The sequence below is a fragment of the Zea mays genome, chromosome 4, assembly GCF_902167145.1.
Source record: "Zea mays cultivar B73 chromosome 4, Zm-B73-REFERENCE-NAM-5.0, whole genome shotgun sequence".
NCBI classification, from domain to species: domain Eukaryota; kingdom Viridiplantae; phylum Streptophyta; class Magnoliopsida; order Poales; family Poaceae; genus Zea; species Zea mays.
In genome coordinates, this window is record NC_050099.1 from 196,904,457 (window position 1) to 196,976,366 (window position 71,910).

Genomic DNA, 71,910 nt, shown 5'->3' on the forward strand with positions numbered 1-71,910 from the left:
ACAACACCAACATTCATGAGTACTGTGATGAGATTGGGATCAAGCATGAAGTATCTGCAACATATACACCTCAACACAATGGAGTTGTTGAAAGGAAAAACAGGACCTTGATTACACTTGCAAGAACAATGATTGATGAGTATAACACACCGGAGAGGTTTTGGGCTGAAGCTGTCAACACTGCATGTTATGCATCAAACAGGCTATTTCCTCACCGGCTACTTGTGAAGACTCCCTATGAACTGCTAAATGGGAAAAAGCCAGACGTCTCCTTCTTCCGGGTATTTGGATGCAAATGCTACATCTACAAGAAATGCCATCACCTAGGGAAGTTTCAAAGATGTTGTGATATTGGTTTTCTTTTGGGTTCTTCATTAAAGTCCAAAGCATATCGAGTATTCAATCATGCCACTGCGTGGTAGAAGAAACATATGATGTGGAATTTGATGAGACTAATGGCTCCCAAGGAGCACTTGAGAATCTTGATGATGTAGGTGATGAGCCACTTAGGGAAGCAATGAAGAACATGCCAATTGGAGCTATCAAACCAAAAGAAGATGAAGAAGAGGTGCAAAACATTGACAGGCCTTCTTCATCAAATGTACCACAAGATGATGAAAAAGATGAGAGGCATGCAAATGAAGACACATTTGTCTCTCATGAACAAGCAAGGGTACAAGCCGAAGATGTTGATGCTCCAGGATCTTCTTCCCAAGTGGTTGACAGGAGAAACTCATCACTACTTCAAGCTCATCCTCAAAACCAAATCACTGGGAGTCCTTCACAAGGGGTTATTACTCGATCACATAAACATGCTTCTTTTATTGAACATCACTCTTTTGTTTCTTCTGTTGAGCCTACATGTATAGATGAGGCGCTACAGGATCCAGACCGGGTGAACACCATGCATGAAGAACTAAACAACTTCACCCGTAACCAAGTTTGGACCCTGGAGAAGCCTCCACAAGGTACAAGAATCATTGGAACAAAGTGGGTGTTCAGGAACAAACAAGATGATCAAGGCGTGATTATAAGGAACAAGGCAAGACTTGTTGCAAAGGGATTCTCTCAAGTTGAAGGCTTAGATTTTGGAGAGACCTTTGCACCGGTTGCTCGACTGGAAGCCATCCGTATCCTACTCGCATATGCATCATGCTATGATATAAAGCTTTATCAAATGGATGTAAAAAGTGAATTTTTAAATGGCTTCATAAATGAACTTGTATATGTTGAGCAACCACCTGGATTTGAAGAACCTAGATATCCTAACCATGCTTACAGGTTGTCCAAGGGGCTATATGGGCTAAAGCAAGCTCCAAGGGCTTGGTATGAGCGTCTTCGCGACTTCCTCATCGAAAAGGGCTTCAAGATCGGGACCGTTGACACAACTCTATTCACAAAGAAACATAACGGTGATATTTTCATTTGTCAAGTATATGTTGATGACATAATCTTTGGCTCGACAAATGACTATCATTGCAAGGAATTTGGTGAGTTGATGTCGAAGGGGTTCGAGATGTCAATGATTGGTGAGCTAACGTACTTCCTCGGCTTTCAAGTCAAGCAAATGAAGGATGGTAACTTTCTCTCACAAGAGAAGTATACCAAAGACTTGTTGAAAAGGTTCAACATGGAGAAGTGCAAACCAATCAAGACACCTAAGCCAACAAATGGACATCTCGACCTAGATGAGGGAGGTAACCCGGTTAATCAAACTCTCTACCGCTCTATGATTGGTAGTTTATTGTACCTTACCGCATCTAGGCCCGATATCATGTTTAGTGTCTGTATGTGTGCTAGATTTCAATCTAATCCTAAGAAAGCTCATCTTCGCGCTGTTAAAAGAATTCTTAGGTATCTCAGGCACACCCCAAGCGTTGATCTGTGGTATCCCAAAGGAGCTACTTTGACTTAATTGGCTATTTCGATTCGGATTATGCCGGTTGCAAAATTGATAGAAAAAGTACTTCTGGGGGTGCCATTTGCTTGGGAGATCACTAGTTTCATGGACATCCAAAAAGCAAAATAGTGTTGCCTTGTCAACCGCCGAAGCGGAATACATTGCCGCGGGTGCTTGTTGCACACAAATTTTATATATGAACCAAACTCTTCTAGACTATGGCGTAGTTCTAGAAAAGGTACCTTTGTTGTGTGACAATGAGAGTGCTGTTAAAATTGCTAATAATCCTGTACAACACTCTCGCACCAAGCACATTGATATCCGTCATCACTTCCTTAGAGATCATGTTGCTAAAGGAGACATCCTTTTAGAAGGAGTGAGGTCAGAAGATCAATTAGCGGATATTTTCACTAAGCCACTTGATAAGACCCGCTTTTGTATGTTGAGGAATGAATTAAATATACTTGATCTCAGAAATTTTATTTAAGATGTCAAATGGTGTTGTCAAGCTTGCATTGCATGTTTAAATTTCTTGTATTGCATCTAGGGCTTGTCTAACCTAGTTGAGATAACCGCCAACAAAGCGAGTGAAAAAGCTTAACTCAGATCAAATTTGACAAGTCTTAGTTTTAAGCTTTTAGCACTCAAAATCTTACTTACTATGAAATTGTTGGTTCTTGAAATATGCATGAGGTACTGCACTTAGGGGGAGTATTCAAAACTCAAAACACTCATGAAAACCCCTAGTGCAAGGCCAAAATGCAAATTTCACCATTTGCCTATTTTCTCTAAAAATTATCTAGCCTATGGCAAACTATTTTGAAAATTATGAGAAAATATATGAGGGTGCCAATACCTATCCCAACAAGTGTTATTTTGTGTGATTATAAGTTGGGATTTGGTTTGGTTGAAAACTAGATAGAAAAATTCAAAAATTTCAAAATTTCCCTCTGTCTGGGCTCACCGGACAGTCTGGTGAGCACCGGACACTGCACTGTGCACTATTCGGTGCACCGGTCGCGCGTGCACAAGATCTCCTTCTCCTGTGCGTTGTCCGGTGGTTCACCGGACAGCTACTGTGCGCTGTCCGATGTGCACCGGACAGGCACTATAGACTGTCCGGTGCGCCCATATTGCGTTTTAAAAAAAGGCCTCCAGCCCGAAACCGAGTCAGAGGCTCTCATTTCCCTTTGTGCTCTCTGGCTCTCTGCCCTCTAGCGATCCTACCCTCCTCTCCGGCGATCTCCTCACTGGCGGCGATCCTCCGGCGACCAAGTGCTCCTCTCCTGCCCTCCTCTCTAGTGAGCAGTCCCTGTTTCTACCCTTCCCTCTCTCTCTGTTTCAGGGGCAGTCATGCTCTTCAATTCCACCCTTGCCACAAATTTCAAATACATTCCAAATTCTGTGAATCACCGTGCTTGGTTGTGTGCCCTAGTGCTCCATTGAATCCCCTGCAGGTTCCTAGCTCCTTAGGGAGGGCTTCACCACCTCAAATAGGCTTTTCTCCAAAACCCTAAATCCCCGCATGCCACGTGCTCGGTGAAATGCCCAAACCACTCAAAATTGCTCCGATTGAACCTAAACTTTTCAGGCACCTTTACAACACCTTCAGTAACATATTCGCGCAATTTCACGCCAATCCAATATACCATGCTTCAATTTCACCCAATTCCCTGTTTCGAGCGATCCATTCCGAGCCGAGTGCCTAAATTTCATTTTCTTTGCCTAAATTCAAACCAAGCACACACTTCACTCATATTCACCCATATAAACCTATTCGTGAAGTATCGGCTCAATTCCACATCATTTCATACCTCAATTCGAATTCCAAACCTCCTATGGCACTATTTCTCGTTCAAACGCCGTTTTCGCGTCGTTTGACCTCTCGATCGCCATATCTCTCGTTTTTCGTGCCATATTTCTCTGTGTATGTATTTATTCACATTTCATATACTTATGACTATGTGACTAATACGTGCTCACCTCTTCTGTCATTTCAGTGACCTTGCCTGCCCGTGAGCTGTCTCCTGTCCTGCCTAGATTTTCACCTCTCGTGTGAGCTTTCCAGGTAGACATCCTCTCTTCTGATATTCTATCAGCAGTTATCGACTTGTGCTTAGCTTCTCTCTCTCATTTGTAGTCATCAGGTCAGGATGCCGCGCACGGAGAATGTGTCGGCGCCAGGGGGAGGAGATGACGAGGACCCTCCTCGCCCCTTTAGGCAGGTCAAGGGAAAGACCATGTATTTGGAGCAGCAGGAAGGCCGCAAGAAGCGGCGTCTAGACAGAGTAGCCCGAGCAGCGGCAGCAGCAGCAGCAGCCGCTGAGCAGGCAGAGCAAGGAGCTCAGTTGCAGATTCCTTCCGATCAGATTGCCTATCGACTTTGTCGCCTCGCCTCTCGTCCTCGCTCCTCCACTCCCACCACTGCTACCACTCCTCCACCCACTTCGCCTGCCCCCGTCAATCCTGCACCATCCTCCACCTCAGCCATACCCACCACCTCCACTACTCCAGCTTCCACTGCCCCTTCCACTCCCCTTTCTGCTCCACCTATCCCACCTGCTCGCTTCCGGAAGCGTGATGAGACTGAGGTGCGAGCACTTGCTGTGGATCCTAGGATGTTTGACCTTTAGTGTGCTACAGCGGCACGGGTATGTCGGTTCAGATACGTACCCGTGGAGTCTTGGTTACCTGCACAGAGAGACCCTGCAGCGGCAGATCCATTCAGCACTAGGATTCAGGAGTCTTTCTACAGAGCACAGTTGTCAGCTCAGATTGCTCTGCGAGCGCACCGGCTATTGGATCTTCCTGCCTTCCTGCTAGCCGCCGGTGCCGACTCTGAGGTTCACCTCTCCTATCTGCTTGGACTTCTCACTCTTTTGACTACCAGCGGTAGATATGTTGAGGAATGGGTCCGAGTTTTCTATGCTACTGTATGGATCGACCCTGATCACCACTGGATGAGATTCCGATATGAGTGAGAGGATGTTACCATTCATGCCAGTCAGATTCGTCAGTTGTTTGGATTCAACGAGTCATCGACTCGTCTACACAGCATGTGCTATGGCACCTCTAACCCTCCTCGTCGCCCTCACGGTGGAGTTGCTCCTGGTACAGCTCACATCGCGTCATTGTTCCGACCGCCTTTCTCAGATGGGTCGCGGTGTTCTCCGGCAGACTTCACCACAGCGGCCAGGTTTCTCTATCAGCTCATGAGACGGACGCTTCTGCCACGGATGGGTTACAGGGAGGCTGCCACTCATATTCAGCTTTGGCTCCTTGGTGCCCTAGTTTCTCACTCAGAGTTTGATGTCGTGGATTTTCTCATTTGTGAGATCGAGGACACCGTACTGGATGGTCTCCGTGCTCGTCGACATCTGCCTTATGCTCATTATCTATGTCACATCTTTGCTCAGCTGATTCGGCCCCCACAGTTCCATGGTACTCTTGAGGCCTCTCGCCTCCTCTTTGGGTCCTATCGACCAGCTCCAGAGGATCCAGTGCCGGCACCTGCTCCAGTGTTTGATACTTAGGCCGAGGATACCACATTTCACCAGTTCGAGACTCAGCGCGCAGCAGTCCCTGATGATGATGATGATGATGATGATGATGATGATGCCTTTGGGGTTCCACCTCCGCCTCCTATGCCTCCACGCTCACATGATCATGAGGCTGGGAGTTCTAGTGCTACCCCTACTACCCCTCCTGCCATTGACCCGGCTCTTGCTACGATCCTCCAGACTCTTACTCAGCAGCAGGCTCACTTGGCAGCCGAGCAGGCCCGTTAGGCAGCGGTCTAGCAGCAGATGTCCGAGAGAATGCTCTCGATGTTTCAGACGATTCAGAATAGGCAGGATACTTTGCAGCAGCAGCTTCTTCAGGACCGGGCTGAGAACAGGGCATTTATGACTCTCATGCTTCAGCACACCGGTGTGCCGATTCCCCTAGTTCAGTCAGCACCGCCTCCACCTCTTCAGGCTCCTGTTGTGCCAGCTATTCAGCTAGGACCCCTCTGCCTACAGTTGGTCCCTCCTCCTCTCCGCTCCGGCCGGTCACCTTGGTTTTCACGTCGCCGGTCATTGGCTTCGTCAGCTCTCAGCCGCCAGTGCCACCAGCTCCTACTGTTACCACTGCCGTCGTGGCGGTGTTTGTGACTTCTTCGGCTCCGATAGCTCCTACAGCGCAGCTTCCGTCTGAGTCAGTACTAGCTCCAGCTTCTACAGCAGATCCTGGATCTGAGACTGACTCTGACCCACAGTTGGCGTTCGCTCTACTGCCACGACCGCGACCGAATGCGCCCCTGCCACCTCCTCCCTCTTCTGATGTGTAGGTTCGGGTTCCCTTTTGGTGTTTGACGCCAAAGGGGGAGAGATATGAGTTGTGAGAGCTACGGGGAGTTAGGGAGTTAGTAGAGAGTCATTTTGATGTAATATATGTGCTTGTTACTCTCTGTACTAGCTTCACTTTTGTATGATGCTTTTGGCTCACAAACTCTATTATACTCTCGATGCTTATGTTGACTGTGTGTGTATTATGTTTTCACCTTATATTTTATCACCAGTCTTCTAGTTCTTGTTCATCGATTTGATTTCACTTTTATATGAACAAGAAACCTATGATGTGTATGCGCTCATTCTTATTATTATGGTACACACTTTTTCTGTCAAAGATTACTGAGTATAACTAACCATCTTCTCTATTGACAGAAACTTCAAAACAAACTACTCTCACAAATCTTGTAGGGTTGTCATCAATCACCAAAAAGGGGGAGATTGAAAGCATCTAGGCCCCTGGTTGGTTTTAGTGATTAATGACAACGTAATTGTTGGGGTCGTGCTTCGGTGCGCCGAAGGTCTCACACGAAGAAGCAGCTTCGGCTGAAGTCGTCCCCAAGAGATGGTCGAAGGTCCCTTTTTATGGAGCTTCGGCGTTTTGAACCGACATAGAGATAGAATGACCTTTTTACACATATAGGTCTGAGTCAATGCTATAAACTTTCGCAAGGGGCATAATTGTAATTTGTCACAGGCTGCGACCTGTGCCTATAAATAGATGAACAGTACCTCTGTACTATTCACGTGAACCTGTCATTTGCTTTCACATCACGCTTGTACTTTTGCCTTCTGCAAGACCGAAGGTACCTTTGTAATTCAAAGTCATTTATATTCATTTATACAAGTAGAAATAATTCTATGACAATTGTGTTTAAATGTTTATTTCATATTCTATGATTTATGCGAATGCTTCATTCTTCGTTGTTATGCTTACGAAGGTATGTCCTTCGTAACCTTCGTCTGAGATGCTTTATATCCCGAAGGGATATATCGTTATGGAGGACGAAGGACCTCAACACTTAACATTTTTTGTGTTGCCTTGTTCTTAATTCTTAGCATTTGAGAACAAGTCCCCAACATTGGCGCCCACCTCCGGTCAACTCACTTCCACCTTTCTGAGCTGATGGCTTCGTTCAACACTCAAGCTGGAGCTGCTTCGGCTTCGAAGCTGGTGCTCCCGATAACAGGCGGTTCTTGCTCAGAGCCAGCTAACAAAAAGCAGAAGAAGGAGGCTCAGAGAAGGGTGCAGCATGTTGGAGTGCAGGGACCCTTCATTAAGTCAAAATGGTCTCACATTCCAATTACCTTCTCTCAGGAAGATCTTCAGCTCAAGGACTATCCTCACAATGATGCTATGGTCATTTCTTGTGTGATCAAAGGGTTTCTGGTTCACAATGTCCTAGTTGACACAGGCAGTGCAGCTGACATCATATTTGCCAAAGCCTTCAGACAGATGCAAGAGCCTGAAGACAAGATTCATGATGCTACGCACCCTCTTTGTGGCTTCGGAGGGCGGCAGATTGTGGCACTCGGGAAGATTACCATGCCAGTAACCTTCGGATTTGTTAATAACACAAGGACTGAGCAAATTGTGTTTGATATTGTTGACATGGAATACCCCTACAACGCCATCATTGGTCGTGGTACTCTAAATGCTTTTGAAGCAATTCTTCACCCAGCTTATCTCTGCATGAAGATACCTTCGGACCAAGGGCCTATTGCTATTCATGGGAGTCAGGAAGCTGCCAGAAGGGCCGAAGGAAGCTGGACTGATTCCAAGGCAATCCATAATATAGATGGAGTTGAAGCTTGTGAACAGTATAAGTTCAGGAGGGAAAAAGCAGCTTCGGCTGATCAGCCGAAGCCCATGCTGCTGTGTGAAGATATAGCAGAGCAGAAGGTGCTATTGGGCTCGCAATTATCTGAAGATCAAGAGAAAACCTTGATAAGGTTTTTATTCAACAATAAAGATGTTTTTGCATGGTCAGCCAATGATCTTTGTGGAGTGAATCGGGATGTTATTGAACATTCGCTCAATGTTGACCCATCCTTCAGACCCCGCAAGCAGAGGCTTCGGAAAATGTCTGATGACAAGGCCGAAGGGGCTCGCAACGAAGTAAAAAGACTCCTAAGTGCAGGAGTTATCAGAGAAGTGAAGTATCCAGAATGGCTAGCTAACACTGTTATGGTGAAGAAGGCCAATGGAAAGTGGAGAATGTGTATTGATTTCACAGATCTCAACAAGGCTTGCCCGAAGGATGAGTTCCCGCTGCCACGGATAGACTCTTTAGTTGATGCAGCAGCTTCTTCCGAACTCATGAGTCTCCTGGATTGTTACTCAGGCTATCATCAAATATGGATGAAAAAGGAGGATGAGCCGAAGACTAGTTTCATAACCCCAAGTGGTACATATTGCTATCTTCGGATGCCTGAGGGGCTTAAGAATGCAGGAGGGAGCTTCAGCAGGATGACTGCGAAGGTTCTCCAATCTCAAATAGGCAGAAATGTGTTGACCTATGTTGATGACATTATTGTAAAAAGCGAGAAGCAAGAAGACCATATTGCTGATCTACAGGAGACCTTCGCCAGCTTCAGACAAGCTGGTCTGAAGCTGAACCCAGAAAAATGTGTCTTCGGAGTGAAGAAGGGTAAGTTCCTTGGATGCTTGGTTTCAACAAAGGGAATTGAAGCTAACCCAAATAAAATCGAAGCTATACTTCGAATGGAGCCACCAACCACAAGAAAGGGGGCCCAAAGATTGACAGGAAGACTGGCTTCTCTTAACAGATTTATATCCAGATCAGCGGAAAGAAATCTACCCTTCTTCGAGGTGCTAAAATCAGCTGAAGTCTTTCAATGGGGCCCAGCTCAACAAAAAGCTTTCGAAGAACTCAAGCAATACCTGATAGATCTAACAACATTAACTCCACCAGTGCCAGGGGCTCCTCTGTTGTTGTATGTGGCAGCTTCGCACTCAGCAGTAAGTGCGGCACTTGTGCAGGAGAAGTTTGATGGACAAATCAAGAAGCAGGTCCCAATATATTTTGTATCTGAAGTCCTTAGTGTCTCAAAGAAAAATTATACAGAACTGGAGAAGGTGTTGTATGCCGTTCTAATGGCATCCAGGAAGCTTCGGCATTATTTTCAGGCATATAATATTATTGTTCCTTCTTCGCAGCCGTTGAAGGATATCATGAGAAATAAAGAAGCTACTGGCCGAATTGGAAAATGGGCTGCGGAGCTTAATGAATTTTACATTGATTATGTGCACAGATCCTCGATCCAGTCTCAAACATTGGCGGATTTTATTGCCGACTGGACGCCAGGGGCTCAGGGCGAAGAAGCAAATAAAGATGCCGAAGCATGGACAGTGTTTTGTGATGGCTCCTGGGGAACCTTCGGAGCAGGAGCAGCTGCTGTTTTGGTTTCGCCGTCCAAGGTTAAAACTTGCTATGCAGCAAGACTGGACTTCAGTTGCACAAATAATATTGCTGAGTACGAAGCCTTACTCCTGGGTCTTCGGAAACTAAAGGCGATGGGAATCAGGAGGGCGATCCTTAAAACTGATTCTCAGATTGTTTCGGGTCATATTGACAAAAGTTGCAAGGCTAAAGACCCGAAGCTTGAAAAATACCTAGATACAGTCCGAAGGATCGAAGCTTCCTTCGAAGGATTCTCTGTTAAGAATATCCCTCGAGGGCAAAATGAACATGCTGATTTGTTAGCCAGGTCTGCAGCACAGGGGCTGCCGCTACCTTCGGATGTATTCTTTGAAACAATAAAGGCACCTTCAGTGGAGTTACTTGAAAGAGCAGTTCTTACTATTTCTCCTGTGTACAGTGAAGATTGGAGAACTGAAATAATTTCTTATCTTCAGGGCAACTTCCTATCAGATGACGAAGCTTATAATAAAAGAATAGAGGCAAGAGCTCGTCCATATATTATTATAGAAGGGGAGTTATACAAACATGGAGTTTGTGCCCCGCTGCTCAAGTGCTTGTCTAGAGCCGAAGGTATAGAATTAATGAAGGAGATACATGCAGGCCTTTGTGGATCCCATATCGGATCCAGGCCGTTACTTGGAAAAGTGTTCCGTCAGGGATTTTATTGGCCGAAGGCGGCTTCGGATGCAGCTGAATTAGTTCAAAAGTGCGAAGGTTGTCAGAAATGTGCAAGAGATCAAAAACAACCTTCGTCTTTAACACAGCTAATACAACCCATCTGGCCATTGCAAAGGTGGGGCCTCGATCTGCTGGGCCCATTACCACCGGCTCAGGGCAATCTGAAATATGTTGTAGTTGCTGTGGAATATTTTTCCAAGTGGATTGAGGCGAAGCCATTAGCTACAATAACTTCGGCCACTGTCCAAAAATTTTTCTGGCAGAATATTGTCTGTCGCTTCGGAGTGCCGAAGGCTATAACTGTAGATAACGGAACACAATTTGACTCCGAAGAATTCAGGAATTTTTGTGATCAAATTGGCACGAAGATCCACTTTGCATCAGTCAGGCACCCGGAGTCAAATGGGCTTGTTGAAAGGGCCAACGGCATCATAATGACAGGAATAATGAAGCTAATCTTCAATCAACCAAGGGGAAAGTGGCCAGATCAGCTTACCAAGGTGGTATGGAGCCATAACACAACAACATCAAGATCTACAGGCTTCACCCCATTTAAGTTGTTATTTGGTGACGAAGCAATAACCCCGGAAGAAGCCAAAGCTGGATCAATAAGAGTGGTAGCTTCGGCAGAATCAGGTCCCGAAGATACTTGTCTCGTGGAAAAAGATGCCCTAGAAGGGATCAGGCTTCAGGCCGTGGAGAATATCAATAAGTACCAGGCTGAAACGGTTAAATGGCGGGATAGAAAGGTCCGGCTAAAAAATATTGAGCCAGGACACTTGGTGCTTCGGAGAGTGGCCAATCCGGATACAGTGGGCAAATTGCAACTGAAATGGGAAGGGCCTTTCTTAGTAGCATCTTCGTCAAGGCCTGGTTCGTACAGACTGAAGGACATGGATGGCAATGAGATTCCAAGATCTTGGAATGCGGATGAGCTTCGGCGGTTTTATGTATAACTCGATGTAATTTTGACTTTTCTTTTCTTTTTCATGGCACCCTTTTCCTTTCTAAAGGGGGAGAAAGGTTTTTAATGGGGCCATCACATGTAATTTTTCTTTTTAGTTTTATAAGAGCAAAATCCCCCAAAAGATGTACATGTAAAGGCTGAGAAGCGCACCATCGAGTGCCGAAACTGAAAAAGAGAAGAAGCTCCAAAGACGTCCCTAAGGGGATGCAGAGCTTACAGCGAAAAGTCAACGCTGATTCCGCCGAAAGTAAAAGGCGAAGAAGCTCCAAAGACGTTCCCAAGGGAATGCAGAGCTTATACCGTCTAAGTAAAAGACGAAGAAGCTCCAAAGACGTCCCTAAGGGGATGCAGAGCTTACAGCGAAAAGTCAACGCTGATATTGCCTAAGTAAGAGGCGAAGAAGCTCCAAAGTCGTTCCTAAGGGAATGCAGAGCTAATGTGTGGTTGTTTCCAAGTAATGGCTGACAATATGGCTTCGGACATATGCTTCGGACATTCATTCGTGCATTACATTACATCATAACATTCGCATGCATAAGCATTCATTCATAGCATTTGTGTTCTCAAGTGGTTGCTTCGGCAAAAAAGCTTCGGAGAAGTGCCTTTTTATGACTTGTTACGCTATGTTGTGTGCAAAAGTAAAAAGTTCCGTTGCTTTGGCACGAAGAAAAGTTTCAGTATAAGGGAGAACTGGATTTTCGTGAATCATTGTATATAAAAGTAGCAGTCTTTTATGTTTTGCTATGTAAAAGCTTCGGCAGAAAGAAGAAGTAGTCTTTTATGTCTTGCTATGTAAAAGCTTCGGCAGAAAGAAGAAGTAGTTTTTATGTTTTGCTATGTGAAGAAAAGCTTTGGCAAAAAGAGGAAGCGACCGTTTAGGCTTCGTTGTGTACGAAAAGAAGGGAAGGTGTTTTTTTTTTTTTCGCCTTCGGCTCAAAATACTGATTTCGTCCACAACAAAGCGACTCAATCAAAGGGTAAGGATATATTACAAGGTATGTACAAAGTTCCTTGAGAACAGTTCAATTGTATTTACAAAACTTGTTACAAAAGTATCCTGAGTTTTTTCCTATAGTACATTTCTACTGATCTTCATTAAGCTTCAGCTTCGGAGACAGTTTCGGCGACATAACTTAGACATCATCTTCACCTTCGTCATTCTACATAAATCAAGGAACCGTGAGTAAAAATCAAGTGCAAAGAAAAAGGTAAGTACGAAGTATTATCTCTTACTGGTTCAAGATGGCTTCGTGCTTCATCTCCAGCCTTCTCCCGCCCGCCTTTTGTCCATATCATTTTTATAAATCTGTTGGAGATACTTCGGGCAAGGTCAGGCATATCATCCAGGATTGATGGAGATAAGGCGAAGGTGGGCCTGTTAACAACTTTTCCATGTTCACAGCCAGCCTTCATGAAGGCTGCAGCAGTCCCTCGAGAAGCTACCCAGGCACAGAAATCACCATGCCCAGCTATGACTTCGTCGAGCTCGTCAATTTCCCCCTCAATGTGTTCGAAGGTTTGTGGTAGGTCTTCAGCTGAGGGGGTAAATTTTTCGCTGCTAGCTCCAACCGAATGAAAAATCTTTCTTAGTCGCTGAATGCACTTGTTGCTAAATTCTAGGCATTTTTCTTGAAGATTTGTCAATAATTTTCTCAAATCCGAATTTTGCTGAGCTTCGGCTTCAAGTTTTGCATTGAGATCTTGTTTTTCTTGTTCGAACTGCTCAGACTGGCGGAGAAGCTTCGTGTTCAGTTCTAATATTTTTGCTTCAGCTTCCGCCAGTAAACCTTCCGCTGCCTGGAGTTCAAAGTTCTTTTTCTCAAAAGCATCTGATTGTTCCTTTATTTTGTTTTCCAAATTTTCAATTATAACTTCATGCTTTTTATCTTCAAGATCCTGCTGCATTTGCAAAGCCTTGCTCAATAGCATACTCTACACAAACACAACCTTCGTCAGTCATATTTTTATTAGAAGCAATAAAAGTTAAGAAACAAGTCATTCACCTTGAAGTTAGAATAAAATAAACTACCAACGACATGTTGTCGTCGGTAGCGGCTGATGTCTGACTCCAGCTTCGGAAAACCGATACTCTTTGATAAAGTACCGATGACCTTAGCCCCAGCTGAGTCCCGGATGCAGCCCAGTTGTTCATCATCTACACCCCCAAATAGGAGGGCACCTGACTTGTACCCGCAAGACTTGGCGTATTCTTTAAGTTCTTCTATTTCCTCCTTCGTCAGTTTTTGCCCAACTAAGTTCTGGAAAGTGTATGCTTCGTCATCCGAAGGGTCTTCGGCTATTTCTTTTCCTTTTTCAGGCACTGTGGCCATGGTTTTTTCAGTAGTAGCACCAGTTTCTTCCGCGGCCATGTCTTCCAAAATCTTGTTGATATTCATAATCGTGGTTTCTAAGTTTGTATCTTCGGCTGTAGCGGCTTCGGTAGCCGCGACCTCCGAAGCTACACCTTCAACGATTGCTTCACCTTCGGCAGCTGCCGTTTTTTGGATTGACGCCCTTGGCGGCGTCTTATCGATAACTTCAGTTACCGCAATGATTCTTTGCCGCTTGGGTTTGCTTGTCTTCGTCTGATCCGGCTCGTCCACCTTTCGAAAAAGCTTCGTCAGTTGGAGCCCTAGTGGACTTAGCTTCGTAGGCATGGGTTCAGTCATTACCTTTAAAATTTCTTCTATGTCGCTAGTAGAAGGCGGTGTGGGGGTTCTCTCTTCTTCGGAAATTTTCCGTTTCGGAGTTGATATTTTCCTTTTCTTCGGAATTTTCTTCTCTGCTGCTGGTTGCTCTTCATCCTTGGTCAGAATTTCAGCCACTCTTTTTCTTTTGTGGCCTCCGGCACCCTTATTCAACTGCTCATAGTCTGGATACTCGAAGCCCAGGGCATCGAATACTCGGTTCAGCCTTCGCTTCGGTCGGGTGCCGAAGGCTGCTGTCATTAATTGATCCTCCTTTTTGGAGTAATTCCCCAAGATTTCATTGCACATTGTCTCAACTGTGTCTAACCACTCTTTGCAGGGTTTCTTAAAGTACTTCTTGAATTTAAAGTGATAAGGCAGACGAACAAGCTCCCCCTCCTTCTTCTCTCCCTCCAGCTTCGGCATCTCCCACTCTTTTAAAGTAGGGAAAACTCTGAATGCCAAAAATTCCTGAACTAGATCCCTGGTGCCAATATGTTCTGAAATAATTTCGAATTCACCCAGAGCGGCCCAGGTAGGACCCTTTAAATCGCCGATGTGGCAGTGTGGCCTTGTCTCTCCGAAGGTTAATTCCAGAGGGCTTTGTACCAATTTTTCTCTATCTTCGTCAACTTTTACGTAGAACCACTCAGACTTCCAGCCTGCTGGCCATTTGCTTCGGTAGCTGATGACAGGACACTTTGTTGTCTTCCGGTAGGCAAAATTGTAACAGCCGAAATTATCATGTAGTCCGTCTGTTCTGGCCTTTGTTTGGTAATGTAATTCGTGGGCCCGGCAGAAGCTGTCGGCAAACGGTTCCACAGCTTGGCTTCGGAGGGCCCAGATATAAACATTGAGTCTAACGATGGCGTTAGGAGTCAATTGGTGAAAATAAATGCCAAACTTTTGCAACACATCTCCAATAATTCCATGGAGAGGAAATCTCAGCCCAGCTTTTAAAAAGCCTTTGAAAATTACAATCTCATCCTTCTCTGGCTTCGGGGTAGTCTCCTCTCCCCCGAAGCGAAGTAGCTTCTTCTGATCTTCTTTGAAGAAACCTGCTTTTACCATCTTCGCAAGGTCAGCCTTTGAAACAGTTGATTTTCCAAAATCTAGGTGACTGGGCTTGCTGGGTGTAGCCATGTGGTAGTCATCTCCGGAGTCAGTCCCATCAATGTTTTCTTCTTCGGCTGTTGTCGGGTTTGCTTCGGCACCAGGTCTCTCTTCCGCAGTCACTAGACCGGAGCGCTGCATCGCTTCGGAGATGGGCACAGTGTTTGAACCTTCGGCTTCGTCTCCCTCACGTACAACTTTGGCAGTAGATCGAATTCTCGCCATTTGATTTTAAGTTTGGGAAGTCAGAAACTTTTTACTTTTTTCTTCTCTCCGAAGCTCTTCTTTCTGACGAAGCGGACGTTGAGAAGCACCTTCGTTCGATTTTGGGACTTAAGCTTCGGCTACGATGAAAAATTTCGGCAGCAAAACAGTGCAAATAGCAATGAATGCTGTGGTAACTTCACAACTACTTGTCAGTTTATATAGTGCTGCAGGTAAGAACGCGAAGCGGCGGAATTGTTACACCAGGCGCGCAGTAACTCGTACCCGCTGCGCAGTGGACCGCAAGGATCAAACAGTAACTCTGCAAGGTGGGACCGACACGCGCTCGGAAGTCGGATCGCTTCTCCGCAACGAGCTCAGGGAAGGTGTTTTTTGGACCTTCGGCTTCCCGAAGCTGAAGAGGCTTTTTTCACGGGTCAAGCTCGTTACGAAGAACGATCTAGCACCGCGAAAGGGGCTACTGTTGGGGTCGTGCTTCGGTGCGCCGAAGGTCTCACACGAAGAAGCAGCTTCGGCTGAAGTCGTCCCCAAGAGATGGTCGAAGGTCCCTTTTTATGGAGCTTCGGCGTTTTGAACCGACATAGAGATAGAATGACCTTTTTACACATATAGGTCTGAGTCAATGCTATAAACTTTCGCAAGGGGCATAATTGTAATTTGTCACAGGCTGCGACCTGTGCCTATAAATAGATGAACAGTACCTCTGTACTATTCACGTGAACCTGTCATTTGCTTTCACATCACGCTTGTACTTTTGCCTTCTGCAAGACCGAAGGTACCTTTGTAATTCAAAGTCATTTATATTCATTTATACAAGTAGAAATAATTCTATGACAATTGTGTTTAAATGTTTATTTCATATTCTATGATTTATGCGAATGCTTCATTCTTCGTTGTTATGCTTACGAAGGTATGTCCTTCGTAACCTTCGTCTGAGATGCTTTATATCCCGAAGGGATATATCGTTATGGAGGACGAAGGACCTCAACACTTAACATTTTTTGTGTTGCCTTGTTCTTAATTCTTAGCATTTGAGAACAAGTCCCCAACAGTAATGTTATATGTGACTAATGTGTGTTTTGCAGAGACAAATGGTAAGTTAGGTCACATTACAGGTAGAAGTACTACAACGGTGAAAACAATCTCAAAGATAAGAACTCGAAGCGACGGCTAAAACGATGAAACAAAAAGCGAAGGTCTACGTAGTCCGAGTGTCAAGGAGTTGAGGACACTCGTGATTTAGTTAGGTCTTTTATTTTGTTTTTAGCCATACTATAAAGAGGGGTTGTCGATGAGTAGTTTGACCAAGAGAGTTCTAGTGTAGTGTTGGTGCACATTCGCACTCACATATAGTGCTAGGTGACACTCTAGAACATACACTCAAGTTAGAACAAAAACTGATTTGAAAAACAGCATAAAACAGAAAATAGGGTTTCTAGCCTTGGGGCACTGGACTGTCCGGTGTGCACCGGACTGTCTGGTGCACCCTCTGCCAGGTGGGGCCAGGCTGGCCCAGGGGAAGGGTTTCCCCACGTAGAAACCCGAGAGCGCAAGGTTCCTGAGTGGAATTTTAGTGGCGCACCGGACAGTGCACCGGACAGTGACTGTTCACTGTCCGGTGTGCCATCTGCCCAACGGCTAGCTGTCAGAACTAGCCATTGGAGTCGACCGTTGGCGCACCGGTGGCGCACCGGACTGTCCGGTGCGCCCATGCGCAGAACAATGCTGGTAACGGCTAGTTGGTGGGTGAAGGCTATTTATACCCCCTCCACCCACCATATTCAATGTCTTGTTGCCCACATTAATTCCAGCACATTGGTAGAGCATTGCAAGCACCAAAAGCCTAGTGAGGAGATTAGAGAATCTTAATCCCGCATTTGTTCCTCATTAGCGCTAGCGAGAGCCACCTAGAGCACACACCACTTGCATTAGGCTTCTCTTGGTCAAGCGAAAGTCTACGGCTTGTTACTCTTGGTGATCGGCATAACCTAGACGGCTTGGTGGCGTTGGGAGCTCGGTGATCACCATGGAGATCTTGTTGGTGACCCGACTCAAGTTTGTAAGCGGTCGTGAGGGATCCACCGCGCCGAAGTGGCAAAGGATCATCTCGTAGTGAGCACTTGGTTCTTGCGAGGACCAAGGGGGAGTGATACCCTTGCGCGGGTGCTCCAACGAGGACTAGTGGAGAGTGCCGACTCTTTGATACCTCGAGAAAAATTGGAGGAGTCTTCTAAACCTTGCTTTACATTCCGCACTTAATTCAAGCATTTTACATTGTGTATTTGTTTAGCAAGTATTTGAAGTATTGTCTTAGCATTGTTGTATCTCTAGTATTATTATCTTAGTGCTAGTTGTTGGGGTGAAGTTGGGCTCTTGCTTAGCTCTTGCTTAGGTTTTAATTAATGTTGATTTTTAGAAAAGCCCAATTCACCCCCCCTCTTGGGCATCGTGATCCTTTCAACCTCAACGGGGAGTAGGTTCTCAAGAACCGAACCTCGGTAAAACAAATCACAGTGTCATTCGCTTCATTTGCTCGTGATTTGTTTTTCGCCCTCTCTTTCAGACTCGGGTTTAATTCTAACGCTAACCCCGGCTTGTAGTGTGTGCTTAAGTTTGTAAATTTCAGATTCCGCCTATCCACCCCCCCCCCCTCTAGGCGACTTTCACCAGCCACTCTCGGGAATTCCAGAACGTGCTCCGCTATAATTGAAAGGGAAATGTGCCCTTGGGCCATTTCTAAGTATTTTGGTGATTGAGTGCCAACACAAGTGCTTAAATGTGAATCTATGCCCATGGATGAACAAAGTGCAAATCAAGAGCAAAGGTATGTTCCTAAGTCTTAGTACATTGGTTTTGTGTACTAATATACTTGTCTAAGTATCAAAAACAGGAAGAAGAAGAAAAGAGGAGAGTTGGCTGTGTACAGCCAGGAGGCTGTTTCGGTCTGGGGCACCGGACTGTCCGGTGGTGCACCGGACAGTGTCCGGTGGCGCACCGGACATGCCTCGAGCGAAGTGGTCGCTCTCGGGAATTTGCCGACGGCGTACGGCTAAAATTCACCGGACTGTCCGGTGTGCATCGAACTGTCCGGTGAGCCAACGGTCGGCCGGGCCAACGGTCGGCCGCGCGATCTGCGCGGGACACGTGGCCGAGCCAACGGTCGGAATGGGGCACCGGACTGTCCGGTGTGCACCGGACATGTCCGGTGCGCCAACGGCTCCCAGATCTGCAACGGTCGACTGCGCTGTTTAAGGAAGGAAATCGGGCACCGGACAGTGTCCGGTGTGCACCGGACTGTCCGGTGCGCCCGATGACAGAAGGCAAGATCAGCCTTCCTGGATTGCTCTCAACGGCTCCTAGCTGCCTTGGGGCTATAAAAGGGACCCCTAGGCGCATGGAGGAGTACACCAAGCATTCCTACAACATTCCTAAGCACCAAGACATCGATTCCACGCATTTGGTTCATTGTGATAGCATCTAGAGCTCTTGTTGAGTTGTGAACTCATTGAGTTGTGTTGCGAGCTCTTGTTGCGACTTGTGTGCGTGTTGTTGCTCTGATTCTGAGTCTTGTGTGCGTTGCTAGTTCTCCCTTACTCCGTAATTCTTTGTGAATCTTAAGTGTAAGGGCGAGAGGCTCCAAGTTGTGGAGATTCCTCGCAAACGGGATATTGAAAGGCAAAGCAAAACACCGTGGTATTCAAGTTGGTCTTTGGACCGCTTGAGAGGGGTTGATTGCAACCCTCGTCCGTTGGGACGCCACAACGTGGAGTAGGCAAGCGTTGGTCTTGGCCGAACCATGGGATAAACCACTGTGTCATCTCTGTGTTTGATCTCTTGTGGTATTGTGTTTTGTTGAGACTCCTCTCTAGCCACTTGGCAATTATTGTGCTAACACTTAACAAGTTTTTGTGGCTATAAGTTTAAGTTTTCACAGGATCACCTATTCACCCCCCCCCCCCTCTAGATGCTCTCAATTGGTATCAGAGCCGCTCTCTTCACAAAGGGACTAACCGCCCAAAGAGATGGATCCTAAAGGGAAGGGAATCGTGATCAACGACAAGGAGAAGGAGTCCTTCGTCAACGAGCCAAGGGATGACAAGTCCAACGACTCGGGCTCGGGCCACAGACGCAAAGATGGGAAGAAGAAGAAGACAAGACGCATCAAGGAGATCGTCTACTACGACAGCGATGAGTCTACTTCCTCCCAAAAGGACGACGACCACAACGAATACGAGAGAAAGAAACCGGTCAATTCGAACTTTTCTTTTGATTACTCTCGTATTCCTCAAAGTACTAATGCTCATTTATTCTCTATTCCACTTGGTAAACCTCCTCATTTTGATGGAGAGGACTACGGATTTTGGAGTCACAAAATGCGTAGTCACTTGTTCTCTCTCCATCCTAGCATATGGGAGATTGTAGAAAGTGGAATGCACTTTGATAGTACGGATAGTCCCATGTTTATTAATGAACAAATTCATAAAAATGCACAAGCTACTACTGTGTTGCTAGCCTCTTTGTGCAGGGACGAGTACCATAAGGTGAGCGGCTTGGACAATGCCAAGCAGATCTGGGACACCCTCAAAATCTCTCATGAGGGGAATGATGTCACCTTGCTCACCAAGATGGAGTTGGTGGAGGGCGAGCTTGGACGATTCGCAATGATAAGGGGCGAGGAGCCAACTCAAACATACAACCGGCTCAAGACCCTTATCAAAAAAATAAGGAGCTACGGGAGCACGCGATGGACGGACCACGACGTCGTCCGCCTAATGCTAAGGTCATTTACCGTTCTTGATCCTCATTTGGTGAACAATATTCGTGAAAATCCTAGGTACACCAAGATGTCGCCCGAAGAAGTTCTAGGGAAGTTTGTAAGCGGGAGAATGATGATCAAGGAGGCGAAATACGTGGACGACGCGTTGAACGGTCCTACTCATGAGCCTCAACCCATCGCTCTCAAGGCAACGAGGAGTAAGGAGGCACTACCAAGCAAGGTGGCGCAAGTTGAGGCGGCCGGGCTCAATAATGAGGAGATGGCCCTCATCATTAAGCGCTTCAAGACGGCGCTTAAAGGTCGCAAGGGACAGCCAGGCAAGACCAAGACAAAGGAGAAGCGCTCGTGCTTCAAATGTGGTAAGATTGGTCATTTCATTGCTAACTGTCCCGATAATGAAAGTGACCAGGAAAAGGGGAACAAAAGGGAGAAGAAGAAGCATTACAAGAAGGCCAAGGGCGAGGCACATATAGGAAAGGAGTGGGATTCGGATTGCTCCTCCTCCGACTCCGACAATGAAGGACTCGCCGCCACCGCCTTCAACAAGTCATCCCTCTTCCCCAACGAGCGTCACACTTGCCTCATGGCAAGGGAGAAGAAAGTAAGCACTCATGATACTAGTACTTATGCTTCTTCAAGTGAGGATGAGTCTAGTGATGATGATGAGATAGATTACTCATGCTTATTCAAGGGATTAGATAGATCTAAAATTAATAAGATTAATGAGTTGATTGATGCTTTGAATGATAAGAATAGATTACTAGAAAAACAAGAGGATCTTTTATATGAGGAGCATGATAAATTTGTTAGTGCACAAAATTCTCTTGCTCTAGAAATTAAAAGAAATGAGATGCTTTCTAGTGAATTATCCACTTGTCATGAATCCATCTCTAAATTAAAAAGTGTTAATGCTGATTTGAATGCTAAGTTAGAAGTAGCAAGTAAATCAACATCTTGTGTGGAAATTGTTGAAACTTGTAATAGGTGTAAAGATTTTGACATTGATGCTTGTAGTGAACACCTAGTTTCAATTTCCAAACTTAATGATGAATTGGCTAGTCTTAATGCTCAACTTAAGACTAGCAAAAGTGATTTTGATAAACTAAAATTTGCTAGGGATGCCTACACGATTGGTAGACACCCCTCAATTAAGGATGGACTTGGCTACAAAAGGGAAGCCAAGAACTTGACAAGCCATAAGGCTCCCATCTCCGCCAAGGAGAAAGGGAAGGCCCCTATGGCTAGTAGTGTGCAAAAGAACCATGCCTTTATGTACTATGATAGAAGACAACCTAGAAATGCTTATAGGAGTTGTAATGCATATAATGCCTTTGATTCTCATGCCATGTTTGCTTCTAGCTCTTCTTATGTGCATGATAGAAATGTTGGTAGGAGAAATGTTGTTCATAATATGCCTAGGAGAAATGTTGTTAATATTCCTAGGAAAGTAATGAATGAACCTTCTACAATATATCATGCTTTGAATGCTTCCTTTGCAATTTGTAGAAAGGATAGAAAGGTGATTGCTAGAAAATTAGGGGCAAAATGCAAGAGAGACAAAACTTGCATTTGGGTCCCTAAGGATATTTGTGCTAACCTTGCAGGACCCAACATGAGTTGGGTACCTAAGTCCCAAGCCTAAATTTGCCTTGCAGGTTTATGCATCCGAGGGTTCAAGCTGGATTATCGACAGCGGATGCACAAACCATATGACGGGGGAGAAGATATTCACCTCCTACGTCAAGAATAAGGATTCCCAAGATTCAATTATATTCGGTGACGGGAATCAAGGCAAGGTAAAAGGGCTAGTTAAAATTGCAATCTCCAATGAGCATTCTATCTCTAATGTGTTTCTAGTGGAGAGTCTTGGATATAACTTGCTATCTGTTAGTCAATTATGTCATATGGGATATAACTGTCTATTTACAAATATAGATGTGTCTGTCTTTAGAAGATGTGATGGTTCACTAGCTTTTAAGGGTGTATTAGACAGCAAGCTTTACCTAGTTGATTTTGCAAAAGAAGAGGCCGGTCTAGATGCATGCTTAATGGCTAAGACTTGCATGGGCTGGCTGTGGCATCGCCGCTTAGCACATGTGGGGATGAAGAACCTCCACAAGCTTCTAAAGGGAGAACATGTGATAGGTCTAACCAATGTTCATTTCGAAAAAGATAGACCTTGTGCAGCTTGTCAAGCAGGGAAACAGGTGGGAGGAGCGCATCACAGCAAGAATGTGATGACCACTTCAAGACCCCTGGAGCTGCTGCATATGGACCTCTTCGGACCCGTCGCCTATCTCAGCATAGGGGGAAGTAAGTATGGTCTAGTTATTGTTGATGACTTTTCCCGCTTCACTTGGGTGTTCTTTTTGCAGGATAAGTCTGAAACCCAAGGGACCCTCAAGCGCTTCCTCAGGAGAGCTCAAAATGAGTTTGAGCTCAAGGTGAAGAAGATAAGGAGCGACAACGGGTCCGAGTTCAAGAACCTTCAAGTGGAGGAGTTCCTTGAGGAGGAAGGGATCAAGCATGAGTTCTCCGCTCCCTACACACCTCAGCAAAATGGTGTGGTAGAGAGGAAGAACAGGACGCTCATAGATATGGCGAGGACTATGCTTGGAGAATTCAAGACCCCCGAGTGTTTTTGGTCGGAAGCCGTGAACATGGCTTGCCATGCCATCAACAGGGTCTACCTTCATCGCCTCCTCAAGAAGACTTCGTATGAGCTACTAACCGGTAACAAACCCAATGTATCTTACTTTCGTGTATTTGGGAGCAAGTGCTACATTCTAGTAAAGAAGGGTAGAAATTCTAAATTTGCTCCCAAAGCTGTAGAAGGGTTTTTGTTAGGTTATGACTCAAATACAAAGGCGTATAGAGTCTTCAACAAATCATCGGGTTTGGTTGAAGTCTCTAGCGACGTTGTATTTGATGAGACTAATGGCTCTCCAAGAGAGCAAGTTGTTGATTGTGATGATGTAGATGAAGAAGATGTTCCGACGGCCGCTATACGAACCATGGCGATTGGAGAAGTGCGGCCACAGGAACAAGATGAACGAGATCAACCTTCTTCCTCAACAACGGTGCATCCCCCACCTCAAGATGATGAACAGGTTCATCAAAAGGAGGCGTGTGATCAAGGGGGAGCACAAGATGTTCACGTGATGGAGGAAGAAGCGCAACCGGCACCTCCAATCCAAGTTCGAGCGATGATTCAAAGGGATCATCCCGTCGACCAAATTCTGGGTGACATTAGCAAGGGAGTAACTACTCGATCTCGATTAGTTAATTTTTGTGAGCATTACTCCTTTGTCTCTTCTATTGAGCCTTTCAGGGTAGAGGAGGCCTTGCTAGATCCGTATTGGGTATTGGCCATGCAGGAGGAACTCAACAACTTCAAGCGCAATGAAGTTTGGACACTGGTGCCTCGTCCCAAGCAAAATGTTGTGGGAACCAAGTGGGTGTTCCGCAACAAACAGGACGAGCACGGGGTGGTGACGAGGAACAAGGCTCGACTTGTGGCAAAAGGTTATGCCCAAGTCGCAGGTTTGGACTTTGAGGAGACGTTTGCTCCTGTGGCTAGGCTAGAATCAATTCGTATCTTGCTAGCATATGCCGCTCACCATTCTTTCAGGTTGTTCCAAATGGATATGAAGAGCGCTTTCCTCAACGGGCCAATCAAGGAGGAGGTGTACGTGGAGCAACCCCCTGGCTTCGAGGATGAACGGTACCCCGACCACGTGTGTAAACTCTCTAAGGCGCTCTATGGACTTAAGCAAGCCCCAAGAGCATGGTATGAATGCCTTAGAGACTTTTTACTTGCTAATGCTTTCAAGGTTGGGAAAGCCGATCCAACTCTGTTCACTAAGACATGTGATGGTGATTTGTTTGTGTGCCAAATTTATGTCGATGACATAATATTTGGTTCTACTAACCAAAAGTCTTGTGAAGAGTTTAGCAGGGTGATGACGCAGAAATTCGAGATGTCGATGATGGGCGAGTTGAACTACTTCCTTGGGTTTCAAGTGAAGCAACTCAAGGACGGCACCTTCATCTCCCAAACGAAGTACACGCAAGATCTGCTAAAGCGGTTTGGGATGAAGGACGCCAAGCCCGCAAAGACTCCGATGGGGACCGACGGACACACCGACCTCAACAAAGGAGGTAAGTCCGTTGATCAAAAAGCATACCGGTCAATTATAGGGTCTTTACTTTATTTATGTGCTAGTAGACCGGATATTATGCTTAGCATATGCATGTGTGCTAGATTTCAATCCGATCCTAAGGAGTGTCACTTAGTGGCGGTGAAGCGAATTCTTAGATATTTGGTTGCTACGCCTTGCTTCGGGCTCTGGTATCCAAAGGGGTCTACCTTTGACTTGGTTGGATACTCAGACTCCGACTATGCTGGATGTAAGGTCGATAGGAAGAGTACATCGGGGACGTGCCAATTCTTAGGAAGGTCCCTTGTGTCATGGAACTCTAAGAAACAAACCTCTGTTGCCCTATCCACCGCTGAGGCCGAGTACGTTGCCGCAGGACAGTGTTGCGCGCAACTACTTTGGATGAGGCAAACCCTCAGGGACTTTGGCTACAATCTGAGCAAAGTCCCACTCCTATGTGATAATGAGAGTGCTATCCGCATGGCGGAAAATCCTGTTGAGCACAGCCGCACAAAGCACATTGACATCCGGCATCACTTTTTGAGAGACCACCAGCAAAAGGGAGATATCGAAGTGTTTCATGTTAGCACCGAGAACCAGCTAGCCGATATCTTTACCAAGCCTCTAGATGAGAAGACCTTTTGCAGGCTGCGTAGTGAGCTAAATGTCTTAGATTCGCGGAACTTGGATTGAAATGTAGCATACATGTGTTTATGCTTTTGATCATGTTCCTTTTTGCATTTTGTTGCTTATTATGGTGCTCAAGTTGTACAAACACTCCCTGGACCTCACAAGTCCGTTGCAAAGTGATGCACATGTTTAGGGGGAGATATGTTACAACTTGACTCTTTGAAGACTAACCATGTGCTTGAGTTTGATGATTTAGTCTCGAAGATGGATTGAAAGGGAAAAAGGTGGACTTGGACCATGAAAGACTTCCACTGCACTCCGATGAGAGGGTAACTTATTCCAAGTTCATCTTTAGACTCTTATTGCCTATTTGCTCTTAATTGAAAATTGTGGTGAGGCAATGGGGTTAAAGGGCCAAGATTGATCCCGTTTTGGTGCTTGATGCCAAAGGGGGAGAAAATAAAGGCCAAAGCAATAAATGGATCAGCTACCACTTGAGAAATTTTGAAAATAGTCAAATAGAGCTTTTTGGTTTGTCAAAACTCTTGCATTGTCTCTTTTGTCAAAAGTTGGCCTCTTGTGGGGAGAAGTGTTGATTATGGGAAAAAGGGGGAGTTTTTGGAATCTTGAATCAATTTTCTTTGGAAAACCTCTCTTTATGTCTCTACAAGTGGATTTGACTTAGAGATAGGATTTTGAGTTTGATTTGCAAAAACAAACCAAGTGGTGGCAAAGGATGATCCATATATGCCAAATTGAATCAAAATGAATTTGAGTTTTTATTTGAAGTGATATTGCACTTGTTCTAGTTGCTTTATGTTGTGTTGGCATAAATCACCAAAAAAGGGGAGATTGAAAGGGAAATGTGCCCTTGGGCCATTTCTAAGTATTTTGGTGATTGAGTGCCAACACAAGTGCTTAAATGTGAATCTATGCCCATGGATGAACAAAGTGCAAATCAAGAGCAAAGGTATGTTCCTAAGTCTTAGTACATTGGTTTTGTGTACTAATATACTTGTCTAAGTATCAGAAACAGGAAGAAGAAGAAAAGAGGAGAGTTGGCTGTGTACAGCCAGGAGGCTGTTTCGGTCTGGGGCACCGGACTGTCCGATGGTGCACCGGACAGTGTCCGGTGGTGCACCGGACAGTGTCCGGTGGTGCAGGTTGCCTCGAGCGAAGTGGCCGCTCTCGGGAATTTGCCGACGGCGTACGGCTAAAATTCACCGGACTGTCCGGTGTGCACCGGACTGTCCGGTGAGCCAACGGTCGGCCGCGCGATCTGCGCGGGACACGTGGCCGAGCCAACGGTCGGAATGGGGCACCGGACTGTCCGGTGTGCACCGGACATGTTCGGTGCGCCAACGGCTCCCAGATCTGCAACGGTCGACTGCGCTGTTTAAGGAAGGAAATCGGGCACCGGACAGTGTCCGGTGTGCACCGGACTGTCCGGTGCGCCCGATGACAGAAGGCAAGATCAGCCTTCCTGGATTGCTCTCAACGGCTCCTAGCTGCCTTGGGGCTATAAAAGGGACCCCTAGGCACATGGAGGAGTACACCAAGCATTCCTACAACATTCCTAAGCACCAAGACATCGATTCCACGCATTTGGTTCATTGTGATAGCATCTAGAGCTCTTGTTGAGTTGTGAACTCATTGAGTTGTGTTGCGAGCTCTTGTTGCGACTTGTGTGCGTGTTGTTGCTCTGATTCTGAGTCTTGTGTGCGTTGCTAGTTCTCCCTTACTCCGTAATTCTTTGTGAATCTTAAGTGTAAGGGCGAGAGGCTCCAAGTTGTGGAGATTCCTCGCAAACGGGATATTGAAAGGCAAAGCAAAACACCGTGGTATTCAAGTTGGTCTTTGGACCGCTTGAGAGGGGTTGATTGCAACCCTCGTCCGTTGGGACGCCACAACGTGGAGTAGGCAAGCGTTGGTCTTGGCCGAACCACGGGATAAACCACTGTGTCATCTCTGTGTTTGATCTCTTGTGGTATTGTGTTTTGTTGAGACTCCTCTCTAGCCACTTGGCAATTATTGTGCTAACACTTAACAAGTTTTTGTGGCTATAAGTTTAAGTTTTCACAGGATCACCTATTCACCCCCCCCCCCCTCTAGGTGCTCTCAATAATTCGCCGGACTGTCCGGTGAGCCAGCGGAGCAATGGCTCTCACGCACCAACGGTCGACTGCAAAAGCACCTGCCACGATGAACAGTGCAATCCAGAAGTCAGAGGGCACCGGACTGTCTGGTGTGGCACCGGACTGTCTGGTGCCGCAAGAAGACAAAGGCTCCAACGGTCGACCAGCTCTAACCCTAACGGTTAACTGACGTGGCGGAGCACCGAACAATGAACTGTGGGTGTCCGGTGGCGCACCGGACTGTCCGGTGCGCCCATCGCCAGTAGGCTTCCCAACGGCTATGGAAGTGGTTGAGGGCTATAAATACCACCAACCACCTCATTCATATCGATCCAAGCATTCCAAACATCTCATTCAATACAAGAGCAAAAGACTCCACTCCAAGACACATCAAATAGATTGAATCCTCTCTAAGCCTCCAAATCAACTCAATTCCATTAGGGACTTGAGAGAGGGTGTTTTGTGTTCTTTTGTTGCTCTTGTCGCTTGGATTGGCCTTTTTCTTTTCCCATTCTTATTCTCAAGTGATTTGTAAGCGAAGCAAGAGACACCATGTGTGTGGTGGTCCTTGTGGGGTCTTAGTGACCCGTGAGATTAAGGAAGAAGGCTCACTCGGTCTAAGTGACCGTTTGAGAGAGGGAAAGTGTTGAAATAGACCCGGTCTTTGTGACCTCCTCAACGGGGACTAGGTTCTTTGGAACCGAACCTCGGTAAAACAAATCATCGTGTTCACTCGCCTTGATTCTTGTTTGATTTGTTTTTCCCTCTCTTCAGACTTGAATTTAATTCTAACGCTAACCCCGACTTGTAGTGTGTGTTTAAAGATATAAATTTCAGGTTTCGCTTATTCACCCTCCTCTAGGCGACTTTCATGGTCTACACCGACGCTGACTAGGCTAGCTATCCCGACACGTGTCAGTCCACTTCCGGTTACACCGTGTTCCTGGGCTTCAACCTCATCTCCTGGGCTGCCAAGCGGCAGCCCATCGTCTCCCACTCCAACGCCGAAGTCAAGTACCGGGTTGTGGCCAACAACATGGCAGAGGCCTCCGGTAAGTGAATAGAGTAGAGGGGGCCCGGTGCTATCACATCGATCAAGCACATCACGAGTGGGAAGGTGGCGTATAGTGAGCCCCAGGGATCAAACTCCATAGAACAGTGGTTGTCACTAGTGAAGCGACGAACCGAGAGAAGGGGATGAGAGTCAGACCAGGAACAACAAGGATGTCGTTAAGGTAGAATGGTCTCATAAGAACCGATGCACCTACTGAGGTGACTGGGAGGGTGGAACCGTTGCCCACAACGATAGAGGGAGGATGGAAGGGGTGTGGAGGATGGGAGTGGAATAACAAGCTAGTGGTAGGAGTAGTGTGGAAGGAGGCTCTGGAGCCGACCATCCAATCGGTGGGGGAGGGTTGTGAAGCCATGGAGTGCGCGAAAAGAACCAGGGGAGATGCTCCGATAAAATTACTAGTAGGAGAGGGAGACAACAAGGTCTCGATCGCCAAGGAGGCAATTAGAGCTCGAGGGGAGACAAGCGGTCGAGGTACATGGCGGCCCGCGTGTGGGTGAAGCTTGACGCGGTCACGAAGGACAAGGCTTATGGCACGATCGAAGGTCACGAAGGTGCTCCGAACAAGATGGTCGTCGTGGAGGAGGACACGTACAACAATTTTGGCGGAAATGGGTGAATCCGGGAGGGAGGTAGTCCAGCAGGCGCGCCAAGACGAGGTGTGGTGGTCGCTGCTGCAGGAACGACGAGGGGGGAGCGTCGGATGTGCTGCAGCTCGCTGCTGGGCGACGCGAAGGCAGGCAGTGGGCGCGGCGAGAACAGTTGGCAAAACTCAATTTCATGTTGCCGTAGCCCGTAGGCTATGCCTCTACGCCGAGTTTTTTTTGGAACGGAGGTATCCCCATGTCTGGGCTTCGTAAAATTATTATCCCGAACGAAGCAATTGCATTTCTAGTATTATAACACCCACAACTTTGGTATTTTGTGCTTCTTGCTAGGTTTAACCGCTGTCGAGCATCATCAGCCATAACCGGAGCTTAGTAACGAAGGAGGTGGCCCTGTGATCGCCTACCCCGTTTTTCAAAACGACCAGAGTCCTCCGTTGGTTGCTCCACCGCCCGATCCGATGCGGAGTCCTCCGTTGGTTGCTCCGCCGCCCGATCCGATGCGCTGGATCGCCGGCGACCGGCTCCCTGTCCGGTGGCTTCCTGCCGGTTTCCGGCACTGGTGCGTCGCCGGAGATGGGAAGTACTTGCTCACCTACCTAGACCTCAGTCGAAATAACCATTAATAGCCGAATACTCAACTACCTGAACCTGTCCCGAAACCACCTTGGCGGAGAGATATCGGCAACCATTGCTGCAATGCAGAGCCTTACTCAGAACAAGTGATTACTCAGAACACGCTACCTCAAAACGACGCTAAACTGAGTACATGCTACTACACTAGCATGAGTCAGTGACACACGTTTTACAAACTGAAGCAAGACAACAAGTACACCATTTAGCAACAAATTAAAGTTAAAAAAAACACGCTAGTGTAAAGTCAGAACTCGGTACAGACGCTGCAAGCAGAAACTCTCCAGGAACAAAAAATCTCAAGTTGCACTTGTCACTGCACCCACCAACTAAAAGGTCTGAAAACTGCTCCAGGTTACATTTGCTCAACGATCCTCGAAGGAGTGTATATATCCTACTCAACGTCACCACCTGCTGCTTCCAGCTTCCTCAGCTGAGGTTACAAACTCGGTGATCACCCCTGAAATTTCCTCAAAGGCATCGACCTGCGCAACACAACAGAAACAACAATATCGTCATCTCAGCTCGGTACTTGGTTATTATACTGGGGGATGCAAAGACTTAGCAATGCCTGCTTGAAAATGCAGTCGTGCCTAAGGACTAAGGTGAGACTTCTGAAGGGAGAATGGGGATACAATAAGAACATGGACAGGCAGGACAGTCAACTCAGTCAATCAGCCGGAATAAGAACATGATTTTTACTCTCTATAGATATTAAACTCTATATATAACGTCTCATTCCAACAGACTCTCCAACATACAAGTTAGCTTAGATAGCGAGAGTTGCTAGCCAAATTTGGCTAGTGAGAGAGTTAATTTAGAGAGCCAGATAGATTAGAAAGTTAAATAGCTAGTCTGTTGGAGAGCTATTATCAGTGGCGGAGCGCAAACAGATAATAAGGTATGGCAGTGGAGACGCTCAGGCAATGGAGCTGTTCAGACTCGCGTCGTCGAGTGGTGCTGTGGAGTTGCGCGTGGGCTGAGGCAGCCAGGCAGGGCACTCACGCCGTCGGGCGGGGCTGCAGAGCTGCGCATGACGCGGAGGTAGAAGCGTCGTCAGGTGGGGCCGCGGAGCTGAGCACATAGGCGGAGCCGGGCTCGGCGAGGTAGGGTGCGAGCGTTCCGGCCCCATGAGCACGAGGACCCATGGCGAACAGGACAAGGAGGCATGGAGGGAGGCGGCGAGCGCGAAGACGATGACCGTGCGGAGCAGCTTGAACGCGGAGCCGCCGACATAAACGCGCTTCTTCATCGACATCTTTGCCTCGCCGAAGTTCCATACCCGTCCACGTCTACCTCGCTACCAAGCTCTGGCTCCCAGCAGTCGAGTAAGGTATGGCGAGCGCCATAGCTCGCCATACCGAGCGCTCCGCCACTGGCTATTATACTATTAAATAGCTAAAATTTAACTTAACAAGCTATTTAGCAAGTCTCTTGGAGATGCTATAAAAGAACCGATTTAAAGAAATTTCACTGACAAAATTCATAACAAGATGGAAAAGTTGTGGAGTACCTGCTGATGTTGATCATCTCCAAAAAAAATTAGAAATTTTTTATTTACAGTATAGCATTTCGTTCAACCTCACAAGATGAAATTGACAAGTAAACTTATATCACCACACTTACCTGAGGCCATCGGCCGCCGGAGTGGTAGATGAATTTGGCGTCAGGCAATGCAGCCGCCACTTTCTTCCCCTCGTCGATCCACATATCTGACCAAGAACCCGACCACAGCACCAGCATCGGCAGCCTCCTCACCTCCTCCGAAGAGACCCTCCACTCCCCAAGCTGGAAGCTGTGGTTCATCGACTTCCATGCCTCGACCACCGCCTCTGCCTTCCCCTCCCCACGCATCGCTGCTCGGTACGCCTCTGCCTCCTCGGCGCCGACCCCCCGGACGCAGCACAGCCGCACCAGGCCGCGGAACAGCGCCGGCACCCGGAGCACCAGCCTCCCCAGCACGGGCACGTCGAAGACCGCGGCCGGGAACGCCGGCAGGGACGCGGTGGCGTCGACCAGCGTCACGCTCCGCACGGCCCCCGGGTTGGCAGACGCGAACGCGGCCCCGGCCGCGAGCGCGGAGTCGTGGAGGACGAGGTGGACGGGGCCCACGCCGAGCGCCTCCGCGGCGCGCGCGACGGCCGCGGCCGCCTCGTCGGGCGCGTGCGGAGACCGCGCCGCCGAGGCGGCTGGTTCCTCCTCCTGGTACGGGACCTCGCCGGTCTGCACGAGATGCTCGAAGGCGTGGAACACGCCTCGGTTCATGATCTCCCGCAGCGCGCTGGTCCGGGCGGGCGCGGTCGCGGCGGGCGACGCCGGGGAGAGGCCCTGGCCTGGGAGGTCGAGCGCCGCGGCGTGGACGCCGCGGGAGGAGAGCGACGAGAGGACGCGGCGGAAGGACAAGGAGCCCGCGGCGAGGCCAGGGAGGACGAGGACGCGGTGCGCGGGGGAGTCGCCGGCGGCGGCCGTGGGGCGGGAGGTCACGGCGAACAGGCCGGGGGCTGGATCGAGCTTGAGGAAGCGGCCTGCGGCGAGGTGTCCAAGGAGGAGAGGCGGGAGAGGCGCGGGAGAGGAGGGAGGCAGGAGGTGGGGGAGGAGGAGCGCGAGGAGGGAGACGGCGGCGGCGAAGTAGAACCAGAATGGGAGCGCGGAGGCGAGGGAGAGGGGCCGGGGCCGCGGCGGCGGCGGAGGTGGAGATGGTCGGGGAGCCGCATCTTCATCGGGGACCGCGTCAGTGACGGGGGGATCGGCCGCCGGCATTGCTGGTTCGTTCGGTTTGCTCGCCGGTTGGCGGCGGCGCGTGAGGATGAGTGGAGTGGGAACTGGGAAGCGTAAAGGGAAAGCTGCCCGGTGCTTTGCTACCTTTGTTCTCGTGCTGACTGCTGAAGTTGCCGGCCCCAGTGCCCACAAGGGGGGTACTCATGGTCTGAAATAAGATATTATTAGGTGAGTGACCGTGCGTTGCAACGGAATCGTATAATAACACGATAACTTATGTACATATATGACTTATATTGTTATAGATATGTGTCCGTGCATTGTGACAGAAGTAAAAGATTTGTGACAGAAGTAAAAGATTTGTATGAAACATTGATACAGAACGACAAACATCACTATAATATGTAAAATACGTATGGAAAACATTATCAATATCACACAAATTATTCTAAAAAGTTAATTTAGAATTTTTAATCATAGACAAATGTATGTTATACTGTTATGAGAAAAAGTTTCATAATCCATATATTTGGTTGGTTTATAAAAATGACTCACAAGTTAGATCCATAGAAAAAAATATTATGCATGGAAATGTAATATTTTACATGCTTGTAACTCGCTGGAAATGCAAAGAACTCGGCTGATTGTCACAATTAATCACAAAAAAACTCTTGTACATGTTCATACAAATGAGGAAGAATGATGACATTAAAACATTTCAGTTGGATGGGAAACAAATAAAAATTGAGTGAACAAACATAAAGGATGGGAAACAAATTAACTACCAAAAATTTTGTTGTCACCAAAGCAATATAAACAATATAAGCATTTCATGAGAAATGGTAGTCAGAAAATTTATGGCATACATCGTTATATAGATCCCCTTGGTATACCAAATTCTGTTTACTACAAAATTAAGTGAACAAACATAAAGGGCCCATTAAGCCCAATAGCACTCTTAGCAACTGATAATAAGATGATCATATAGAAGTCTGAACATATTCCAACAAGCTCTCAAACGATGGCGTTTGCTGCGCTAGCAATCCTAGGCCAAAGATCAGCACACTCCTTGCCGATAGGTCCAGTGATAGAGAAACCTGCAAGACAAATTTGATAGTTTGTCATGCCATGCCAAACAGAATAGGCCCAATGTTGGAGGAATTATAGTGGACAATTCATACCTTTCATATCACCCTTGGGATTCACAATCACTCCAACATTATCTGCAAATGAAAGGCAGCAACCCAGGTCAGTTCAACATTTAATATCAAAAAAGGTAGAGCCAAGTCAGTTCAACAATTAATAACAAAAAAGGTAGAGCAGGTCAGTTCAACAGTTAATAACAAAAAAGGTAGAGCCAGGCCAGTTCAATAGTTAATAACAAGAGAAAAGGCAGAAGAATAGACAATAGAAATCAATAGAAGACTTAAACAATCAAGTATTCCAAAGCACCGGAACTTAGCATGGAATCATCATAAGTATTGAAAGAAGAAAATATATGTCTCATGGCCAGTCCCAAAGTTTCAATGCAGCGATGCCACTACCCAAGGCAATGGAATGTGAGACCATTTCAAATGGAGGATGGCCTCAAGGATGCCAGCAAACCTCTACAGATAAAACTTGATTTCTGACGTTTGCTTTGGAACATGCAAACATGTAACGTTCGCTCCAAAAAAAACTGAAAGAACTAAAGAGCCCTTCCGTCAGTAAGCAGTGTGTTGGTGTTCTCTCGAAGTTAACACAAACACCTCACAATAAAATCAAATAGAAGCAATTATAAAGACAAGTGTGATTGTAAAAGTGACATAAATAAACGAAAAACAAGGACTTTGATAAAATATAAATACACTAAACCTAGCTTGTTCTATTAACATGGGGTAGAACTGTCTGTAGCGAATATATGCAAAGACATATATTTTTGCTTTAGTGAGAATATAGAAACCAAGGAGTTTTGTTAGGTCGAATGAGGGGGGATAGGAAACTATATCTTCCTATTCCATGCTTTTCGACTGCGAGCACATGTGCTTCTACTTCAGCAACATAGAATGGGCACCTGATTCTGCGTTGCCCTTGCTCTGGTGACCATTTAGACTAAGGCGGAGAGCTGAAGCACATAAGTTCTAGCCTGCGTGAAGAAAGACCAATTCAAGTGACAGTGAGCACGCATATGGTACTGCAACAAGATATGATTTGAAGATGGCTCGTCGATTTACTCTCTGACCTTTTTTTCCTGCTGGCCTTCAATAGGAGCCAACAAGATATGCTGATGTAGTATGTCAAAGAATCATAATACACAGAAGTGAAAAATAAAACACAAGAAATCAGGATGCCTAGTGAGAAAACAGACCTCCCAAGACAAGGCATGAGGTCTCCTATGGTCAGCTTTCACAGCCATTGGCATGCCCTCCTTTGGTACACCAGGACATTTTTTGGTATTATCAAAATGCTCTGCTCTGGCTCGAAAGTTCAATTAGAATCATGCCAATGTTGAATCTTGTACAGTGCCATGTGAATCATTTATCTAACGTGGGTAGGTAGAGAACAACAGTAACAGATATACAAAAATGCCAAAATTGCACACTTATACATAGAAAACACAAGATAAAGGCAAGCGAGTGTAATAAGGCAAACAAATACAAATGCAGATTAAGCGCACAACAACGTTAGTCACTTTTACAGGAATGGTTATCTTTTATTTTCAGAAACATGAGATAACCAAATGATAGTCAGGAAGGCCATTAATCAAGTCAGCATGGTAATAGTAGAACTAATGTAACCAACGAAGCAATCAATATCATTTTAGCAAGCCGCATATCCTAGAGATCGTCACAGCACCAAGCAGATGGTTCATCAGATAAGGAAAATTAGTACCTCAGTCCATACTCTATAGCATGGATTTGGCACTTTATCTTTTTCTAGAAGCCTATCCATTGCTTCTGGAGGCATTCTCTTGTGGAAGATTTGTAGCATGACCATTTATTTACTATCTTATCAGTTTCAATTCTATAAATATGTATTGAAATTAAAATATTATATTTCTTGATGTTATTATAGAGCATGTACATACCAAGATTCTAGCACTCCCGAATTCACAAACCTTGACTTGGTGGGAAACAGGATCCACCTATCAAAGAACAAAAAAGGTCATCATTTTCCAAGTGAACATCATGAACCACGATGTAGTAATACTAAACATGATTAAAAATTGGGTACTGAACACTTACACTTGAACAGAGCACTGAATGACTGAACGGCGGATTTGATACATGACTACATGTATATGCACATATAAGTTCTAATTTATAGCGAACAATTCAAAATTAAGCAAAGATTTAATATGTTCTGCAGCAAATAAATATAAATAAGCATGTTGAGAGATACGTTAACAAAATAAGAGGAATTTACCATTGCTAATGTTAATGACATAAGTGGTACTAAAAATCTGAAATTAATATGCCAGTACTTTTGGTCCTCTCCGGTTTTTGTCACCTATTTCATGAATCCCTGCTCTGGTGACCATTTAGACTGAGGCGGAGAGCTGAAGCACAGAAGTTCTAGCCTGCGTGAAGAAAGACCAATTCAAGTGACAGTGAGCACGCATATGGTACTGCAACAAGATATGATTTGAAGATGGCTCGTCGATTTACTCTCTGACCTTTTTTCCTGGTCATTCAGGTATGCAACACAAACAACTTATCAAGTATGTGACACTAAAAACAGACATTAGCATGCCATGAATTTTGAAACCTAGTAAAAGAAAAGAAAGGAAGCTTACACACACAAAAGAGTAACTAAGAGATTCGTAACAAAATAACATGTGTCAGTAACAAATAATAACTAAAATAGTACGGACTTAATTGCTGAGTAATATGGTCAAATGAACAATATGGCTAAGCTAGCAATGATCATGTCATGAGAAATATGACATCCATACATAGACCATGGAGGCACCAAATCAAATGAAAAAATGTTGACAAATGACCACATATGGACCTGCGACCTTCCTCGGTAGCATGCTATAACTGTTTGACAAGATAGCCGCGCTTCACCATGCTTATATTCAAGGCGTGTTGATCCAGGTTAACTGCTTGACAATAGCAATAAAGTTGTCGTCATTTTTATCTAGCATCTATGTAGCTGTAGATATCAATCTAAAAATAAGGTATATAATTGTCTTCTATCTTTTGCTCATTTTTTCTTTCCGCTAGTCCCTTAGTGTTGATGTTAGTCTCTAGGTTTCCATTGTGTGAAGTAAAATTTTAATGATAAACCATGCCTCAAAAAGGAAAGCTGGTTATGTAGAGAATTTTTTTTAGAAACTACAACCAAATTTCCAAATCATTCTAGTTAAGGGATGTGTAAAACCACAAAAACTGAAACCATAAAGAGACATCTCTTTAGAAAACTAATCTCTTGAATACAGAAAGCTTAAATTGTGTCATGTAAAAAGATTCCATGAGTGTATGCAGGCACAACTAATTATTTGAAGCTAACACAACCAATAGAAAGCAAGCTATGAATTTTTTATGAATAGTTGATTCTGAACATTTTGACCGAGCAAGCTCTCAGGAAGAGCCAACCTCTTATTATATCCAACCTAAATTATGAAAAAGCTGAATTACTGACTACCGAAGACCTCAAGGGGACAACAAAGATTGAACAGCTATGTTTGCAAGTTATTTAAATGTGCATTGTCCAGGTTGTGCATTTGTGATGTACCTCCAACTGATAGCTCATCTGCAACTTTTGAGGAAATTAGCCAGCCGAATTTGAATAATGGTTCTCCTAGAGATGCATCTGCTATACCAATTTGAAGAATTGATATGGGCTCTTAGGCTCTCTAAGTTAGACAATGGATACATATTAACATTATTCCTCAAAAGGATGGGCTCCCAACAAGCTTGTGCGAAGGGGCAGCTAAAGAAAAGGTGCACTACAGTTTCTTCAGTCTAAGCGTAGGGACGACATGTTCATATTTGAAACAGTGTGACAATGCCTTTCAATGGATAGTAGCAGGGAATGGTGAACCAGAAGAATGTAGAGGAATTCCACAATATTTGTGAACATTAGTCTGATAGAATACTGAAACAAATATTGTAGTATACTTTTTTCATGAAAATCGATGCACAGATTTCAGTTGACCCTAATTAGCAAGTGATTCAAAAATATGTCTAGTGTACTTTTATTCATACAAAATAAGAAAACATAAAACTTACATTGTCACCATGAAAATCATGCATATCCATCACATCAAATCTATCATGGACCCAGGCTTGCTCGTCTTTAGGACTCCACAACCTTCTAGTGTTCACCATTCTTCTACATGAGCAATACTGAAACATTAGACTGATGTTTTTGGATCTAGTTAATATAAAGAACATCAGATCTCCACTAATAGTCTGATAATTATCATGTGCCACAGCAAAAGGAGAGAGCAAAAGAAAAGGAACAAAGGCACCATCAGAGCATCTGCCCTAGAAAATATGTCAACCTGAATAGCTTGCAGCATGCACATAGTTAATTAAAAAGCAGAATAGGATATGCAGTTGGTGGAGAGTCTCTAGCAGCAGACATAAGGGCGCTCAACTGAGGGAGCTGGAGGTGTTGCTGGGACCTTTGCTGACTTAGGGGGCTGATGTCGATCTCCAATTGCACTATGGTTCATTACCGACGCACTTGGATTCTGCAGGCCAACAACCTATATTTGTCTTGTTACACAATTCTTTCACAAGCAGAAATTTACATGTAGTACCTGAAATGAGCTCTTAATGTTGATTCCTGTGTCTTCGGCCACATTCTGGGTACTGGCACACATGCTAGTTATTTGCAGAATGTGTTTTCATGTGTGCCTTTAAATTAAAATCACACATATTGTCAAATAAATAATAATAAGAATAACAATAATAATAACAATAACAACCTTCATGTGGGCACACAAAATTCTTTTCTCTTGTATGAATAAGAAAGTGTCTCTTCAACTTAGAGCTATCTAAGAATTTCTGCAAAATCTGATATAGCAGAAAAAAGATTAATCAAGCAACTGACAAATTGAACACTGACATGCACTATTATTCTGTAATGGGAAAATATGATATGTATTTGCGCTTTTTATCTGTTGTAAATCCACGCATAGCTATGTACACATGTTTTTTCAATTCCGATAATTATGGAGCTATTAGCTATTTTCTCTTTTTCTTCATTGAACCACGTTCATCTTTGCAACTGAAATGGAACCATGCCTTTGCAGATCGAAGATTACTTTAGGATGATAAACAATACCTCGCCAAAGTTCTCATAGTGGCAGATATATTGCCTCTCAATTTTTCTTAGTGGAACTAAACAATCATCCCTTAGGTGCGCTCGAGAAGTATTAGATCTACACATAGGTGATTCAGTTAGTACAAGAAACACGAAAAGACTTTGTTTGCTGCACCTATCTTATACAAGATGCTAAGGAATTGGGGATTCACATGGATATGGATGAATCACTGGGTTTAGGGTTGTAGATGACTCATTGCCACTGGTGCTCCTCCTTGTTGCCGGTCGGATCGTGGAGGGAGAGAATCAAAGCGGTTGTAGATGACTCACATGTCCAGAAGCACTGTATCGTCTTCCTCTCCGGTGGTAACAGCAACCTCATCCAGCTCCATGATTCACGCGATCTCGGGCCATAGTACAAGAAACATGATTCACGTGACTGGATGGTGCTGGATCTGTGGAGCCATGGATCTGTGCAACCAATACCCAACGGGATCGCCCCCCGCAGCTCGATCACCGGCAGCGTCGCGAGCGCGAACACGACGGTGTCGTCGGGCCATCCGAGCCTCCGCAGCGACTCTGCCACCCATAGCCCGAATCCTGATGCCTTGATGGAGTCCCCCGTCGCTGCCCGTGTCGCGCCGAGAGCGGCGGCTGCAGTGCAGCAGCCAAGCGCGAGCAGCGCCATGGACTCCGCCTCCACACCTTCACCTATTGCCGACGCCGCACACGGTGTCCTCCGGACGGCGGCTCTGGCGCAGGAATCGCGGGGAACAGGGGAGGCCCGGAGAGGAGAGTGGGCACCCGCAAGCGCGGTGCGGGAGGCGGCGGGTTCGCCTGTGGATGTGACGCGGCGAGAAAAGGAGCCCATCTTCGGCACGTCAGCGGGGGCGAGGCAGCCGGTGCGGCGAGACGAACCGAGGCCGCCATGGGCATCGGGATCCCGTTTGTGGGTTGGATAGAGCTCGAGCTCTAAAGGGAGCTTTGGATCGATAATTCCGGTCGGTGATGGAAGGGTGGGGTGTGCGGGGTGGGGATCGTGGGGAGGATCCGCGTGGGCGTTGATTGCGGCGGCGGTGGGGAGGATCGTGGGGGATCCGCGCGTGGGCGATGATTGCGGCGGCGGTGGGGAGCGCGGGCGTTCAACCGAGGCAGAATCGTGCACCGCTACTATGTGGACGCCTACATTAGAAACTTAATGAGTAGTAGAGATTAGTTCAGACTACGTTTGGTTGAATGTATAAGAAATGTGTAATAGGGTGACCATTTTTATATTGTTTGGATGATAATTAAGTGAGGATGAGATAAATAATGGAGTAATTTTTTGGTGACGACATGATTCAATGAGAGGACGGTGTCGCCTCCGACTCATCCTAATTTGATCTCAAACCAAATACATTCTTAGTGCTAGGTTGAAAACTCAAATCTTTTGGTACGAAGAGGATTGAGAGATAAATTAGGGTTCATTTAGATGGTAAACTAAGAGGCAAATGTCTCACAGGCAACTTATCTTGGCTCCATACATAGAAAATCCAACGTCTGGCATGCAAACTTTTTGGAGCCACCATTCAAACAAACCCTTAGTTTATTTCTACCTTAATATTCCAATGTCCAAAATGATTTGAGTTTCCAAATTAAATGTAGGAATATTTTAAAAAATTAGCTTGACCTCAGACTATAGGTGTATATTGGGGCCACCCGGTCCGGTCCAAGCCCGAAAAAGCCCCGCACGATTGAATTTTAGTCGAGCTCGGTCCATAAATTATGTGTTGTGTCGACCTATGGGGTTAGCCCTCGACTCATGGTCTAGCACATTATTGGTTAAACGTGTTGAGTTTATTTTGGACGGCTCGAAATTGTAAAAAAAGACTGAAATTCGAATTATGCCCCGAAGTTCGCATAGAGCCCACAATTCATATCAAAGTTCGAAATTCACAACAAAGCCCAAATTTTAAAACACATATATCATGTAGTAGATATTAAATGTTGAAACTTTAATATTAAAAAAATAATCAAAGAACACAAAACCAATGGATAGTTGACATCTCATCTCCATGATTGAGAGCTCCTAGAGGGGGTGAATAGGTGATCCTGTAAAATTCAAACACTAATAGCCACAAAACTTAGTTATGAGTGTTAGTACAGCTAAATAACTTGAAGCGAGTTCTTGTGAACACAAATAATCACAGAGAGATCAACACAAGACACGCGATTTTTATCCGGTGGTTTGGCCAAGTAACACTTGCCTACTTTCACGTTGTGGCGTCCCAATGGACGAGGGTTGCACTCAATCCCTTTCAAGTGATCCGATGATCAACTTGAATACCACAGTTTTTCCTTTAGATGATTATTCTCGTTTGCGAGGAATCTCCACAAGATTGGAGTCTCTCGTCCTTACAACAAGGATCAAAATGAAAGCATAGAGTAAGGTTGGGATGAGCAACACACAAAAGACACAAATTGTAGCACACCCACGCACACAAGAGAAGACTTGAGCTCAAATGACAACACAGGGAGTCCTCGACTCGAATAGAGCTCAAATCTCTAACACAACGAAACGAATGCGTGGGAATAGAGTCTGGATGCCTTAGGATGCTTAGTGAATGCTTGGGTCACTCCTTCATGCGCTTAGGGGTCCCTTTTATAGCCCCAAGGCAGCTAGGAGCCGTTGAAGACAATCTTGGAAGGCTAATCTTGCCTGTTGTCGTGTGGTGCACCGGACTGTTCGGTGCGCCACCGGACAGTCACTGTAGCTGTCTGGTGCGCGATTGCCTTCCAAATAGGGCGCAGTCGACCGTTGCAGCTTCGGGCACGATGGCGCACCGGACACTGTTCGGTGCACACTGGACACTCCGGTGCCCCCTGCCGACCGTTGGTGCGGACCACGCGTCGCCTGCGGATTGCGCGACCGACCATTGCGCTGACGACCGTTGGCTCACCGGACAGTCCGGTGCACCACCGGACAGTCCGATGAATTATAGCCGTACGCCGCTGATCTTTTCCTGAGAGCAGCCTTTTCACTAGAGACCAGCCTGGCGCACCGGACACTGTCCGGTGCCCCAACAGACAGTCCGGTGTGCCAGACTGAGCTGAGTTTTGGCTGCAGCGAGCCAAGTCTTTTTGGTTTCTTTTCTTCTTCTTTTCTCACTGTTTCTAGCACTTAGATAACTTCATTAGTATTCAAAACAAATGTACTAAGTCTAGAAACATACCTCATGTCTTGATTTGCACTTTTTCAATCTTTGGTACATTAGGACTTAAAGAATATGTGTTGGGCACTTAATCACCGAAACATTATAGAAATGGCCCAAAGACACATTTCCCTTTCAATCTCTCCCTTTTTGGTGATTTATGCCAACACAACCAAAAGCAACCAAAAGATGTGCAACATCAATGCAATTGAGAACCAAATTGTTTTTGACTATAATTTGACATATTTGGATCGCTCTTTGCCACCACTTGGTTTGTTTTTGCAAATCAAATTCATTTTCCTATCTGTAAGTCAAATACGCTTGTTTGGGCACAAGGAGAGATATTCCAAGAGAAAAATTGATCAAGTGCCAAAAACTCCCCCTTTTTCCCATAATCAAAAATTCTCCCCCACAAGAGACAAAATTTTGCAATAAGAGTATTTTCGACAAATCAAAAGTTCTATCTCTATTGTTATCAAAATTCACAAGTGGTAGCTGATCCATTTGCTTTGGCCTTAATTTCTCCCCCTTTGGCATTAAGCACCAAAATGGGATCATTCTTGGCCCTTTAACCCCATTGCCTCACCAACATGTCAATTAAGAGCAACATGGCAATGAGAGCATAAGTATGAACTTGGAGGTGAGTACACAAATACCGGAGTGCAGTGGAAGTCTTTGCATGGTCCAAGTTCACCTTTCCCTTTCAATGCACCTTTGAGACTACATCAAGTATACTCAAACACAAAGGTTAGTCTCAAAGGGTCAAGTTGTAGCACATCTCCCCCTAAATATGTGCATCATTCACACATGGACTTGTGAGGTCCGAGGATCCCTTGCACAACTTGAGCACCATAAATAAGCAACAAATCACATAAATGCATGAAGAAACATGATCAAGGGCATAGACTACATGTATGCTCTAGATCAATCCAAGTTACGCGAATCTAAGACATTTAGCTCACTACGCAACCTACAAAAGGTTTTCTCATCTAACAGCTTGGTAAAGATATCGGCTAGCTAGTTCTTGATGCTAATATGGTACACCTCGATATCTCCCTTTTGCTGGTGGTCTCCTAGAAAGTGATGTCGGATGTCTATGTGCTTAGTGCGGCTGTGTTCAACAGGATTATCCACCATGCGGATTGCACTCTCATTGTCATAGGAGTGAGACTTTGCTAAGATTGTAGCCAAAGTCCCAGAGGGTTTGCCTCATCCAAAGTAGTTGCGCGCAACACTGTCCTGCGGCAACATACTCGGCCTCAGCGGTGGATAGGGCAACAGAGGTTTGTTTCTTTGAACTCCAAGACACCAGGGACCTTCCTAGGAATTGGCACGTCCCTGATGTACTCTTCCTATCAACCTTGCATCCAGCATAATCGGAGTCTGAGTATCCAATCAAGTCAAAGGTAGACCCCTTTGGATACCAGATCCCGAAGCAAGGAGTAGAAACTAAATATCTAAAAATTCGCTTAACGGCCACAAGATGATATTCCTTGGGTCGGATTGATATCTAGCACACATGCATACACTTAGCATAATGTCCGGTCTACTAGCACATAAATAAAGCAATGAACCTATCATGGACCGGTATGCCTTTTGATCAACGGACTTACCTCCTTTGTTGAGGTCGACATGCCCGTCGGTTCCCATTGGTGTCTTCGCGGGCTTGGCGTCCTTCATCCCAAACCGCTTGAGAAGATCTTGTGTGTACTTCGTTTGGGAGATGAAGGTGTCGTCTTTGAGTTGCTTCACTTGGAACCCAAGGAAGTAGTTCAACTCACCCATCATCGACAACTCAAACTTTTGAGTCATCACCCTGCTAAACTCTTCACAAGACTTTTGGTTAGTAGAACCAAATATTATGTCATCGACATAAATTTGGCACACAAAAAGATCACCATCACAAGTCTTAGTGAAAAGAGTGGGATCGGCTTTCCCAATCTTGAAAGCATTAGCAATTAAGAAATCTCTAAGGCATTCATACCATGCTCTTGGGGCTTGCTTAAGTCCATAGAGCGCCTTAGAGAGCTTAAACACATGGTCGGGGTACCTGTCATCCTCAAAGCCAAGGGGTTGTTCCACGTATACCTCCTCCTTGATTGGCCCGTTGAGGAAAGCGCTCTTCACATCCATTTGAAACAATCTGAAAGAGTGGTGAGCGGCATAGGCTAATAATATTCGAATAGACTCTAGCCTAGCCACAGGAGCAAAAGTCTCCTCGAAATCCAAACCTGCGACTTGGGCATAACCTTTTGCCACAAGTCGAGCCTTGTTTCTTGTCACCACCCCATGCTTGTCTTGCTTGTTGCGGAACACCCACTTGGTTCCCACAAAATTTTGCTTTGGACGGGGCACCAGGCTCCAAACTTCATTTCTCTTGAAGTTGTTGAGCTCTTCCTGCATGGCCAACACCCAGTCCAGATCCTGCAAGGCCTCTTCTACCCTGAAAGGCTCAATAGAAGAGACAAACGAGTAAAATTAGCTAAACATGAGCGAGTTGTTACTCCCTTGCTTATGTCACCCAGAATCTGATCGATGGGGTGATTTCTTTGGATTGTTGCTCGGACTTGAGTTAGAGGGGCCAGTGGTGCTTCTTCCTCCATAACTTGTTCTTCTTGTGCTCCCCCTTGAGCACGCGCCTCTTCTTGAGGAACCTGTCCATCATCTTGAGTTGGGGATGCACCATTGTAGAGGAAGATGGTTGATCTTGCTCCTGTTATTCCTGTGGTCGCACATCACCTATCGCCATCGTGCGCATTGCGGCCGTCGAAACATCATCTTCATCTATGTCATCAAGATCAACTTGCTCTCTTGGAGAGCCATTAGTCTCATCAAATACAACGTCGCTAGAGACTTCAACCAAACCCGATGATTTGTTGAAGACTCTATACGCCTTTGTATTTGAGTCATACCCTAGTAAAAACCCTTCTACTGCCTTGGGAGCAAATTTAGAATTTCTACCTTTCTTCACCAAAATGTAACATTTGCTCCCAAATACACGAAAGTAAGAAACGTTGGGTTTGTTACCGGTAAGAAGTTCATAAAAAGTTTTCTTGAGAAGGTGATGTAGGTAGAGCCGGTTTATGGCATGGCAAGTTGTGTTCATAGCTTCCGACCAAAATCGCTCGGGTGTCTTGAATTCTCCAAGCATCGTTCTCGCCATGTCGATAAGTGTCATGTTCTTCCTCTCTACCACACCATTTTGCTGTGGTGTATAGGGAGCGGAGAACTCGTGTTTGACGCCTTCTTCCTCAAGATACTCCTCCACTTGCATATTCTTGAACTCGGACCCGTTGTCGCTTCTTCTTTTTCACCTTGAGCTCAAATTCGTTTTGAGCCCTCTTTAGAAAGCGCTTTAGGGTCCCTTGGGTTTCTGATTTATTCTGCAAAAAGAACACAAAAATGAAGCGGGAAAAATCATCAACAATTACAAGACCATACTTACTTCCCCCGATGCTCAGGTAGGCAACGGGTCCGAAGAGGTCCATGTGAAGAAGCTCTAGTGGTCTTGATGTTGTCATCACATTCTTGCTGTGATGAGTGCTCCCCACCTGTTTTCCTGCCTGACAAGCTGCACAAGGTCTATCTTTCTCGAAACAGACATTGGTTAGTCCTAACACATGTTCTCCCTTTAGAAGTTTATGAAGGTTCTTCATCCCAACATGTGCTAGACGGCGATGCCACAGTCAGCCCATACTAGTCTTAGCTATTAAGCATGCATCTAGATCGGCATCCTCTTTCGAAAAATCAACTAAGTAGAGTTTGCCGTCTAATACACCCTTAAACGCTAATGAACCATCACTCCTTCTAAAGACAGATACATCAACATTTGTAAACAAACAATTGTAGCCCATGTGGCACAATTGACTTACAGATAGGAGGTTGTACCCTACTGACTCTACTAAAAATACATTTGAAATAGAGTGCTCGCTTGTGATGGCTATCTTTCCCAAACCTTTGACCTTGCCTTGGTTCCCATCTGCAAAAATAATCGTATCATGGGAATCCTTGTTCTTGACGTAGGAGGTGAACATCTTATTCTCCCCCGTCATGTGGTTTGTGCATCCGTTGTCGATTATCCAGCTAGATCCCCAGGATGCATAAACCTGCAAGACAATTTAAGCTTGGGTTTTAGGTACCCAACTCTTGTTGGGTCCTACAAGGTTAGTCACAATAGCCTTTGGAACCCAAATACAAGTCTTGTCTCCCTTGCATTTGGATCCCAACTTTCTAGCAACTACTTTTTCATTCTTACATAAAAGCGCAAATGAAGTATTGCAAGCATGGTAAATGGTAGAAGGTTCATTACACATTCTCCTAGCCACATGAGGCACAACATTACTTCTCCTAGGTCTACTTCTACATACCATGCACAAAAGTAGATCTAGAGGCAAACATAGCATGTGAATTAAATGCATCATGATCATAACTCCTATTATAATGAGCATTCCTAGAAAATTTTCTATCATAAATGTAGGCATGACACTTTTGAGAACTACTAGCCATAGGAGCCTTCCCATTCTCCTTGTTGAGAACGGGAGCCTTTTGGCTTGTTAAGTTCTTGGTTTCCTTTCGAAAACCAAGTCCATCCTTAATAGAGGGGTGTCTACCAATAGTGTAGGCATCCCTAGCAAATTTTAATTTATCAAAATCAATTTTGCAAGTCTTAAGTTGAGCATTAAGACTTGCCACCTTATCATTTAGTTTAGCAACAGAAATAAGGTGTTCATCACAAGAATTAACATCAAAGCCCTTGCATCTATTGCAAATTACAACATGCTCTACACATGAACTAGATTTATTAGCTTACTCTAGCTTAGCATTTAAATCATCATTCAAAATCTTTAAACTAGAGATAGATTCATGACAAGCAGATAACTCAGAAGATAGCATTTCATTTCTCTTAGTTTCTAAAGCAAGAGATTTTTGTACACTAACAAATTTTTCATGTTCTTCATATAAAATGTCCTCTTGCTTCTCTAGCAATCTATCTTTTTCATTTAGAGCATCAATTAGCTCATTGATTTTATCTACTTTAGCTCTATCTAAACCCTTAAATAAATCAGTATAATCTACTTCATCATCACTAGAATCATCATCGCTAGAAGTAGTATACTTAGAGGTATCTCGAACACTTACCTTCTTCTCCTTGGCCATGAGGCAAGTGTGGCGTTCGTTGGGGAAGAGAGAAGACTTGTTGAAGGCCGAGGCAGCAAGTCCTTCATCGTCGGAGTCGGAAGAAGAGCAGTCCGAGTCCCATTCCTTTCCGAGGTGTGCCTCGCCCTTTGCCTTCCTGTAGCTCTTCTTCTTCTCCTTCTTCCCGCTCTTTTCTTGTCCCTAGTCACTATCATTATCGGGACAATTTGCAATAAAGTGACCAGTCTTACCGCATTTGAAGCAGGAGCGCTTTCCCCTTGTTTTATTCTTGTTGGGGTACTCCTTGCATCCTTTCAGTGCGGTCTTGAAGCGCTTGATGATTAGGGCCATCTCATCTTGGTTTAGCCTGGCAACCTCAACTTGTGCTACCTTGTTTGGTAGCGCCTCCCTGCTGCTTGTTGCTTTGAGAGCAACGAGTTGTGGCTCGTAGACGGGTAGTGGACCATTAAGCGCATCGTCTACGTATTGTGCTTCTTTCACCATCATGCGCCCGCTCACAAATTTTCCAAGAATCTCCTCGGGCGTCATCTTGGTGTACCTGGGGTTTTCACGAATAAGATTGACAGGATGGGGGTCAATTACAGTAAATGACCTTAGCATGAGTCGGACGACATCATGATCCGTCCATCTTGTGCTTCTGTAGCTTCGTATTTTGTGGACTAGGGTTTTGAGCCTATTGTAGGTTTGTGTTGGCTCCTCTCCCCTGATCATCACAAATCTCCCCAGCTCGCCTTCCACCAACTCCGTTTTGGTGATCATGGTGGCGTCGTTTCCCTCATGAGATATCTTAAGGGTGTCCCAGATTTGTTTGGCGTTGTCCAAGCCGCTCACCTTGTTGTATTCATCCCTGCATAAAGATGCTAGCAAAATAGTGGTAGCTTGTGCATTCTTATGAATTTGTTCATTTATCATCACAGGGTTATCCGTACTATCGAAATGCATTCCATTTCCCACTATTTCCCAAATGCTAGGATGGAGAGAAAATAGATGACTACGCATTTTATGACTCCAAAATGAGTAGTCCTCTCCATCAAAGTGTGGAGGTTTTCATAGTGGAATAGAAAGTAAATGTGCATTCGAATTGTACGACATGCGAGAATAGTCGAAAGAGTAGTTTTGATTAACAATTTTCTTTTTTTGATGAGTCATCGTCATCGTCGTCTCTTGTTGAAGAAGAGGAGGCGTCGCTGTCGTAGTAAATGATCTTCTTGATGCGCCTCTTCTTCTTCCCGTCCCTCTTCTTGTGACTCGATCCTGAGTCAGTGGGCTTGTCGTCCCATGGCTCGTTGAAGAGAGACTCCTTCTCCTTATTGTTGACCACCATCCCCTTTCCCTTAGAATCCATCTCTTCGGGCGATTAGTCCCTTACATGAAGAGTACGGCTCTGATACCAATTGAGAGCACCTAGAGGGGGGTGAATAGGTGATCCTGTAAAATTCAAACACTAATAGCCACAAAACTTAGTTATGAGTGTTAGTACGGCTAAATAACTTGAAGCAAGTTCTTGTGAACACAAATAATCACAGAGAGATCAACACAAGACACACGATTTTTATCCCGTGGTTCGACCAAGTAACACTTGCCTACTTCCACGTTGTGGCGTCCCAATGGACGAGGGTTGCACTCAACCTCTTTCAAGTGATCCGATGATCAACTTGAATACCATGGTTTTTCCTTTAGATGATTATTCCCGTTTGCGAGTAATCTCCACAAGATTGGAGTCTCTCGCCCTTACAACAAGGATCACAATGAAAGCACGGAGTAAGGTTGGGATGAGCAACACACACAAGACACAAATCGTAGCACACCCACTGAAAGGGAATTAGGCTTACACCTATTTCCTAAATGATTTTGGTGGTTGAATTACCCAACACAAATAATTGGACTAACTAGTTTGTTCTAGTGTATAAGTTATATAGGTGCCAAAGGTTCACACTTAGCCAATAAAAAGACCAAGTATTGGGTTCAACAAAAGAGCAATGGGATATCCGAAGTGTGCCCTGGTCTGGCGCACCGGACTGTCCGGTGTGCCACCGGACAGTGTCCGGTGCACCAGGGGACTTCACGCTGAACTCCTCACCTTCGGGAAAATCCAGAGGCGCTCTGCTATAATTCACCGGACTGTCCGGTGTACACCGGACAGTGTCCGGTGCCCCAGGGAAGAGCGACTCTGGAACTCGCCAGCTTCGGGAATTTGCTCCGCTATAATTCATCGGACATGTCCGGTGTACACCGGACTGTCCGGTGAGCCATCAGAGCAACGGCTACTTCGCGCCAACGGTCACCTGCAGGCGCATTAAATGCGCGCCAGAGCGCGCAGAAGTCAGACACACGCGCGCTGGCACACCGGACACTCTACAGTACATGTCCGGTGTGCCACCGGACATCCAGGCGGGCCCAGAAGACAGAGCTCCAACGGTCGGAACCCAACGGCCTTGGTGACGTGGCTGGCACACCGGACATGTCCGGTGTGCACCGGACTGTCCGGTGCACCATGCGACAGACAGCCCCACCAAACAGCTAGTTTGGTGGTTGGGGCTATAAATACCCCCAACCACCCCACATTCAAGACATCCAAGTTTTCCCACTTCAACTACTTACAAGAGCTCTAGCATTCAATTCTAGACACACCCAAGTGATCAAATCCTCTCCAAACTCCACACAACGCCCTAGTGATTAGTGAGAGAGATTTGCTTGTGTTCTTTCGAGCTCTTGCGCTTGGATTGCTTTCTTCTTTCTTCGATTCTTTATTGCGATCAAACTCACTTGTAATTGAGGCAAGAGACACCAATCTTGTGGTGGTCCTTGTGGGAACTTTGTGTTCCAAGTGATTGAGAAGAAAAGCTCACTCGGTCTGAGGGACCGTTTGAGAGAGGGAAAGGGTTGAAAGAGACCCGGTCTTTGTGACCACCTCAACGGGGAGTAGGTTTGCGAGAACCGAACCTCGGTAAAACAAATTCACATGTCTCACTCCTTATTCGCTTGCGATTTGTTTTGCACCCTCTCTCGCGGACTCAATTATATTTCTAACGCTAACCCGGCTTGTAGTTGTGATTATTTTTGAGAATTTCAGTTTCGCCCTATTCACCCCCCCCTCTAGGCGACTTTCAATTGGTATCAAAGCCTGGTGCTTCATTAGAGCCTAACCGCTCGAAGTGATGTCGGGAGATCACGCCAAGAAGGAGATGGAGACCGGCGAAAATCCCACTACAAGCAACGAGAAAGCACTATCGGGAGAGTCCCGCAATAAGGAGAAGAAGAAGGAGAAGAAGAAGGAAAAGAAGACTTCTTCCCACAAGTCGCATCGGAGTGGCGACAAGATAAAGAAGATGAGGAAGGTGGTCTACTACGAGACCGACACTTCATCACCTTCTACATCCGGCTCCGACGCGCCCTCCATAACTTCTAAGCGCCATGAGCGCAAGAAGTTTAGTAAGATTCCCTTACATTATCCACGTACTTCTAGACATACTCCATTACTTTCCGTTCCATTAGGCAAACCGCCAACCTTTGACGGTGAAGATTATGCTAGGTGGAGTGATTTAATGAAATTTCATCTAACCTCACTCCACAAAAGTATATGGAATGTTGTTGAGTTTGGAGCACAGGTACCATCCGTAGGGGATGAGGATTATGATGAGGACGAGGTGGCCCAAATCGAGCACTTCAACTCTCAAGCCACAACCATACTCCTCGCCTCTCTAAGTAGGGAGGAGTACAACAAGGTGCAAGGACTAAAAAGCGCCAAGGAAGTTTGGGACGTGCTCAAGACGACGCACGAGGGTGATGAACTCACCAAGATCACCAAACGGGAAACGATCGAGGGGGAGCTCGGTCGCTTCCGTCTTCGCCAAGGGGAGGAACCACAAGATATGTACAACCGGCTCAAAACCTTGGTGAATCAAGTGCGCAACCTCGGGAGCAAGAAATGGGATGACCACGAGGTGGTTAAGGTTATTTTGAGATCACTTATTTTCCTTAACCCTACTCAAGTACAATTAATTCGTGGCAATCCAAGATATACACTAATGACTCCCGAGGAAGTAATCGGGAATTTTGTGAGCTTTGAATTTATGATCAAGGGCTCACGGAAGATCAACGAGCTTGACGGTCCCTCCACGTCCGAAGCTCAACCAGTTGCATTCAAGGCAACAGAGGAAAAGAAGGAGGAGTATACACCAAGTAGACAACCAATTGACGCCTCCAAGCTCAATAATGAGGAAATGGCGCTCGTCATCAAGAGCTTCCGCCAAATCCTCAAACAAAGGAGGGGGAAGGACTACAAACCCCGCTCGAAGAAAGTGTGTTACAAATGTGGTAAGCCCGGTCATTTTATTGCAAAATGTCCTATATCTAGTGACAGGGGCGACGACAAGAAGGGGAGAAGAAAGGAGAAGAAGAGATACTACAAAAAGAAGGGCGGCGATGCCCATGTTTGTCGGGAGTGGGACTCCGACGAAAGCTCTAGCGACTCCTTCGACGACGAGGACGCCGCCAACATCGCTGTCACCAAGGGCCTTCTCTTCCCCAACATTGGCCACAAGTGCCTCATGGCAAAGGACGACAAAAAGAAGAAGGTTAAATCTAAATCCTCCACTAGATATGAATCCTCTAGTGATGATAATGCTAGTGATGAGGAAGATAACTTACGCACTCTTTTTGCCAACTTAAACATGCAACAAAAGGAGAAATTAAATGAATTAATTAGTGCCATCCATGAGAAGGATGATCTCTTGGACTCCCAAGAGGACTTCCTAATCAAGGAAAACAAAAGGCATGTTAAAGTTAAAAATGCTTATGCTCTAGAAGTTGAGAAATGTGAAAAATTATCTAGTGAACTAAGCACTTGCCATGAGACAATAGACAACCTTAGAAATGAAAATGCTAATTTGTTAGCTAAGGTTGATTCTATTGCTTGTAATGTTTCAATTCCCAATCTTAGAAATGACAATGATGATTTACTTGCTAAGATTGAAGAATTAAACATGTCTCTTGCTAGCCTTAGGATTGAAAATGAAAAATTGCTTGCTAAGGCTAAAGAACTAGATGTTTGCAATGTTACAATTTCCGACCTTAGAACTAAAAATGATATATTGCATGCTAAGGTTGTAGAATTAAAATCTTGCAAACCCTCTACATCTACCGTTGAGCACACTTCTATTTGTACTAGATGTAGAGATATTGATGTTAATGCTATTCATGATCGCATGGCTTTAATTAAACAACAAAATGATCATATAGCAAAACTAGATGCTAAAATTGCCGAGCATGACTTAGAAAATGAAAAATTTAAATTTGCTAGAAGCATGCTCTATAGAGGGAGACACCCTGGCATTAAGGATGGCATTGGCTTCCAACAGGGAGGCAATGTCAAAATTAATGCCCCTCCTAAGAAGTCATCTAATTTTGTTAAGGGCAAGGCTCCCATGCCTCAGGATAACGAGGGTTACATTTTATACCCTGTCGGTTATCCCGAGGACAAAATTAGGAGAATTCATTCTAGGAAGTCTCACTCTGGCCCTAACCATGCTTTCATGTATAAGGGTGAGACATCTAGCTCTAGGCAACCAACCCGTGCTAAGTTGCCTAAGAAGAAAACTCCTAGTGCATCAAATGAACATAGCCTTTCATTTAAAACTTTTGATGCATCATATGTTTTGACTAACAAATCCGGCAAGGTAGTTGCCAAATATGTTAGGGGCAAGCACAAGGGGTCAAAGACTTGTGTTTGGGTACCCAAAGTTCTTGTTTCTAATGCCAAAGGACCCAAAACCATTTGGGTACCTAAAGTCAAGAACTAAACATATTTTGTAGGTTTATGCATCCGGGGGCTCAAGCTGGGTAATCGACAGCGGATGCACAAACCACATGACAGGGGAGAAAAAGATGTTCTCCTCCTATGAGAAAAACCAAGATCCCCAACGAGCTATCACATTCGGGGATGGAAATCAAGGTTTGGTCAAAGGATTGGGTAAAATTGCTATATCACCTGACCATTCTATTTCCAATGTTTTTCTTGTAGATTCATTAGATTACAATTTGCTTTCTGTATCTCAATTATGCAAAATGGGCTACAACTGTCTATTCACTGATGTAGGTGTCACTGTCTTTAGAAGAAGTGATGATTCAATAGCATTTAAGGGAGTGTTAGAGGGTCAGCTATACTTAGTGAATTTTGATAGAGCTGAACTCGACACTTGCTTAATTGCTAAGACTAACATGGGCTGGCTCTGGCATCGCCGACTAGCACATGTTGGGATGAAGAATCTTCATAAGCTTCTAAAAGGAGAGCACATTTTAGGATTAACCAATGTTCATTTTGAGAAAGACAGAGTTTGTAGCGCATGCCAAGCAGGAAAGCAAGTTGGTGCCCACCATCCACATAAGAACATCATGATGACTGACAGGCCACTGGAGCTCCTACACATGGATCTATTCGGCCCGATAGCTTACATAAGCATCGGCGGGAGTAAGTACTGTCTAGTTATTGTGGATGATTATTCTCGCTTCACTTGGGTATTCTTTTTGCAGGAAAAATCTCACACCCAAGGGACCTTAAAGGGATTCTTGAGACGAGCCCAAAATGAGTTCGCCTTGAGGATCAAGAAAATTAGAAGCGACAACAGGACGGAGTTCAAGAACTCACAAATTGAAAGCTTCCTTGAGGATGTAATACCCAAATTTGTAAATCATGTGATAAGAGAATATTTCCTTTATCTATATGTGTGAGTTATATTCATTTACTATCACATGTGAATGAATACCATCAAAAAAAAGAGTAAATAACCAAAGACACCAAAGTAAATCTTGCATCATGCTGAGTTTTACTTGATTGTGCATTTGTGGATAATAAAATAAATACATCATTAATAGCATATCAATGGATCCAGGGAATTTAACCTCTAAATTGAAAACAAAACCATGAGAATAGAGGAGGAAGAAAATGTTATACAAATGAAAATAAATAGATAAATATATTCTTCTCATACTAGGATTTGAAATGTGGATACTTAACTCAAATATGAGGATCATGACATAATTGAAACTTAAATTTGAAATCAAGGAAATAAAAAAAAGAAAGGAAATCATAAATGGTAAAAAGAAATGGAGAAAGAGAAGCATTAGTAAGTACTAAATAAAAATAAATAAAATATATAAATAAAAATTCTATTTCATATTGATGAAGAGTATATTTTATGCACTTGACTTTTATGATGGATCCACAAACTCAAGTTTGAAGCTTAAATATTAGAATATGAATGTATAGAAAAGAAAATAAGAAAAAGGAAAGAATAAAAAAAATAAAAGGCTCCTATCTGCACCTGGGCCGAATCCCTCTAGCAGGCCCACTTCACCATGCTCCCTCAGCCCACGTGCTGCCCTCTCGCCCCATACACCGACCGGTGGGGTCACAGAACCAGTGGCCGACCTCCCCACGCGGTCTGTTGCGTCCCACCTCCGTGTGGACCCCGCGTGTCATCCCCTCACCAAATCAACTCGCGCTGCTCCGTGGGACTGTCAGTGGGACCCGATGACCAGACCCGTCTTCTCCGCTGGCCGTTCAGAACGGACCGCGCGCATCACGCGCTCCCTTGACCGACCCCCTCCCACAATCGGACTCGGTCCTGGGATAAGACCCCATGGCACCTGCGCCTCCTCCTGCCCTTCTACAAAGCTTGGGCGCCATGCCCTCTGACCCTCGCGTGCTCACCAAGATGGTTGGTAGCCGCCACCATGGTCGAGCGCAGTGATGAGAGAGAGAGGTTCGTCGTCCGCCGTTGCCGTGTTGCCGCGCCGGGCTGGTGGAGCGGAGCTTGGCCAGAGTTACGTGCTGGGCGTCAGGGAGGTTGCAGTGCCCTCGCCCTGAGAATTTAGAGGCACACCGCCGCCGACAAGGAGAGTTCCGCCGCAGCCGTCCTTGGCCTCTACCGCCGTTTGAAGTCCACGGTGTGCTCGAGGATGGCCGCTAGGATGCGTGCATGCTCGTTGTGGCATTGGCGGGCGGAGAAGACCACCGTTCCCGACCTAATTTCTCGTCGGACATGGGGAGGGACCGGTGTTCCGCACCACAACGTGGGTGGGGCTCTGAACGCCATAATCCATGGTGGTAAGCCCACCTTCTGTCTCGCGACCGCCTCCACATCGTTTTGCACTTGTCCGATTGGGTGGTGTGGCCCTCTGATGCAATCTTGGCCTACTCTGGTTGGCGCGCCGCCGCAGCTCCAATGCGCCGCCGTCGGACTTGGTGGAGGGAAGAAGGAGAGCCCTGGGCCGTTGATCTGTCAAGGTACGCCCTGGATCAGTGGTGGATAACATCACTTCATTTAATTAAATCAGAGCCATCGAATCCCAATCCAACGTATAGCATCTCATACCGGTTCGTAAACCGCGTTATCTAATCGTGGCCCTCGGAATGAGATCCAACGGCCGTGATCCCGTGATACCCCTTCGCGGGCGCATATTAACACAAAGGCCCCTGAGTTTTAGAGAAATGAACCCGCCATCCTTTACACTGTTCCCTGAGTCGCAGGAGTTTTACCCAGAACCCCCTGCGCTTTATGAAATTGGAGGCCCAATCCAGATAGTATTGAAAATCAGAAAAATTAATATCAGAAATCAATTTTAATGCATAAATAAATGTTAAAACTTGTTTAATTTGTAGAAAATTTATTTTTACTCCAAATTAATTCATTCCAGTTCCTAAATTTTTATAATATTATTGTCTAACCATTAGTGTCTCTGTTTTAACATGAAAGATGATTTAAAATTTATCTAGTACTTAATCATGTATTAAATACACAAAACCTTGAAAAATTCATAACTTTAAATCTATACCTCCAAATTTAATGATTCCAGTTCCTATGATCATATTTTAATGTCTAGTTTATTACTGTATATTCTATTTGCATGTTTGATGTGATGTTAATTTATGTTATGCTATGTATGTATTGTGTTGATACGAGTAGACGAGCAAGCCACTGTGGAATCTGAGGTTCAGCAAGTAGAGGTAGCTAAGCAGGAGCTCAATGAAGGCAAGTTGTGCCCTTGATCACTTCTTTTACCCATTCATGTTCTTATTATTCATAATGATCTGTATAGGATAATTTTGCTGGGACCCAATAGGATACCCTAGATTTTGACTATCTTTATACCTTGATTCACCACTAGTTTTACTACTAAAGTTTTGGGTAGTACATGCTATTGCTTTATATGGTTTTGGGTATAGAGGTATTCACTACTCATGATTACACTTGTTATTATTTGTTCATTATTCTATGTTCATGATAAGATCATTATGTTAATGGGAACATGGAGAACCACCTGGGAAAACAGTGCTACCACAAGGGTTTAATGGGACGCCCTTGGCTGATTAACTAGGAAAGCTAGTGGAGGGCTACCTTACCCAAAAGGGGCAAGGGCAGTAGGGGAGTGGTCAGTGTAGGGAGGTCCTTGGTTGATTTTGCTGCGATGGCGGTCAGGCAAGAACCCTGCATTGGAGCTTCCTATAAACTGTAGCGGGTAGTCTGAAGCTAGTGGAACTTTGTAAAGGCCTCGTAGTGGTACCCTGCCTCGCTTCCTTGGTAGAGGTGTATAGGGTCTGATCAACTCCGTGGCAAATGGGTAACACGACTTGTGGGTAAAGATGCGCAGCCTCTGCAGAGTGTAAAACTGGTATACTAGCCGTGCTCACGGTCATGAGCGGCTCGGACACTCACATGATTAATTTATGGAACTAGAATTTGTCATATGCATTGCATCGCAGGTGATGTTGTTACTTTTGTTCTACTATTTAATTGGGTTGGTATTTACTTATACTTAGTAACTGCTAATAAAATTTTGACCAACTTTAAAAGCAATGCTCAGCTTTAACCACCCTCTTTGGTAAGCCTTACACTTCACGTGAGCTCCCACCTTTGGCGAGTTCATGCTCATTATTCCCCACAACTTGTTGAGCTATGAACGTATGTGAGCTCACTCTTGCTGTCTCACACCCCCCCCCCCCCCCCACAGGAGAAGAACAGGTGGTTCAAGAGAAGCCACAACGAGGAGTTCGATTCGATCTAGGTGGCGTCTCCCAGTTGACTTTCTGGCGCCAAGGATAGTTTTTAGATCCTGCTATATTTATATTTTATTTTGTAAGACTTCCGCTATGTAATAAGTACTCTGATTATTGTGACATTTATCTCTATACACTCTGTGATTATATATGTTGTCTTCTTTGGCGCATGTATGAGATGCACCCGGCTTTGTCCTTTAAACCCGGGTGTTACAGAAGTGGTATCAGAGGAAATGTTGACTGTAGGACGAAACCTAGATAGATATGGACAAACCCTTACCTACTTACTTTACTTTGATTCTTTCTTATCTTATCTTGATCATGTCTCACCTTCTACTTTTCTACTCTGATTAATCTTATCCTTTCTACTCTAAGACAAGATGGATTTCACACCTTGGAATCCTACCATTATGATCTTTTTAAGAGATAGGGGGCCTAAGACAAAATTCAACCTATTTTCTATATTTAAAAATGTTGTTTGATTGTTCTGATGATCAATGCCTGATTTGCTTCTTTGATTGATTGAAATACTATAGACGGGCATCTTAGCATGTACCACCATAAGATTAATGTATTAGCTTTAGTAGGTGACACACTAATCTACTTAGCTAATAAAACCCCCGCAATAACATTCCTCGTAACTACTCGCCTTGTCTACAATTCTTCCTTTCTTACCCTCTGTTTCTAACTCAGATGGGCTACCCCTATAGTGTTAGAAGAGAGCACTATAGACGTGATCCTTGGTACGTCATGGTTTAGAAAGGCAAAGGCAGTATATACACTGTGCTAAGGGAACCATAGAATTCACTAGTTCCAAAGGACAAAGATTTGAAGTTGAAGTTCCAGTAACTACCACCATCAGACTAGCGTCATTCTTAGAATATGAGAAGTTTGTGGGTGACAACATTCGTGCAGTTACGAGAAATAAGGTTATAAAGATGTGTAAAGTACAATGGAACCATCATGGAGAAGATGAAGCTACTTGGGAGAGAGAGAAAAGGAGCTTCGCATAGATTTTTCCCATCTTTCCACTAGACTTTCCTAAATCTCGAGGACGAGATTCTTTTTAAGGGGGGTAGGATTTGTAATACCCAAATTTGTAAATCATGTGATAAGAGAATATTTCCTTTATCTATATGTGTGAGTTATATTCATTTACTATCACATGTGAATGAATACCATAAAAAAGAGTAAATAACCAAAGACACCAAAGTAAATCTTGCATCATGCTGAGTTTTACTTGATTGTGCATTTGTGGATAATAAAATAAATACGTCATTAATAGCATATCAATGGATCCAGGGAATTTAACCTCTAAATTGAAAACAAAACCATGAGAATAGAGGAGGAAGAAAATGTTATACAAATGAAAATAAATAGATAAATATATTATTCTCATACTAGGATTTGAAATGTGGATACTTAACTCAAATATGAGGATCATGACATAATTCAAACTTAAATTTGAAATCAAGGAAATAAAAAAAAGAAAGGAAATCAGAAATGGTAAAAAGAAATGGAGAAAGAGAAGCATTAGTAAGTACTAAATAAAAATAAATAAAATATATAAATAAAAATTCTATTTCATATTGATGAAGAGTATATTTTATGCACTTGACTTTTATGATGGATCCACAAACTCAAGTTTGAAGCTTAAATATTAGAATATGAATGTATAAAAAAGAAAATAAGAAAAAGGAAAGAATAAAAAAAATAAAAGGCTCCTACCTGCACCTGGGCCGAATTCCTCTAGCAGGCCCACTTCACCATGCTCCCTCAGCCCACGTGCTGCCCTCTCGCCCCATACACCGACCGGTGGGGTCACAGAACCAGTGGCCGACCTCCCCACGCGGTATGTTGCGTCCCACCTCCGTGTGGACCCCGCGTGTCATCCCCTCACCAAATCAACTCGCGCTGCTCCGTGGGACTGTCAGTGGGACCCGATGACCAGACCCGTCTTCTCCGCTGGCCGTTTAGAACGGACCGCGCGCATCGCGCGCTCCCTTGACCGACCACCTCCCACAATCGGACTCGGTCCTGGGATAAGACCCCATGGCACCTGCGCCTCCTCCTGCCCTTCTACAAAGCTTGGGCGCCATGCCCTCTGACCCTCGCGTGCTCGCCAAGATGGTTGGTAGCCGCCACCATGGTCGAGCGCAGTGATGAGAGAGAGAGGTTCGTCGTCCGCCGTTGCCGTGTTGCCGCGCCGGGCTGGTGGAGCGGAGCTTGGCCAGAGTTACGCGCTGGGCGTCAGGGAGGTTGCAGTGCCCTCGCCCTGAGAATTTAGAGGCACGCCGCCGCCGACAAGGAGAGTTCCGCCGCAGCCGTCCTTGGCCTCTACCGCCGTTTGAAGTCCACGGTGTGCTCGAGGATGGCCGCTAGGATGCGTGCTGCTCGTTGTGGCATTGGCGGGCGGAGAAGACCACCGTTCCCGACCTAATTTCTCGTCGGACATGGGGAGGGACCGGTGTTCCGCACCACACCGTGGGTGGGGCTCCAAACGCCATAATCCATGGTGGTAAGCCCACCTTCTGTCTCGCGACTGCCTCCACATCGTTTTGCACTAGTCCGATTGGGTGGTGTGGCCCTCTGATGCAATCTTGGCCTACTCCGGTTGGCGCGCCGCCACAGCTCCAATGCGCCGCCGTCGGACTTGGTGGAGGGAAGAAGGAGAGCCCTGGGCCGTTGATCTGTCAAGGTACGCCCCGGATCAGTGGTGGATAACATCACTTCATTTAATTAAATCAGAGCCATCGAATCCCAATCCAACGTATAGCATCTCATACCGGTTCGTAAACCGCGTTATCTAATCGTGGCCCTCGGAATGAGATCCAACGGTCGTGATTCCGCGATACCCCTTCGCGGGCGCAGATTAACACAAAGGCCCCTGAGTTTTAGAGAAATGAACCTGCCATCCTTTACACTGTTCCCTGAGTCGCAGGAGTTTTACCCAGAACCCCCTGCGCTTTATGAAATTGGAGGCCCAATCCAGATAGTATTGAAAATCAGAAAAATTAATATCAGAAATCAATTTTAATGCATAAATAAATGTTAAAACTTGTTTAATTTGTAGAAAATTTATTTTTACTCCAAATTAATCCATTCCAGTTCCTAAATTTTTATAATATTATTGTCTAACCATTAGTGTCTCTGTTTTAACATGAAAGATGATTTAAAATTTATCTAGTACTTAATCATGTATTAAATACACAAAACCTTGAAAAATTCATAACTTTAAATCTATACCTCCAAATTTAATGATTCCAGTTCCTATGATCATATTTTAATGTCTAGTTTATTACTGTATATTCTATTTGCATGTTTGATATGATGTTAATTTATGTTATGCTATGTATGTATTGTGTTGATACGAGTAGACGAGCAAGCCACTGTGGAATCTGAGGTTTAGCAAGTAGAGGTAGCTGAGCGGGAGCTCAATGAAGGCAAGTTGTGCCCTTGATCACTTCTTTTACCCATTCATGTTCTTATTATTCATAATGATCTGCATAGTATAATTTTGCTGGGACCCAATAGGATACCCTAGATTTTGACTATCTTTATACCTTGATTCACCACTAGTTTTACTACTAAAGTTTTGGGTAGTACATGCTATTGCTTTATATGGTTTTGGGTATAGAGGTATTCACTACTCATGATTACACTTGTTATTATTTGTTCATTATTCTATGTTCATGATAAGATCATTATGTTAATGGGAACATGGAGAACCACCCGGGAAAACAGTGCTACCACAAGGGTTTAATGGGACGCCCTTGGCTGATTAACTAGGAAAGCTAGTGGAGGGCTACCTTACCCGAAAGAGGCAAGGGCAGTAGGGGAGTGGTCAGTGTAGGGAGGTCCTTGGTTGATTTTGCTGCGATGGCGGTCAGGCAAGAACCCTGCATTGGAGCTTCCTATAAACTGTAGCGGGTAGTCTGAAGCTAGTGGAACTTTGTAAAGGCCTCGTAGTGGTACCCTGCCTCGCTTCCTTGGTAGAGGTGTATGGGGTCTGATCAACTCCGTGGCAAATGGGTAACACGACTTGTGGGTAAAGATGTGCAACCTCTGCAGAGTGTAAAACTGGTATACTATCCGTGCTCACGGTCATGAGCGGCTCGGACACTCACATGATTAATTTATGGAACTAAATTCAATTTGTCATATGCATTGCATCGCAGGTGATGTTGTTACTTTTGTTCTACTATTTAATTGGGTTGGTATTTACTTATACTTAGTAACTGCTAATAAAATTTTGACCAACTTTAAAAGCAATGCTCAGCTTTAACCACCCTCTTTGGTAAGCCTTACACTTCACGTGAGCTCCCACCTTTGGCGAGTTCATGCTCATTATTCCCCACAACTTGTTGAGCTATGAACGTATGTGAGCTCACTCTTGCTGTCTCACACCCCCCACAGGAGAAGAATAGGTGGTTCAAGAGAAGCCACAACGAGGAGTTCGATTCGATCTAGGTGGCGTCTCCCAGTTGACTTTCTGGCGCCAAGGATAGTTTTTAGATCCTGCTATATTTATATTTTATTTTGTAAGACTTCCGCTATGTAATAAGTACTCTGATTATTGTGACATTTATCTCTATACACTCTGTGATTATATATGTTGTCTTCTTTGGCGCATGTATGAGATGCACCCGGCTTTGTCCTTTAAACCCGGGTGTTACAGAGGAGGAGGGCATCAAGCATGAGTTCTCCTCCCCCTACACCCCACAACAAAATGGTGTAGTGGAGAGGAAGAATAGAACTCTATTGGACATGGCAAGAATCTTGCTTGATGAGTACAAGACTTCAGATCGGTTTTGGGCCGAGGCAGTCAACAGCGCCTGCTACGCCATCAACCGGTTATATCTACACCGAATCCTCAAAAAGACATCTTATGAACTCCTAACCGGTAAAAAGCCCAATATTTCATATTTTAGAGTCTTTGGTAGCAAATGCTTTATTCTTGTTAAAAGAGGTAGAAAATCTAAATTTGCTCCTAAGACAGTAGAAGGCTTTTTACTAGGATATGATTCAAACACAAGGGCATATAGAGTCTTTAACAAGTCCTCCGGACAAGTTGAAGTTTCTTGTGACGTTGTGTTTGATGAGACTAATGGCTCTCAAGTAGAGCAAGTTGATCTTGATGAGATAGGTATTGAAGAGGCTCCGTGCATCGCGCTAAGGAACATGTCCATTGGGGATGTGTATCCTAAGGAATCCGAAGAGCCTCCAAATGCACAAGATCAACCATCCTCCTCCACACAAGCATCTCCACCAACTCAAAATAAGGATGAAGCTCAAGTTGATGAAGTAGAAGATCAAGCAAATGAGCCACCTCAAGATGACGGCAATGATCAAGGGGGAGATGCAAATGATCAAGACAAGGAGGATGAAGAACAAAGACCGCCACACCCAAGAGTCCACCAAGCAATCCAACGAGATCACCCCGTCGACACCATCCTCGACGACATTCATAAGGGGGTAACCACTAGATCTCGTGTTGCACATTTTTGTGAGCATTACTCTTTTGTTTCCTCTATTGAGCCACACGGGATAGAGGAAGCACTACAAGATTCGGATTGGGTGGTGGCAATGCAAGAGGAGCTCAACAACTTCACTAGGAATGAGGTATGGCATTTAGTTCTACGTCCTAATCAAAATGTTGTAGGAACCAAATGAGTCTTCCGCAACAAGCAAGATGAGCATGGTGTGGTGACAAGGAACAAAGCTCGACTTGTGGCCAAGGGATATTCCCAAGTCGAAGGTTTGGATTTCGGTGAAACCTATGCACCCGTAGCTAGGCTTGAGTCAATTCGAATATTATTAGCCTATGCTACTTACCATGGCTTCAAGCTTTACCAAATGGACCAATCGAGGAAGGGGTCTATGTTGAGCAACTTCCCGGCTTTGAAGATAGTGAGTACCCTAACCATGTGTATAAACTCTCTAAGGCGCTTTATGGGCTCAAGCAAGCCCCAAGAGCATGGTATGAATGCCTTAGGGATTTCCTTATCACTAATGGATTCAAAGTCGGAAAGGCCAATCCTACACTCTTTACCAAAACACTTAAAAAAGATTTGTTTGTATGCCAAATTTATGTTGATGATATTATATTTGGGTCTACTAACGAATCTACATGTGAAGAGTTTAGTAGGATCATGACACAGAAATTCGAGATGTCTATGATGGGGGAGTTAAAGTACTTCTTAGGATTTCAAGTGAAGCAACTTCAAGAAGGCACCTTCCTAAGCCAAACGAAGTATACTCAAGATATTCTAAGCAAGTTTGGGATGAAGGATGCCAAACCCATCAAGACACCCATGGGAACCAATGGGCATCTCGACCTCGACGAGGGAGGTAAATCCGTCGATCAAAAGGTATACCGGTCGATGATAGGATCTTTGCTATATTTATGTGCATCTCGACCGGATATTATGCTTTTCGTATGCATGTGTGCAAGATTCCAAGCCGACCCTAAGGAAGCTCACCTTACGGCCGTAAAATGAATCTTGAGATATTTGGTTTATACTCCTAAGTTTGGGCTTTGGTATCCTAGGGGATCCACATTTGATTTAATTGGTTATTCCGATGCCGATTGGGCGGGTTGTAAAATTAATAGAAAGAGCACATCGGGGACTTGCCAGTTCTTGGGAAGATCCTTGGTGTCTTGGGCTTCAAAGAAGCAAAATTCCGTAGCTCTTTCTACTGCCGAAGCCGAGTATATTGCCGCAGGCCATTGTTGCGCGCAACTACTTTGGATGAGGCAAACCCTTAGGGACTATGATTACAAATTAACCAAAGTTCCTCTTCTATGTGATAATGAGAGTGCAATCCGCATGGCGGACAATCCCGTTGAGCATAGCCGCACTAAACACATAGCCATTCGGTATCACTTTTTAAGGGATCACCAACAAAAGGGATGTATCGAGATTTCATACATCAATACTAAAGATCAATTAGCCGATATCTTTACCAAGCCACTAGATGAACAAACTTTTAACAAACTTAGGCATGAGCTAAATATTCTTGATTCTAGGAACTTCTTTTGTTGATTTGCACACATAGCTCATTTATATACCTTTGATCATGTACCTTTCATATGCTATGACTAATGTGTTTTCAAGTCTATTTCAAACCAAGTCATAGGTGTATCGAAAGGAAATTGGAGTCTTCGGCGAAGACAAAGGCTTCCACTCCGTAACTCATCCTTCGCCATCTCTCCGAGCAACTCTCCATCTTTGGGGGAGAGAGCATCACTCCGCTCTTTGGTATAATCTTCACTCATTTACTTATGACCAAAGGGGGAGAGAGTATTTCTAAGGGCTCTAATGACTCCGTTTTTGGCGATTCATGCCAAAGGGGAGAAAGTATTAGCCCAAAGCAAAAGGACCGCACCACCACCTTATTTTAAAAGAGTTTTTCAATTGGTATGATTCTCAATTGATAAATTTAAAATTGGTATCTTATTGTGTTTAAAAGGGGGAGAAAGTAGCATTTCAAAATTGATATATCAAAACCCGCTTGAACACTAAGAGGAGATTTCATTTAGGGGGAGTTTTGTTTAGTCAAAGGAAAAAGCATTTGAAACAGGGGGAGAAAATCTCAAATCTTGAAAATGCTTTGCAAAATCTTATTCATTTACCTTTGATTATTTGCAAAAGGACTTTGAAAAGAATTTACAAAAGAAATTGCAAAAACAAAACATGTGGTGCAAGCGTGGTCCAAAATGTCAAAAAATGAAGAAACAATTCATGCATATCTTATAAGTATTTATATTGGCTCAATTCCAAGCAACCTTTGCACTTACATTATGCACTTCTATATTTGCTTTGGTTTGTGTTGGCATCAATCACAAAAAGGGGGAGATTGAAAGGGAATTAGGCTTACACCTATTTCCTAAATGATTTTGGTGGTTGAATTACCCAACACAAATAATTGGACTAACTAGTTTGTTCTAGTGTATAAGTTATACAGGTGCCAAAGGTTCACACTTAGCCAATAAAAAGACCAAGTATTGGGTTCAACAAAAGAGCAATGGGATATCCAAAGTGTGCCCTGGTCTGGCGCACCGGACTGTCCGGTGTGCCACTGGACAGTGTCCGGTGCACCAGGGGACTTCACGCTGAACTCCTCACCTTCGGGAAAATCCAGAGGCGCTCCGCTATAATTCACCGGACTGTCCGGTGTACACCGGACTGTCCGGTGTACACCGGACAGTGTCCGGTGCCCCAGGGAAGAGCGACTCTGGAACTCGCCAGCTTCGGGAATTTGCTCCGCTATAATTCACCGGACATGTCCGGTGTACACCAGACATGTCCGGTGTACACCGGACTGTCCGGTGAGCCATCAGAGCAACGGCTACTTCGCGCCAACGGTCACCTGCAGGCGCATTAAATGCGCGCCAGAGCGCGCAGAAGTCAGACACACACGCGCTGGCACACCGGACACTCTACAGTACATGTCCGGTGTGCCACCGGACATCCAGGCGGGCCCAGAAGACAGAGCTCCAACGGTCAGAACCCAACGGCCTTGGTGACGTGGCTAGCGCACCGGACATGTCCGGTGTGCACCGGACTGTCCGGTGCACCATGCGACAGACAGCCCCACCAAACGGCTAGTTTGGTGGTTGGGGCTATAAATACCCCCAACCACCCCACATTCAAGACATCCAAGTTTTCCCACTTCAACTACTTACAAGAGCTCTAGCATTCAATTCTAGACACACCCAAGTGATCAAATCCTCTCCAAACTCCACACAATGCCCTAGTGATTAGTGAGAGAGATTTGCTTGTGTTCTTTCGAGCTCTTGCGCTTGGATTGCTTTCTTCTTTCTTTGATTCTTTATTGCGATCAAACTCACTTGTAATTGAGGCAAGAGACACCAATCTTGTGGTGGTTCTTGTGGGAACTTTGTGTTCCAAGTGATTGAGAAGAAAAGCTCACTCGGTCCGAGGGACCGTTTGAGAGAGGGAAAGGGTTGAAAGAGACCCGGTCTTTGTGACCACCTCAACGGGGAGTAGGTTTGCAAGAACCGAACCTCGGTAAAACAAATCCACGTGTCTCACTCCTTATTCGCTTGCGATTTGTTTTGCACCCTCTCTTGCGGACTCAATTATATTTCTAACGCTAACCCGGCTTGTAGTTGTGATTATTTTTGAGAATTTCAGTTTCGCCCTATTCACCCCCCCCCCCTCTAGGCGACTTTCACCCACACACACAAGAGAAGACTTGAGCTCAAATGACAACACAGGGAGTCCACGACTCGAATAGAGCTCAAATCTCTAACACAACGAAACGAATGCGCGGTAATAGAGTCTGGATGCCTTAGGATGCTTAGTGAATGCTTGGGTCACTCTTTCATGCGCCTAGGGGTCCCTTTTATAGCCCCAAGGCAACTAGGAGCCGTTGAAGACAATCTTGGAAGGCTAATCTTGCCTTCTGTCGTGTGGTGCACCGGACAGTTCGGTGCGCCACCGGACAGTCACTGTAGCTGCCCGATGCACGATTGCCTTCCAAATAGGGCGCAGTCGACCATTGCAGCTTCGGCACGATGGCGCATCGGACACTGTCCGGTGCACACCGGACAGTCCGGCGCCCCCTGCCGACCATTGGTGCGGACCACGCGTCGCCCGCGGATTGCGCGGCCGACCGTTGCGCTGACGATCGTTGGCTCACCGGACAGTCTGGTGCACCACCGGACAGTCCGGTGAATTATAGCTGTACGCCGCTGATCTTTTCCCGAGAGCGGCCTTTTCACCGGAGACCAGCCTGGCGCACCGGACACTGTTCGGTGCACCACCGGATAGTCCGGTGTGCCAGACTGAGCTGAGTTTTGGCTGCAGCGAGCCAAGTCTTTTTGGTTTCTTTTCTTCTTCTTTTCTCACTGTTTCTAGCACTTAGATAACTTCATTAGTATCCAAAACAAATGTACTAAGTCTAGAAACATACCTCATATCTTGATTTGCACTTTTTCAATCTTTGGTACATTAGGACTTAAAGAATATGTGTTGGGCACTTAATCACCAAAACATTATAGAAATGGCCCAAAGACACATTTCCCTTTCAATGATTAAGCATGTAGCTAGTTAAATTGGAGCGAATGCGTTCAATGATTAGAAGCGGATGACCAAATAAATGTCTTTTTGTGACTGTAAATGGGCTATTTTGTGCCTCCGTAAACAGACCGTACTTGTGCCAGCACGTGGGCCACGAACTCGGCCCAAGCACGACCTAATACACAATTTTGGGTCGACCCAACCCAAAATTATTTTGTACCGTGTCGTGCTTGGGTCTTATTTTTCTTTTCATGGTTTCGACTAGTCTACCAGGCTTGACCTAAATGTACACCTCTAACTCAGACCAGCACAAGCACATGAACCACGACCTCGGCCCAAGCACGACCCGATACACAATTTTAGGTCGATCCAACCTGAAATTATTTTGGACCGTGTCTTACTTAGGTTTTATTTTTCTTTTCATGGTTTGGACTAGTCTACTAGGCTTGACCTAAATGTACACCTCTAACTCAGACCATGAGTACATGATTGTCTACTAGTTTGTTTTCACGAGATAAAAACAGATTCTTTGCCTAGAGTGTTATCTTTCTTTTGAACGAGTGATTACAGCCAACGTGTACTTCGAGAGATTGGTAAGAAAATTTTATGTGGAACTAACATACCAAATTCCATGCTACATGTACCAAGGAATGTTCTCCCTCCGTTTTTTTTATTTATCACGTTTTAGTTCAAATATGAACAGGCTGAACTAGGGGGCAACACAAACGGAGATAGTATCTTGGTGACATGCAAGATCAAACCAACCGGATTCTTCTCTGGCAGTCTTCTCGCAAGGCAACGCCAACTGAACAGCAAGAAGCAGATGAAACCACATCCACCAAGAGCCGGCAACTTACGAAGCAGATCAGGAGCATTTATGACATCGCAATTTGTCTGCCAGAGTTAGAAATGGGCAGTTTCATACAGAGGTACTACACTACACGGTTACAGTATACTAAAGCACTAATTTCGTTCGGTGAATCGAACGCTACTTCATCCCAAAAGCAAACGACAGCTTAGGCCGCGACTTGTTCTTGCCCAGCAGCTTCATCTGGTTTTGCCTCTGCTGCTCTTCCTCCATTTTTTTCCGTTTCATGGCCTCCTCTCTTTCTTTCTGAAGCCTCTCCAACTCCTGGTACCGCTCTAGCTCTTTCTGCTGCTGTTCCAACGCTTCTTTCATCAACGCCTCTTCAGCTTTCTTTCGTTCTTCTTCAAGTTTTTTCTCTAGCTCCTCCCGCTTCTTTTTTTCTTGTTCCTGCAAGCGCAAAACCTCAGTCAACAAATTATCTTGGCTGGCTCTTTGCATCATGTTTTAGGAACCCTGTCCAGTAGCATGAACAGAAACTTACCACTTTCAGCTTGGCTTCATTTAAAGCTGCATCCTTTTCCTTCTCAATCTGGATTGCTACCTCCTCATGTATCCTCTTTCGTCCTTCCTCAATTCGACGATGTATTTCATGTTTGATTTCATCACAATTTAGACTCTCCTCAACCTTCCTCCTAATAGCTTGTTCAACTCTTTTTGCCGTCTCCTTCTCTAATAGTCTCAGTTCAACTTCCTTTTGGCGCCTGCAGTTGATATAGCAAGTTAACGAAATGCACTACCTAAGGCAAGTCGTGACCAAAGCCGATATTTGTTTGTTCAAACTCTTCAAGACCATAAAAGCAGCAAAAAGCAAAGCACATGGTTTAAAATCTAAACAGTATCTATGATCTACTATGCCTTTCCAGCATAGTTGACTACAAGCTAATGCATTTCAGGCATACCTCTAGTTCGTTCCAGATCCAAAAACGAATTATCAAAACTGATCAAGAGTAGATAAATGATCACCAATTGCATCATCAAATATAACAAGTGGAACTATAGCAGTAGCTCCCTTCGGTAAAGCCTGTAGAGAAGAATGTCAAGTAATTTGTGGCAGGTTTAGAGCTAATCATGAGGCATTAAGATATTCCAACTAAACCATATTTCTTGGATGCTACTTACTACATGCCCAACCAAAATCATAATTCAAGCCTCAATACAATTATAGAATAAACTACCTACTGCTAATTAGTGGAACTGCATAACCAGGAATGATTTTTGGATAATTTATCCTGACAGGTTATCTCATACCACATGGCATGACTAAAAAAAGGATCAGAAACAAGCTTCTTTTTTCTCAAGTATGCAGGAAAACTGCGATCAGAAACGAACTAAAATAACTACATTACATATTTAGAGCACAAAAAAGTGAATTTCAATGACAACATGGTACATAATTGATAATTGAAATTCAGCCTTTTCGGTTTCCTTACCTTCTAAAGATAACATTACAGCGCAGAGGTCAAACTAACTCAGAAATCCTCCATCTATCATACTACTGCCTAGTTCATATGATAGTGATATTACAGAGAAGTCCAACACACAACAAATCAAGCGAAAAACATGAGTGCTAACTCAATAATGAACAATTACTAAAAAACTTTTAGTCCTGAAACACAACTGAGGACAACATCTGTGTCAAAATAGATAGCCTACATGGAAAAAACAAACAAACAGTTGCAATCACAATATATAATTCCAATCAACATATATGACATAATCCTGGTTGTATGCTCAGACAATCCTGACCGTATGCTCACTGTTAAGGAAGCTGATCTATCGCAATTGGTAGAGCATGTGGTTCTGTGGCTAGCCCAGGCCACCTAGGTTCTAGTCCTCGTCAAGGAAAATTTGCATGGCTATTTTCTTCTTGATAATAAAATGCCACCTGGTTCCTCCTATGTTGGTCTAGTTTTTTTAATCCTGGCAATAGCTTATCTCTTTGCTCAAAAAATAGTCAATAAAAATCATGCATAATTTTTTCTGTAACTTTGTGTTTATGTGGAAAAAAACTCTTCTGATGGCACATCTCAAGGAGCATTGGGCAGACTTACTGCTGGAGGCTCCCACATGAGTAGCGTCTGTGAAGGGATAAGCCGAGGCGAGCCTTCCCACATAAATGTGGAGAAGTTGCTTCGAACCCATGACCTGATGACTCAGTAAGACAGCTCTGACAACTACACCAAACATCTCAAGAAGCATTCATGATTTTTTTTTAAAAAAAATTAATGGTTTCCAAGGTGACGTGCACAATAGTTAATACAAACTGCTGTAAAATTTATGAAATGATACTGGTAATATTTCACACATACCCTTCTTTTATTTCTTTCATCAATTCTACTGAGGCATGTTCCCTGTTAAAATGGTGGGTTTCAGACTAATTTCCAACAAGAATATAAATGTTTTGAATCACAACTTCTGGAACATATGTTACATCACAGATATTAGTTCACCAGAACTACAATTCAAGTCCAAAACAAACTACAAAGAGTACCTTTGAAAAGTGTTCAATGTACAGTAGAAAGGCATTACATTTCTTAGTAGATACCACATGGAAAACAAAAAAACTTCTTGCTCAGAAACAATTTAAATTTGTGGACACAAAATTACAATTTTTTTTGTTAAATCCCAAACCTTTTTTTTTACATTGAAGTCATGTTGCCCTGTGTTAATCGCAGGTGATTTTTTCCAGGTAGCTACAACTAACGTCGCGATTTCAAGGAATACAGAAACTCCTACTGAATTTGCACTTGCACCTTAAGCCACAATTGTCTCATATAACCTACGTGATTCACATCCGGCAGTCAGATGCTCAAGTCATATTTATGTTTGTAGTACTTGCAAAATCCAAAAATAATATTGCACGTATGTACTCAGGAAAACAGATGGTCAACAGATTATCAAATAGAGCTGACCTTGTGATATATTCCGGTGCAAACAGCAACTAGATTAGTAGAATTTCATTGTTAGCATCACGGAAGAGTTACAGAAAGGGTGCAACAGTGAATAGCTGGGTTTGTAGAAGAAATAATGTAGACTGCATAGAAAAGCAGATACTTCCCACCTTTTCTTTTCTTCTTCTAGCCTTTGTGTATCAATAACATTCTTATTCTCTGCCAACCCAAGGTGGGAACTCTGAGATGCAGCGACTGGAGAGCTAGTGACACTCGGACTTCTCTTTCTTCTGTAACGCTTTTGTGATGGAGACGGACTCTTGCGCCTCCTAGGAGACGGAGAACGGCTCTTGTGCCTTCTTGGGGAAGGCAAAGGGCTCCTCCTTCTGCAAGACAAAGATGAGCACCGTAAGAATAAAATTAGAGTCAATGAGTCATCACAACAATAGACAAGGAATTACCATTAGCTCCTGAAGCCCTAAAACATGGGCAAAAGCAGTTACCTTAGACACTGTTACAGGGGTGGAGCATTCCACAGCAATACAGCACAGAGTAAAAGCTTTGTAGATTCCATGCGTTTTACGAAAGCAACTCTTGTTAGTCTGTACAGGCAAGTAGTGCAAAACATGGCATAACTATATCTAAGCTTCATCTGCTGATATATTCCATGCTGCATCGAAGTATTTTTATTCTAACTCTGTAATGCAAAAGAATCCGAAGCATTTTTCTTCCTTTGGAAATCAGAAATCTTGATCGCTCCGAAGTATTATGAAATTTGCACATTCATAAACCATAGTTCATGCAGATATGACATAGCACAATATACTACCGCGCTGGCTACCTCTAACAGTAACACCAACAAACAGTTGATAGATCAAATAATCATAAGAGCACCAAGCCCCGTTTCCATCAAGCAAGCAATAGTACAAAATTTCAATGAAGGCGGTCAGCATCGCCTCACTTCTTTTTTTTACAGTACAAACCCCCAAAAAATAAAACGAAGACTCGCCAGATTTCTGCGTGTAACGGGAGGTGTGGTCACCTATACGAGGAGCGATAGGGGGACCTGCTACGGATGGGACTGGGGCTTCGGTCCCTGCGCCCCCTCCGGCCGCGGTACCGCGCGGGAGACGGCGACCGCCAACGTCGGCGCGGCGGAGACCGCGACCGCGACAGGTCGCGTGGCATCGTGCGCGACGCGATCTAGAGCCTCGGCAGGACTCAGAACGCCCGGATCTGGATGAATCCGGACGATCGGAGTCTTCGGAGAGGGGAGGAGTCTGGCTTGCTGGCTGGAAAACGGGAGGACGCAAGCCAGGTGGAGTCGCCGCCGCCGCACGCGAGGCAGATGAGGTGGGAGAG

The 71,910-nt window shown here is 44.9% G+C and overlaps 2 protein-coding genes and 1 long non-coding RNA gene across 16 annotated transcripts; all 3 read right to left on the reverse strand.

Moving 5' to 3' along the window:
- Positions 1 to 29,435: 29,435 nt before the first annotated feature.
- On the reverse strand, positions 29,436 to 32,252 carry LOC103654385 (protein AUXIN RESPONSE 4). The gene is made up of 2 exons (XM_008681228.4): positions 30,986 to 32,252; positions 29,436 to 29,844 (listed from the first exon to the last, which is right to left on the reverse strand). The coding sequence occupies exons 1-2, from the start codon at positions 32,117 to 32,119 to the stop codon at positions 29,764 to 29,766; spliced, it is 1,215 nt and encodes a 404-aa protein (XP_008679450.1). The 5' UTR covers positions 32,120 to 32,252; the 3' UTR covers positions 29,436 to 29,763.
- A 686-nt stretch (positions 32,253 to 32,938) lies between these two features.
- LOC103654384 (uncharacterized) lies at positions 32,939 to 39,485 on the reverse strand. Of its 14 annotated transcripts, none has more exons than XR_004857914.1 (7): positions 37,830 to 39,481; positions 37,294 to 37,760; positions 34,425 to 36,161; positions 34,299 to 34,340; positions 34,131 to 34,202; positions 33,259 to 33,300; positions 32,939 to 33,174 (listed from the first exon to the last, which is right to left on the reverse strand). It is a non-coding gene; the product is annotated as an uncharacterized lncRNA (long non-coding RNA). The 14 variants fall into 14 exon arrangements; XR_004857910.1 differs by having other exon boundaries at positions 34,131 to 34,525; positions 35,145 to 35,201; positions 35,302 to 36,161; positions 37,830 to 39,477; XR_004857907.1 differs by having other exon boundaries at positions 34,131 to 36,161; positions 37,830 to 38,453; positions 38,548 to 39,485.
- A 28,125-nt stretch (positions 39,486 to 67,610) lies between these two features.
- LOC100279750 (uncharacterized) lies at positions 67,611 to 71,878 on the reverse strand. The gene is made up of 4 exons (NM_001351799.1): positions 71,591 to 71,878; positions 70,719 to 70,934; positions 68,139 to 68,358; positions 67,611 to 68,044 (listed from the first exon to the last, which is right to left on the reverse strand). The coding sequence occupies exons 1-4, from the start codon at positions 71,734 to 71,736 to the stop codon at positions 67,778 to 67,780; spliced, it is 849 nt and encodes a 282-aa protein (NP_001338728.1). The 5' UTR covers positions 71,737 to 71,878; the 3' UTR covers positions 67,611 to 67,777.
- Between the last annotated feature and the right edge of the window lie 32 nt (positions 71,879 to 71,910).

Excerpts from the sequence above, each read along its gene's own strand:
- LOC100279750 (NM_001351799.1), bottom strand. The coding sequence starts at position 71,736 with ATGCCACGCGACCTGTCGCGGTCGCGGTCTCCGCCGCGCCGACGTTGG. Across the intron at positions 70,935-71,590 it reads CCCTATCGCTCCTCGTATAG|AAGGAGGAGCCCTTTGCCTT; the intron begins GTGACCACACCT and ends TTTGTCTTGCAG. Across the intron at positions 68,359-70,718 it reads CTAGAAGAAGAAAAGAAAAG|GCGCCAAAAGGAAGTTGAAC; the intron begins GTGGGAAGTATC and ends TATCAACTGCAG.
- LOC103654385 (XM_008681228.4), bottom strand. The coding sequence starts at position 32,119 with ATGCCGGCGGCCGATCCCCCCGTCACTGACGCGGTCCCCGATGAAGAT. Across the intron at positions 29,845-30,985 it reads CCGGCGGCCGATGGCCTCAG|GTCGATGCCTTTGAGGAAAT; the intron begins GTAAGTGTGGTG and ends TGTGTTGCGCAG.